Source organism: Motacilla alba, chromosome 1A (genome assembly GCF_015832195.1).
Source record: "Motacilla alba alba isolate MOTALB_02 chromosome 1A, Motacilla_alba_V1.0_pri, whole genome shotgun sequence".
Taxonomy (NCBI): Eukaryota; Metazoa; Chordata; class Aves; order Passeriformes; family Motacillidae; genus Motacilla; species Motacilla alba.
The window spans coordinates 58,285,098-58,354,055 of NC_052031.1; the positions used below are offsets into that span (position 1 = coordinate 58,285,098).

Consider the following 68,958-nt stretch of genomic DNA (forward strand, 5'->3'; position numbering starts at 1 on the left):
CTTATGCCTGTATCTCAAGATTTATCCTAAGTTCTAATGTTCTCTCAGGTTCATTCACACAGAAAGGTAAAATCCTAACAGTCTATCAGTAAATGTACTTTTTACTAACAAAACTGTAAATCAAAAGTGATCAGGCTTCATTTGGCGAAAAGTTTGTGTTAATATATACTAACATTCACATCATATGTGTAGTTACCTAATACAAGTTTACTCAAAACTGTTCAGAAAGAAAAGTACCTATCATTGCATACAAAGTCTTAGAATTAATCCAATAAAATTGACATTTTAATGGTCAGAAAATATAGAAAATAAAACCGTGGTGAGTGGAAGGGAGGGAGGACAACAGGTAAGAAAGTGTCCAATTCTAGAGATTAGAGAGGGGCTAAATAAAAGGAAGAGTTCTGAGCTAAGATGCTAAAATCCAAAACATGCCTATGGAAGACAGATTAGGTGCACTACAGGCTAGGCTTTTGGAAACACAGAGATAACCTCTTGTTTTCTTTTAAAGGATATTGCAGCTAGAAAGACCAGCAGGTACTAAAGTGCGTCTGGTACAGCCAACAGGCATGAACCACTAAGTTTTCAAAACTCTCCAGAAACACCAAGGATCTAATGGACCATTGTCACAGTTGCTAAGCAGCTGAAACAACTGGCAAGTGAAGTGGCCAGAGCCATCATCTCAATAGCGCACGGAATTCAGATCAGTAGTATCACTTTAGAAGGCCTTGTCCAAACTAAGAAGCCCAAACCAAACCTAGCCATTAATTCAATAAATGCATAGTGAACTGGGAATCCTTGTTAATTCTTTCACTAGGGGGGCACTCACTAATTTTTTTTTTGTCAGAAGCATTAGGAAATAATATCCAGATGAGTGTGACCTAAGCCACAAGACTTGTTCTCACTCAACTTTGCAAAATAAGAGCAATTAAAGAGGCAAATAACATACATCCTCCTAAAAAAGGACTGAGTATTTTAAAATAATATTTAAAAAAAAAATTCAAGACCTGATCAGCTAGAGAAAGGACGCTGTGTTCCTTCTGTGTTTTGAGCACACTCCCCCCCACCTCTACTATTATTAGGACTCATTTTGTAGCAGGAGCAGAAAACCAGATGGTAATCCCTAGCCTCAATAAATGGGGGTCTCTCTGTGTGCTGTCTTCTGCTTGCCCAGCCCTTGTGTTGCCGGCTCATAGCTCAATGCAGAGGAAGAAAACCAATTTTATTGGCAGAAGAAATTGCTGCTATTTAAGGACAGTTGTTTGTCTCTGTCATTTATTAAGGTCTGTATGTTGTTAAATGCTTAGTAAGAAGAATGCAGAAAAAAATAAAAATTGAAAGATCAATTTCTTCAGCTAAAAGGGTTGCCCTGTCAAGACTGAAGAATTTCACATGCTTATGTACTTAGTGTTCATATTATGCTACTATAAAACTAAAGTAGTTCCAGAATTTCTTCAAATAAAAATTCTTTAGAATTAACTCATAGTAATTTAGTAAATTGCAGTGTCTTTGCAATATGTTCAAATTTGAAAAAAACCCAACACTTATTTTAGTGTATGTTGAAATATCCTTCCCTTTCCTTCTCATAATAACTCTGATGCAGTAAAAGTTGCTGTGTAAAAACAGCACATTTGTAACCTGTACCAGAAATAAACAGGGTACAGAGAATATTCACACCAAGAACAGAGAGGATCACTGGAACGAGTGGGATGGGAAAGAAAATTTCCAGTATGTACTAAAGGAAACAAAGCATGATTAGATCCTTGCTATATTAAAAGCATTTGAGATTTATTTAGACCCTGCACTCCTTTCTGTGCAATGGTCAGTTGAATCTCAGACTCTGGTCAATGGAATATTCAAGGATTGAACAATGAACCAACCTGAACAACAGTAGAGACTGAGGGGTGCACTTTAAAGAACAATATTATGTTGGTGTATTTGATGGAGACACATTTTCTAAATATTGACATTTAGATTGTCTGATTGTCTTGCTTATCTTAGGTGCTTGCCTTTACACACCCTGTACCTTCTGAAAATAAGTGGTGTTTTGTGATCATATTACAGGACCTGATGGCAAAGCAAACCCATATAAAACAGCCACAATGACATAATAATGAATGTGGCTTGATGTACCTCCGAGTCCAGCTCACATTTAGGTATCTGCTGTCTCCAAGCTGCTTTGGAGGGGACCAGCTGTAAATAGTAAGTGTCAAAGAGCCACAAATGAATGCTTCTGGCTGCTTCATGAGAACTTCTTTCCTATTCAATTTCAGCTTTAAAAAAAAACTTAATTCCTTATTTCCTGAAAACAAGGGAGGGTTGTCGGAAATCTAAAATTTGCTGCTGTAAATTTCAATTTTGCAGATCCAGCCTTTATATTCAATGAACTTCCCACGCTGGTGGTATCAGTGATAGCCATCTCCACACCTACACTTTAATACCAGCAAATGAGTTGAGTAATTCACACAAGACAGAACATCTAATTGGTGCTGTTCATGCAGGTGGCATCCTGGCAAAGGCTTTGACCTTCAGCTGAGGTCAAATTCCACCTGAGTCAGCTTTCTGGATCAAATTCAACATTTGAGTCAGCTTTCTAACCTGCTAGCAATTTTGAGAGGGCAAAAGTTTGAGGGGACTTAGCGTTGCTCTTTCCTGTTGTAATGTAAAGTACAAAACTTAACCAGTGGAGCCTAATTTCACCCTGAGCAGCTAACCCCAATCAAGAGAAAAATATGGATCAGAACTGCAATTCCGTTTTAAACAACAGAATGTTTGATAATAAATAGGAATTAAATTAAAAAGGGATAATATAAAATCCCTAATCTCACTATGATGACACTTCACTATAAAAGATGACTGGAGGACTGTTGATTGTGTGGCTTTGAGATCGAGGCATGTTTTACAAAAAAAAAAAATTAAGATAATTCAAAGAGTGAAAAGGGGATTCTGAAATCCACACAAAGGCCACTGGTTTTCGTTCTCTTTCTGCTTTGCTTTCTGGTTCCTTAAGTATCTTTCTTTTCTTCTCTCTTTTTTTCTTTTTTTCCCCAGAAATATTTCAAGAGAAATTTTAATGTTTGAAGGTGTTTTTTGAATTTCCAACCCATACTTGGTGCCAGAAAAGGGGCACCATAATATGAGACCCCAGTACTAAACTGGAGCATTTTCTATGAACCTTACCTAAAACTGCAGAAAGCTTACCTAGACCTTCAGGAACCAAAAGCTATTTTTTTCCCATGAGAGTTATAAATCCCATGCAGCGAAAACAGTTACATTTATCACAGTAATTTCTTTGTGTATAGGGACACAGTGAGTTATTTGTGGGGTGGGTAAATAAGTAATTATTGTAGGACACATGGAGCTTTCCTGGTAGTTAAACAACATCTTACCTACTCGTCAGACACCAAATCCTCTCTCAGTAAATACACTGCAGCCAGCTGTGCCATCTAGGCATGCCCAACAGGTATTCATTCCCCTGTAATGGTCCATGTCTACCTCCTTCACTTCCTTCTCCACCATAAAGAACAGAAGTCACTTCTTACCTTTATCACACAATAATTGAATCAATATATAACAGTAAATTTTTAATAGTGCCTTTGGGACTTGACCATGTGACACTCTAATGGTGTGATGCCCGTCATGTGAAAGCTTGTCAGACAGCAAGGAAGATGCAAACAGCAAGATATTACATTCAGTCTTCCAGCACTTCATTAGCAAAGAAGTGTTCAAACATTCAAAGATGCAAAATGCTCTACAGAATAGCATTTTGGGAAATTAAAGTACAGTCACCTCCCTCCTCACCTTCAGAAAAGCATGAAATGACGTGGCTGGATTTTGAGTTACCAGGTTTAACAACAGAGCAGGAAGGAAGGGAGTTGTTTGCATACATGTGCTTTCATTAACAGTGTTTTTGCTCTGTTACGAGCCTGTCAAAGCTGGGTGTTTTTGTTAAACTGGGAATCCGAAAAGTGACTTCCATAAAAAACCTACCAGCAGACTCCTGTGTGTGTATGCACAGACAGTGACAAGAAGCAGTTAACTAAAAACCCTTAGGGGTGTTCGGTGTTGCAGAGAAAATATTTGTACCCAGTAATGGCATGAGTCCATCTCAGACACCCACACATGCAGCTCCAGCCCTTGGTCAGAAACTACTCAATCAGTGAAATGGGCTCCTCAGGCTGTCACTGCACAGAACTGAAATCTTGGGTAGCCAAACAGACAGGAGGACTTCATGGAGAGGAACAGGAGATTTGATAAAAGTGCAACACAAAGCACCTACACCCCAGCAAACCCCAACATCACCAAGCAGCACAGGTGGGCTAGAGGAGCAAGAACAGATCTGGATTTGGCAGGATGATTACTGGAAAGTTAAAAGAACAATCTTATCAACAACTGGAAGAATTGTCTAGTAAATATCACCCCCTCCAATGCATCTTTACCTACTGATTTCAAAAAAAAAAGCCCTGTCCTAAGACATGGCAAACGAGATCCACATCCATTATGTCCACAAAGCTCCTGATGAGCTCATGAGTTTGCATAAGAAAAACCTTCAGTTTCTGCTCAAATCCCCCAACTTCTCTAAAAAATATAAGACTGTTAAATTAAACCAAATGCAACAGCGCAGTCCACGGACTAACTGACTTTGGGGATTTCCTACAGAAAACATGAAAAGAGCTGAAAGTTCAGATGGCAGGAAAACCTCTCATCCATCCCAGTTGCAGCACATATCAGGGTACACATCTGGGACACTTCTCCATTCCCCAGAGAACTTCCAGGCAGCAGCAGCAGCAGCAGGGCAATCCAAAACAGCCACCACCAGTGCCAGCCTGCAGGGTGGGAAGGAGGTGGCCATGCCAGCAGCCAGCCCTCACAAAGCCCCTGTTTCTCACTGCTCACTGCTGCAGGAACTGGCTCCACAGCCCTGGTGGGACACTGCTGTGTGCCATTTTTCAGCTCACCATGGACTTCCCAAATGGCATGGTGGGGCTCTAACTTCAGCAGCTGCCATATCCCTGCTTTTCTTGACCTGAGCTCAGGAAGCTATGGTCTGGGACTGAGTGTCACCAGTGGAACAAGGCAGACTTCATACAGAAAAACAGGGTGAGAAGTCCTGAGAGCAATCAGGAAACAAAGCAAACTCCATCCCCAGCATTAGTTACAGGCTTCCCATGATGTTTTCTAGTATCAATTTCCTATATTCCCTGGGTTTCCCACCAGTAGAGGCTGCAGAACTCCTCAGTGTTTCCCAGTGGCCAGCTACAATGGGGCCACCAACACTCAGGTGTTTCCAACATTATGACCCCAAAGTCAGCTCTGGGCAAGAGTGGGAGACCTCATTCCCAGCAGAGTGAACATGACTCAAAGCAGCTGTGGTGCCCTGCTGAAGTGCTCCTACATCCACAGAGGCCAGGGCTGCCCATGGGGGATGGCTGAGTGTACAGGCTGGCACCAGGGCAGAACTTTAGGGGGCTGCTTCCAACTGGCCCATGACTGACCCTCAGGCAAGTACAGGAGAACTCACTGTTACCTCAGTCCTAAATTATTTCCTCTCCTCTCACCATGAGCAAAAGCTGAGCAACAGTTGCCTGCAATGGCACCCCCCTGCTCCCCAGCCTATCCTGTTTAACATCCCAACACTGCCCACTGCATGGGAGGGCCAGGCACGCAGCAGACTTCTGCACACCTGTGTGGCAACACCAAACAGAACTCACCTAGAATATCCTGCTGTGAATCCAAGGAAGGTTTTGCACTCATCCTTCATATTTTGAGAGGGAGGTTGTCTAAGTACCTTAAGCTAAGATCCCAGCCCAGCCTGCAGATCAGGAGGGCACTGACAGCTCAAAATAACAACTTCACTCTTTCCTAGAAGAGTGGGAAATGACTGTTGTTTTGATTTGTGGTATGACAGGACTGCAGTACAGGCTGTGGCATCTCCCCGTTCTCTCAGACATGTTATGTGAAGATGAGTCTCATCATTCTGACTTCAAGACACGCTCAATAGACAAGGCAAACTGAGGAAGATCAACGTGTCATTTGCTTCTTTGTTATCCAGGAATAATTTTTTTTCCATCTGAATTGAAGCCCTTATGATTCTTATTGCAAGATAACCAAATGGGAACAGCAGAGAAATTAGGGAACATGATGTAACAGTCCTTTAGGATATGATCTAAAAGCCTTTTCTTGCCACAAAATTCAAAGCAGCCAAACCACAGGACAAAAACAGCTCGGAGCCTATTGTCTACTTTTCTTACACTGACAAGATGCTGATGATCTCTCCATGGAAAAACAAGTCCAGAGAGTCACCCCTCAAACATGCTTTTTGTACTCTATTTCCCCCATTTCTACATTAATTTCCCCAAGTATGTCCTAAAAATCATCTACTTATGTACCATACCTTACATGGAAGCAATTAGTTTTAGAAATTAACCACAAGGCACATTTAAATCTATATTGCACTTGTATCCAAATCATCACCACGTTGTGATGGTTATATCATTTATTATGATTTAACTGCTACCAGCCTGTTTAGAAGGAAAACAACTCTCATAGTGGATCCCAGCCATTCCATAAGTTATATTTTAGTTTCCTTCCTGTAAGGGAAACAGCTGCAGTATAGCTGAATGTCAGACAAGAGGTTCTTATATGCAACACAGAGTTCAAAAAAGGTGAACCTTGAAGTGTTATTTTTAGGCAAGACATTGTTACCTCTGACATCATCTTTATCAGGATGAATGCGTAACCTCCAAGATATATGCCAGGTAAATCTAGTGCTTCTCAAAGATGACAAAGATGGAAGGATTTCTTTCATTATCTACACAGCTGTTCAAAAGTCTGAAATTTCAGGCCTGGTTGGAAGGCAATAGTACTCATGGTTTCTCTGAACAAAATCTCCAACAAGAACTTCACTTACAAACATGCTGTGGTGGTCTGTGCTGGCTGGACAGTGTTGATGTGAACAAGTGGCATCTCTAACAAAGGAGCTTCCTAAGAATCATTTAAAAACATGGGTAAGAAAGCACCTAACTAAAGCAACAAATATCCATTATTAGCCTTTTGGCAGCTAACAAGCTGCTCCACAAGCACCTTCTTCTCTCTCCTTCCCAGGTAGCTCCAAAACCATCCTTGCCAGGTGTTTCTGCTTGAGCTTGTTTTAAGGCATCAACACACAGAGCTGATCTAGCAGCTTTCAACATTGATTTTTGTTGCTTTATTGCTCACAAAAGATCTAGGACCAGACCCACACAGTAGGAAGCACAGCATTTTCCCTGCACTCTGGAAACCCCCCAGGAATGATGATGCAGACACATCCCACACCCTTGTAGCTTTTCCATAGTCTCCCATGAGCCTCACAGAGATCCTTCAGTCAAAATTCTGCTTACAGACAGCAGGCATATCAGATGGCTTCATATTGTGGAACAGGAACCACTCATTCACCTCCTGCCCAGGCTTCCCTTTTCCATGTGCTCTTTCTACCTACATGAAAACACTGTGCTTCAAATAGATTTAAAAGAAACTTTGCTACTACAACAGGACCTAATGCAGAAATACAAGACTGTCTTGATGTGTCCAAAGAAGAGATTTAAAAGAATATGCTAGATGCTAGTCATATCTCATCCAGGGATAAAGAAAATCGATCACAGGTCAAATATTGCTCTCTCATGCTCTTCTGCAGCCCTGAACTCTAAGTCTCATTAGCAATAACACTAAGGTTTGGTCTCAGACTGCAGTTTTTCTGACAAAACACTGGCCAGCAAGCAGACCACATTTTCTACAAATGCAGTATATCTGTTTGCAGAGAACTGAAGGGGTCACTTGTTTAGATGTACTGAAACATTTTCAGAGGGGTAAAATTAATTTAACCAATTATACCCATCCCATCACTGGCCATTAAATCAACCCTATCTACTAATTTCTCATGCTCTGTTCAATTGTAACCAAGTTAGATACAAGGAAATGTGTAAACCACACATTACACCTTCAAAACAAGGAGCTAACCTCCCAGGGTTTTGTCTAAATGCTTTTTCTGAATTTCTAGAAAATGCTCATGCCAACTGGAACCACTTCTTTTTTTCCAGGAACATTCCGTTTTGGTGCTGTTTTGTTCCTTGGAAAACTTCAGATATGGACTGGCATCTCTGGTTACTTCCCTTGAGCCCAAGTGATCCTATCCTGTTCTCTCTCCATTTGTGAAATGATAGCGGTAGGTACCCAAAACAAGCAGCTTTAGGTTCAGTTCAAGGACAGGATTAAATGTAGGTCTTCCATACTCTAGGGAAACTGTCCACTCACTCCCTCTGGCTGTGGTTAATCAACCTCTCAGATGTCATGAAAAAAAAAAAATTGGCCTTCACCATTGTGAATGAGAACATTACAGCTGCAAGAAGCCAAACAGTAAAGAAAACATTCCCCCAACTCATGTTGTTCTACCAACAAGGAGCATATGTACAACTCGAACTTAAAATGGCTTGCTGGTTTTTTTCCTAAAAAAGGTCATAGAATCGGTTTTTAAAACTGCTTATATAAAACCAGACTTACAAAACAAAATTTGAATGCACCCCAAGTGTAAACCCCAGGTTTATAATAGCCATCATTATAATAAAAATCTTCCCAGTTGCTGGGTTTTCCTAATTAAAACATAAATTTTCTATAAACCAAGTTCTAATTCTATAGGGCCCCGACCCTTTTACTTCATGTCCCCTCCCACTTTTGGATTTGGTTATTTTTCTTTCCATTGTAAATCAGGGAATCGGAGCGGTCGGCTCCCGAGGAATGCGCCAGGGATCGGGGCTGCGCCAAAGAGGGTTTGCCTTCTGCCAAGGGGGAACCACCCACACGCTGCAAGAACGGCATGGGGGCCAGCCAGTATCTGAATGGCTCCGCTGCCACCCAGGGGAATGAAGTAAAGTGGACACAAACAGCTGGAAATGTTGCCAAAGTGTCAGGCTTCCAGTCCTCCAGAGGCTGCAGATTCTGTAATCCTCGTCTGCTGAAGTAGGGTTTCAATTTGCTTCCATTTGCTACTGGCTGGAAAAAAAAAAAAAAAAAAAAAAAAAAAAAAACACCAAAAACTTGATGCAACACAGACCAAGGTGTTACAACATTTTTGGTTATACCTCCCAAAGGACCTGGCCAACACCCACTGGGGGTGCAATCGTAGCCTGGGATTTTTCAGAGCCCTCTCTCACTTTTTCATGGTCCTTCCCTCCTGTCCCAGCATGCGCTAAGCTCCTCCTCTGAGAGCTCTTCCATTAGTACAAAGGAGTTATTGGATTCTGAGGAGCGCATTTCTTCTGCCCAGGAAACATCTACAATCCTAAGCAAGCTGAAGCAAAGCTGTGCACTGACACTGGGATTTAAGAACAGGTGTCCAGAAGAGAAGGTGAAATTGTTGTTCTATATCAAGTGCACATTTATCTTTCTTGCGCACTGACTCATCCTCACAGACAAGCCCTGGTGTTACTGTAGTGAGTCATCAAAGAAACTTTATTTATAATCACTCTGCCTGATGTTTCAAAAACACACAAGACCTAAACCTTATTATAGCAATACTAAATGAGTTTATGGTCTCCCAAAGCTCATGCTTTGGTTTGAAATTCAAGAGCATGACAGAGTTTTAAAGGAGAAACAGTCCTGTGAATAGTGAGCACTGCGACTCAACCTCCAGATCAGATCATCAGCTGTCATTCAGGTAAAACTAAAGGTACAATGGATAAACAAACACTTCTGTGCACTGGCTGTTTAGATACACAGTACCATGGTGTGAATGGACAAAACTGTGTCCCCTACAAAGCTCTTCTGCTCAACCATCCTTGTCCCTCTTGTAGCTGCAGATTTTGGAGTAACAGGTTTGCAAACTAACAAAACCAGTTCCTGGACTCAGGCATGTATTTTAGATTCACTTCATGCAAGCTGTTACAGACTACTTTTCCCAACCTAGTGTGCAGATGTGAAGACATATTTATGTACCTCATATCCTATTTCAGGCAGTGCTGGATGGTCCCAGTCTGAAGGAAACGTGTGTGAAGGAGCATCTGATTGACTGTTTGAAACAAGTTTGACCAAGACTAACAAACTCAAGGGATTTCCACAAGAGAGCCTCCTGGTCATGTTTCAGGGACTGCCTCAGAAAACTTCTGTCTTTATATTCTGTATAAACTGTTCTCTTTTACAAGCAACAAGAAAATGTCCATTGTTATAGTGCAGCTCTGCAGCAAGACGCATCACATGGGGCTTTCAGCTAAGTGTCAGCTTTTCCTTCCTTGCTTGGCTATGTGCTTTTAAACATGCCTAACAATATCATAACCTAGACCTATCTAAAGAAATTACCAACAGCTCTTCAAGCATGATCCCTGCATTAGCTCCCCTTACCACAGCCAGCCCATACTGGCCTCTTCAGGCCAAAAAATTAAAAAGAAAATGTCATGGCACAAATTGTTCACAAACACCTGCTGAGACTCTAAGAAATTATTAAAATTATCCCTTTCCTGAACTGGGAGAGGAATCAGAGAAGGAAAAGGTCACCTAAACCACAACAGATTATCAATATCTGCTTCTGCTCCCACCAGAACACTAATTTTCTTCTCTTTTACTTTTCTTGACTGATCCTGTTCCAACAACACTGCACAAATTCCCCCTTACTGATATCTCTGCTTTTCCAGTCCCACTCTTCTGCCTGCTCTAAGCTACTGCCCTCAAAAAACAGGATGTTAGCCTTATTCCCTGATCTTCCCAGCTCACCAGCAGGCTGCACGGCAAACCAAAACTGTCTTCTCCAGGCTCTATGGCTATGCATGCCTCAGCTGGACATGCCCTTCCACCTTGTCACCAGTACCAGCCTTAACAGAAGAATATAAAACACAACTCCAGAAATGCCATTATGGTGTTTTTCCATCTCCAGCCGACTTTTTTGAACAACCCCAGCCACGTAACTTGTCATCAGCAGAAAGTGGGAAGCTGCCCTGGCAGTCCCCAGGCCTCTGGGATGTCTCCTCAGTGCACTCCTCTCGCAGCATGCCTGCCACAGTGACAGCCTGCCAACGCTGTCAAACCCACCACCCAGCCTACCTGCATCCAGTCTACATCAGCAGATCAATGAGTCACTCTGAAGCAGGAGAGGACTCAATAAACAGACATTATTTTCCACAGGCAGGAAAATCATGAACATAACACCCCATACCTTTTCTTGTTCTGTTTCCTGCCACTGCCACTTACTGCAGTGCTAGGACTTCTGCAGATTTTTATCACAGAATGAAGATTCAGGTGTCTCTGGACCATTTTTTGAAAGAGAAGATAAATGCACTATGAATGAGAAAGGAGTTTTTTGTTCCCTGGGAATGCTTCACAGGAGAGCAGATGTCATTGTGAAACACAGGGGGAATAGCCTCCTGTGCTGCTCCTACATCCAGCCCCTCTGTTCCCTGCTGCTCCTTCTTCAGTCAGTAAGGAGGTATCTGTGCAGCCTTTTCCTGCTGTGGTGATTGCCTGAGGAGCTGATTAACCTAACTTCATGTTTTCTTCCCTTCACATAGAATCTGACCCCAAAGCCTTAGAGGGTTGCTGATCTGACTTCCAACCAGCATAAACTCTTCTGGTGGTGTTGAAAGAAGAGACCCTCTCCTCTGTGATCTTGTGATGATAGCACAGGAAAAACACTCACTGGCTGCCTGAAGTGCTGCCTGTGAAAGTTTTGGGGAGGATTGTGGGCATCTTTTTAACTGTGCCTCACTCCAAGTGGTGATACAGAGCAAACATTTGGATCCCTTTATAATGGTGTAAATGCCTATGACAAAACCAGACCTCTTTGAGCTACAGAATCCTTCTCCAGGCCTCTAGACTCGGCCTTACTCCCACTACATCTTTTCTGTTTTCCACTGATGTGACATAGCACCTCGTATTTCAATCCCTATTCCAGGTGCTCTCACTGTTGTGCTGCTTGCCAAAGATGCTCAGGAAAATTTCTGCCTCTCCTCTCAACCTGGCAGCTGGTGCTGCCCACCAGACAGCAGCACCAGATGACGCTTCAAAGGCTGGGGAAGCCCAGAGCCTGCAGAGGCTTCAGGAGCCTGGCAGTCTCTCCGGTGAATGCCAGATTCTCCAGCTCCCATGCAGTGACGTGCCCAGATTATGCTGGATGACTCAGGTTCAGCTTTATCACCAGGGAAGATGTAAGGATAAGAACACACACTGACATACAAGAGCACAGTGATAGAGCAGAGCTATGAGAAGATAAAAGCCAGAAGGAGCTGCTGAGGTAGTGCTCGGTCACTGTCTGAGCATTGATTCCCTGGTCTGCTTACAGCTCACTTGCTGTAATAAACCTCTCTTTATTTCCAGCTGCTAAACAATGCTACCAGAGAAGCCATGTGCTTCTTCCAGCTCCAGACCTGAGGAGGAGACATCCTACCTAACTCTTACTCCCTTGGACTAGTTTTGGAAGATACTACAGGGCAATGCACACCATCTCCTCTAGATGTGAATGACATACACACTTTTTAATGTTTTAATCAAGGCTGCCTTCCTCAGCTTACAGCCTCCTTCAAATATAACATACCATGAGCAACCATCACTGCACACAACTTCTTTTTAAGCTCTGCACAGGATGTGTATGTACCAGAGAAACCCAAATACAGCTCATAATTGGCTTAAGCTACTATGCCCCTGACCTTTTTCCTTCCCTGTTCCTCTCCCTGAAGTCAATGGTCACAGCAGTTTGGGGTGGGGGGAGGAGGAGAAAAGGTTTCTGCTTGGAAAATCCTATCTGCATGGTACAGTCACACCCAAGGAAAAGCAGAATCACCAGCATGTCATGCTCACTGTGCACCAGGATAAAATGAATTCATACAGAAAGTCAAATTACAGTGGACCAAACAACCACCTACAACATGTATGCCCAAGAGGGACACCATATCCACCTTGAATTATCCAATTTCATTCCCTTCAACATACTTGTACCCTTATTTCAGCCCTTTATTTTCTAATTGCAAACATATAAGGAAGGTTCCCATATTTACAATCTTAGCTCAGCATGTCATAATATCAAGGAGACAGAGACATTACTTTAAAAAGTCTCTACTTAGACCAGAGCCACCAGTTTTGATTAGTTCACAAAAACTGCTTCCATTCTCTTTATTCTATGTTTCACTTCCTTCCCTTTCCCTTCTTCCAGTGTTAATAGATGCTGCCTGTACTCCATGCAATGTTCCCTCATTGCTTTCACATTCAAGCACAAAAAGACTTTCAATGGCATTTTGGGAAAGAAGTTGCATGAAAGTTAGTTCTCCCATAAGTATGTCAAGAGGTAAATATACAGATTTTTTACCTTTGAAGTCTCTCGTATTTCTGTGAATCCACTTGAAATTCAAAAGTGTGCAGATGAATGTGAAACCATGGCACCACATCTGCAGAAGTTATAGGAGCAGCACCTTGTTCTGGACAAAGAAGAGAGATATTTTTTAGCAGTTGGATTTGGGCCACAGAGGTGTCACAGATAGCATCTCGGATTTAGCATCTCTACAAGTTATGGGGAGAAACCCGTGATTTAAACCAGTCAGATCATGGGCTTGTCTCTGAGCTGTGTCAGGGTTCCTCTGATGTGTTTCATGGAATTTTAGAAATATTTAGAATATCATTTTAGAAACTATTTTAGAACAGTTTGGGTTGGAAGGGACCATAAAGATCATCTAGTTCCAGTCCTCCTGCCATGAGCAGAAACGCCTTCCACAGACTGCTCAAAGCTCTGTTCAATCTGGCCTTGAACATTTCTAGGGATGGGGCATCCACAGTTTCTCTGGGCAACCTGTGCCAGTGCCTCCCCACCATCACAGTAAAGAATCTCTTCCTGACATCTAATTTTAGCTTACCCTCTTTCAGTTTAAAGCAGGTTGGAGGGTCTCTCTCATGTCCATCTCTTTTCTCTGTGTCCCCCAACCAAGGACTGCTGGTGGCTGCAGTGCCATCTGATTACTTGTGCATGTCAACTCCCTTCACCCCTGCAGTGTCACCCTCCTTGCTCCCTGATGCCCATCGCCCTCCTCTGACTGCTCTCAGAGGTGGAATAGAGGCTCCCCAGAAGAAGAAAGTGCAAATTCTGGCTCTGGAGCTATTTCCAAGTGAGCTTATAGATGGTGATGGCTCCTGGTTTGATAGTTTTGATGGGAAAACCAGGTGATTTTCTGGGATTTGTTTTTCAGCAGAAGTATGCAGAAAGTGAGCTCTCCTCACACACCAGAACTTTCAAATTAAAATGAGTTTTCAACAAATTCCCAAGCCATCTGTAAAGGCAGCCTGTTTTCAGAGCTGTGTTTCCTGGGAGCATTGAGGAAAATAATAAAAAAAAAAGCAAAAAATGTGTGATGTGATGAAGAAAGCACTGGGAGAATATCTGCACCCCTTTTATTAAACAAAGCTAGCAGGTGCTAAGTTCAAAGCAAGGCAAAGGAGAAGCTCCCTCAAGCAATATCCCGTTCAGCTGTGGAAATATTTGCTACAAGATGTTGTGGAAGTTAAGATTTTATACCTGTTTAAAAAGTGATGGAATAATTACTGAAAGAAAGACACATGCAGGGTATTGCATATATAGATACCAACTCTGGTGCAGGAGATCTCCAAGCCAAAATTTGCTGCAGGCAGGCGGAGCAGTTTGGAAAAGTATCGCTACAAGTCTGGCTTGAGCTTCTAATTTTTTTTTGGGCACCTCTATCATCCAGTGATAGGGACAGGCTCAGGTACACCTCTTGTCCTGATATGATACAGTCTTTCCTACATTGTGGGGTAAGAAGAGCAGGAAGGGAGTGATTGGCATTGGGTGCTGGGCGTGAGGGGGAGATGTTCACTTGTTCTCTGTGTTCAACCCAGTGGTTGTGCCCATCAGGCAGCTTTCCATCCTGCCCACACAGAGGGCCGTCAGTGATGGGCAGGTAGTGCAGAACGATGGACACGGGCAATGAAAGAGGCAGATGATGTTCCGGCAGTGCCAAAAGCATTGGCAGTAACCCTGCAGCCCTCCGGCGCTCTCCGCAGCACGGCTGCCTCACAGACCCTCCCGCAGCTCAGCCGGTGAGGGCCGCACTCCGCACTAATCCGCACCTCGTGCTCAGCAGCAGAAATTAAACCGGGACTCTCTGGGGAGGGGGCGCCGACCTGCCTGCGGTGCAGTTGCCGATGAGGGACGGGACCCCGAAAATCCTGCACTGCTGTCAGTTCGCCCTCAGCCGGCCCCGCCGCAGGGCGCCGGAGCTCGGCTGGCTCCTCCGGCCCGCCCGCCCGGCGGCAGCTCCGGGGTGAGCGGGCACCGCCACCTAGGGACGGGGACAAGGCTCTGGCAGGGGCTGGCGGCTCCGGGAAACGTCCTGACAGCGCTCCAGGGACTCCTTCTCCGCCCGGCACCGGCGGAAACGCAAGGAAATTCGGCTCACCTTTTTGGGGCACGCTTAATTTGTATTCTCCTTTTGTCATGTGCCATCTCCTCTTTCAGTGTCAATCGCGATGACTCTGAACGCACGCATCAAGACCTGACAGCCGAAGAACAGATCATCACTTTGTCTTGCCCTGTTTCAAGGAGCAGTTTACTTCTTGGAGATATCCAGACCAAAAGATCAAGGGACCCGGCACAGTCAGTCTTGCAGCCGTGCTTAGGAGCTTCCCAAAACCACCCTCAGCTCCCGTCCTGCACACCTCCCTCTGCTTGAGCTGTATCCTTCCTTGCACCAACATCTGCACTTATCCTGTGCCTGCTTAATGGAGAATCCCCTTCTTTCCACACTCCCCTCCATGCTGCTGTAGCACTGACTGCTTAAAATCAGTGAAAAGCTTTTCCCGCCTCTTGTGTCCTGGCCTGCAAGCCTTGCCCATGCAGGATACGCAGGACATGCTATGTTGTGGCACCAGTCACATCCCACCTGCATTAGAGATCAAGCAAAGAGATACTTCACCTTTGAAGTTGATCTTATACTTCCAATAATCTGTTTGAAACTGGAGAGTGCCTGCCAGTCTGGTCAGCCTGAATTGCTTTCTCTGACTGTAGAGGTTAAAGCAGAAGCACAGCAGTTTGGAGACTGGGGGGGGGGGGGGGAGAAGAAGGAATTATCCATCAGAAAAACAATTGGCTTAAAAGACCTGTAGAACAGCATTTTATTTCCTAAACAGGTGTAATTGCCTACAGCTTGGAGTTTCCCAGTGCATTCCAGCTGAACCCCACCTTCCATCAGAAGCTGTTTCCTGGACACTGCTCCCTCCTCATCACAGCATGCATGACTGGGGACTGGTGGGGTGGTACATCCCCAGAGCCCCATCCATCTCTGCAGTCTTTGCTGCTTGCTGCCTTCTCCTCAGCCCTTCCAGGCAGAATTAGAGAAGATCACCACAGCTCTCAAAATGGTCTCCAAATGATCCAATTGTCAGCACATAGGAGAGCTTTCTGGCACTGTTTTCTGCTGTAAGTTAGGATTTGCAAAAGGAAGGAGCACTCTCCTCATGGATGCACACACAATATATTAAAAAAATAACAAAAGAAATGTTGGAAGGCTCTGGTTTGGTTAAGAAAGTAAACAACATTCAGGCCTCAGCTTCTGAAGGTCCTCTCGTGAGTGATATAAGTAAAATTATGAGATACTGCAGAATACATCAAAATGCATGGGGGCAGACTGAGGCAAGGCACAAGACATGCAGAGAGCACACAGACAGGGAGTGAGAAGAAAAAGCTTATCAGCTTCTGGCAATTTGCTTAACGGTAGTCTTGAGAGGGAAACCCAAACTCTGTCCAGCCTCCAAATCCTCAGGGAAGAAAACAAGTCCTAAAATGTCTGGATTTTCTTTTTGCCTGTGCTCAAACCCAGGCGTGCCATTTTCTGCCCTCTGAGTGTGCCAGCCCACAGAACAGGCACTGAGCAGACACCTGAGCTTGGTTAGTTAACAATAGTATTATTTGGTTGTTATCCATGTTTTACCTGTACAAGTCAATACTTCTGAATTTTCCTAATGAAAAGGCAAGTTTTTATTTATAAGTTCCCTAATAAAACCTCCACAAGTGTGGGAATAGATCACCTGGCTATCCAGTCCATGTAGCTTATGCCGCTGCAAAGAGCTGCTTCTCTTGATGAACAACAACTTTCACAATCATCTTGAATTAACAGTCATTAGAGGATTATGCTAATTTTTATGTTGGTTGATGGCATTTAGATAGAGAAGAGTCCTGCAAGTTGTCTTCCCAGTTATGTAATGCAGCTCTTTTACTTATGAATGTCATTAATTATATTTCAGCTCAGGAAACTGCATAGATGCCACATGTTAACAGGAACAAGTAGAACTGAAAGTTGATGGGAAGGAAAAAAAAACAATCCAGAGGTCAATCTGGGAAAGAAAAGAAAAGCCAGTGATCAAGACATGTCACTGAGCTACTCAGACTGTTCAGGCATAGCAGCAGGTGGAGAAGATCCTGATAGGAAAACTGTATTTTGATAGCACTGTCTCAAAGTTTAGTTTTAGTTAGTAGCCTACAGTGAAACTAATCACCTTTCTGACTAAGGAAATGTTCAGAGGACAGTCTGTTAGTATGGAATTTGACTTGCTCAGTGAAAAAACCCCAACCGACCAACCAGAAAACCCCACTAAACAAACAAACAAAAAACTAAACAAACAAAAAAAAGGGGATTTTTTAAGACATTTGGTTTGATGTGAGGACCTTCAGTCAAATAAGTTATGTGAAGGCAGAGGTTGTATCGCTGCTAAAATGAGGTCATATTGTATGAGGATCAAAAAGGAAAAAGGATATGAAAAAAGACTCTTAGAAGAACTTGCTTGATCTGAGAGACAAAACAAAGGTCAGGTGGCTTTCAGGACAGCAGAATGATCACAGCTTTAGATGGATGCTACAGATCACAGTAAAAAAGCCCCATAAACCTGCAGGAATTTTTAACAGAAAAGCAAACCAGAAGTTGCAAGGGTCTATCTGCAAAATGCAGTCAGAAAGAGCCTGCAAGAAGCAAGAATTAAAGGGTGCACAAATTGTTTAAGCAGAGACCAATGTGACTTCCAACACCTGCTTTGGACTTAGTAAATGGAAAACTATATTGAAAATAAAATACTGTTAAGGACACCAAAGCTGAAGATACAGACCAAGAAAAGTTATTTACAGAACACACACTGAAATAAAACTTCTCCTTGGGAGTGAGTAAAGGCAAAACCTCCTCCAGTGGTGGGGATATCACGTGTAGACATTTCCCAAGTATTTCTAAGTTGAACACTGGCACACCAATTAATGGGCCCTCTGACATCACTGGAAACCATCTGGAAGGGAAATCTAGGCTTATTAAGAACAGATGGGTAAGAACCAGGTCAGCATTCCCTATTGCTCCTATTTGTAAGCTAGATGTAAAAGTAACCTTGTAAAGACAGTTTGAATTGCTCTGGGAAATCATGCCTAGGACTCAACATGACAGAAAACAGGCACTGAAAAGAACAGGAACAACCAGAAAAAGCTGTTGCCTGAGATCTGTCTCCTACAGACCCCTAACTAAAGACTCCTGCCCTTCCCCAAACCCTCAGCCCCCATCATTACCACAGTGATCTGGGTTCATTATTCCCTCAATCTAGAAACAGCCTTGTTAAATAATGCAATTGTTGAGCATGTCATGCCAAGAACAATATCTGTGTTTTCTTCACCTGGCACCCATACAGTGGTCATGCCAGGTTATGGGGCTCAGGTTGATTTTTAACAGTTTGAATGTTTTGGAAAATAATATGTCATTCAGCACATTCAATCAAGCATTAAGTTTCTGCAGTTTAATCATCCTGTAATAAATTCTGTCAAAATTCTTAAAAGGTTTCTTAAAAATACTGAGAAGTCGAACTCGGCAACAGTAAATGAAAAGAAAGCCTGAAAACTTGCTGAGGTGTTATTTAATAGATAGCCTACATGAGTTGCATGAATATGTAACCAACTGTGTTAAAACTAGGCATGCTGTGAAGGCCTAAGAGAACCACAACAAAATCAATTAGAAATACATTATGATAAAAAGATCACTTGAGCTAACATCCTTGCAGGCAAAGACAGTACATTTGAACACATAGAAATAGATACATTATTAATATGAGTACAGAATGCATCCATTGAGCCTTATGAATAGTTGCTGGTTCCTGAAAAGCAATTTTTGAAGAAATAACTGGAGAAGCTGCTGATACCCACAGCAGCCTGTCCAGGAGATGACAAAGAGAGGCTGCTGCTGCAGAACAAGCCTACTGCAGCACTGCCCATCCTGGGTCAGTCTGTCTGAGGTAGGAAGAAGCAAACCCCTCAGAAATCAGTGTTCCTCAGGCCAGACCTGTCCCATCACCATCTTGGTGACTGTGAAACTGTCAATCACATGCATGAGTCAGAAACAATTTAAATCTTTGTCAACAGTTCTTAATTGTTTTCAGGGGGAAAAAAAATGAATGAAAAGCCAATAGATCCATGCTTGGTGCCTGCCAACTAGCGCACACATTGCTGATGGTTTGCAAGCATTTCTCATCTAAAAGGGTGCTGAGGAATGCTTTCTGCTTAGTACTTTGAAGGCACCTGGGTACTCCAGAGGCAGCTAGAGGTTCAGGTTGGGAAGAAGATTCAGCAAATTTATGATCCTGAACAAAAGTCCCATGAAAAAGTATTCATAGATTAAGTTGCTTTTCACTTTTACTAGCAGCTTCTGCTCTCAGTGCCTCACTGGCTGAAATATTCCCGAGTCTTTTACCTTTAGATTCCCAGATCTGCTTGGGCTAGAGGTTCAGGATCATCTTATGCCAATTAAAAATCATGCTGCAGCCTGCTCAGCTCTCTGTTGGTGTCGACACAAGCAGAACTGGAAACTGCTCATTGTGAACACTGTATTTCGGGGCTTGGGTTTTGTGGGCGTTTTGGCTAGGTCAGTTTTCAAGCAGGTGAATTCCCTGCATCTGCTTCCCCCCATCCAGCAGTGGCATGGGGGAAATAGCAGCAGCGCTCCCCTGGAGGCAGGAGCGCTCCTTTGCGCAGTAGCACAAAGGGACAGTTGCAGAGGGTGACTCTGAAAGAACACGGGCTCCTCAAGGAGAACTTCCGTGTCAGATCTGGTACTCCAGCACCTGCAGACCCCCAGCAGTGCCACACCACAGCACACTGTTACAGCTGCTCACACCAGATCCTGCCTGATCTTCTTGATATAACACCCAGCACCTAATTCTGGAGGCAGCTGGAGGCTGTGAGAAACTCTCCCTGTAGTCAGAAATAGTTTTGACTTGCTGGAAAATCTTATTTTTCTTCCAAACTGTGCATGTTTGCACCTGTCCTCTGTTCTCTGCCTGGTTTCCTCTTTTTCAGATCAACAACCCCCCCTTTTCCTGTGGCTGGCCTGCTTCTCAGCAGGCTCTTCCTTACCTTCTCCTGCCTCTGATGAATTTGGCAATCATACTCTGAAGCCCACCTTGCTGGAAATAACTTTCTCCCACATGATGGGTGGTTTCTTCTGTCATAGAGGAGAAGAATGGGGAAAGATGATTTATACACAGGCATCATTCCACAGAGTATTTTGTATAATAGCAAACTCTTCCTAAACCCTCCATCTCCCAGCCCCTATCCTGCCCAAAGGCTGCATATCCAAACCCCCTTAAGCTGAGGAAGCCATGGAGGAAATCTATGGAATGTTGCAAGGACGAATGTAGGGTGACAGCTGAAAATGGTCACTGTTCAGTCCCTTCCCATCCACTTTAAGTCACTTTAAGTGACTTTCATTTTTACTTCCTGACTGTGTGGAAAGTTCTCTGCTTACCTGTGACTGACAAGACTAGATCACTAATTTGCAAAAGAACAACCTTTAGGCTTCTGCAAAAGCAGTGAGACGTGGAATTGCATGAATTAGTGAAGCTTAGGGACTTACTGCAGTCACCTGTCTTTCAAAATTCTCTAAAGGCACTGATTGTGCCTGAAGATAGCAGCTTTAGGAAAGCTGATGAGATCCTACACACAGCCCTCCTCTTGGTTCCTCCCAGCTATGGCACACACAAGTGAACTACTTGTGACTCCTCTGCTGAATTACAACTTACAACATTCACTTTTGTTTTCATGCTATCATTCATCCCAAATGTTATCACATTATCCACCGAATTTCAAGTACTATGATGACAATTCAAGCTTTCTCCACCGTCCATCCTAGCTGAAGCACACACCACTGGGACACTTCTCCATTCCCCAGAGAACTTCCAGGCAGCAGAAGCAGCAGCGGGGCAATCCAAAACAGCCACCACCAGTGCCAGCCTGCAGGGTGGGAAGGAGGTGGCCATGCCAGCAGCCAGCCCTCACAAAGCCCCTGTGTCTCACTGCTCACTGCTGCAGGAACTGGCTCCACAGCCCTGGTGGGACACTGCTGTGCGCCATTTTTCAGCTCACCATGGACTTCCTCACTGCTGGTGTCATGGCATGGTGGGGCTCTAACTTCAGCAGCTGCCATATCCCTGCTTTTCTTGACCTAAATCCAGTGGGAACACAGGAAGGACAGGGTGTCACAGAGACATGCAGACTTGACACAGCAGAACAAGGTAAGAAGAAATGCCAGCAACGGGACCAGGAAACAAAGCAAAGTTCTTTGCCAGCATTAATTACAAAGCCTTCAGAATGCAGAAGCTTCCTGCCATTTACTTCAAAGACAGGCCATGATTCCTCTCTTGAGCACCATGATGTAGGTACTTTCAGTTTTCCTTCTTCCACATTCCCTGCCCAGCCTCCCTTTGGCATATCAGCACCATCACAGGCAGGAATCAACCCGAGGTGACCATATCAGTGGATCAAGGTCATTTCAACTCAGCAGGTCTCACTGCATCATGGTATGCAAGGCAGGTACGTACCCATTCCAGGCTAGAGATGTGCTGAATGCTAAAGCTTGACACTGCCTCTGGGGAAAGAATAGCCCCTAACAAAAAAGCTATGCCCCCCAGACTATCAGGGGATTAATACTGGTTCACTGCACTACAAAGAGTTCTAAAGCTGCAACTAAAATTGAACAAACATTTTTAAAAAATGTACTGGAGACTAATTTATTCAGTGTGAATTCAAAAGACATTCCACCATTCATTACAGGACCACACAGCTGGTCTCAAGGCTGTACTCCAAGATATAGGCAGGGTAAATTTGTTGCTTCTCAAAGATGACAAAGATGGAAGGGTCTGTCGGGTCATCCACACAGCTGTCATAAAGTCTGTTTGAATTTTTCTCTCTGGGTGGAGGGCGGCAGTACTCAGGGTTCCCCCGCACAAAGTCTCCAACAAGAACCTGAGCTACGAACATGCTGTAGCGCCCACCCAGAGAGGAGCAGTACTCATGGGAATAGCTGGCATCTCTGGCAAAGTAGCTTCCTAGGGAGCAGAAAAAGTCACAGGTCAGACAATACAGCAGCCAAGGGATAAGCACGTGCTGACAGCACTTTGGCAGCCAGCAATCCAACAAATCCAGCTAGCCCTACAATATGTGGGAACACTGTTGCCAGGTGTCACCACATTGGCTTATTGTAAAGTACCGACAAACTCCAGTCCACATTTCACCATCAGCCTCCCAGTCCTACCTGTCCAAGAGCAGGCACCTGAGGCAAAGAGAGGTGGTTTTAGCCCTTCCTGGAATGGGATTGCTGCTGTGGGTGCTACCTAAAGCAATGCAGATGTGCACAGGTGACCGTGCCCCAAAGGCAGGAGTACGTGGGTCAGGTACCATCAGTCACTTCACACCCATATCCCCCAGCCTGGCTGGGGTCTGCAGTCCCTGCTGCTACAACCCCTACACCCTTCTGCACTTGTACCTTTTCCATACATTGTCCCATGAGTCCCACAGAGTCTCCAGTCAAAGTTCTGCTCACAGATGGCAGACACATGGGATGGACTTGTGCCATGGAACAGGAGCCTCTCGTTGCCCCCTTTCAATTGATGAAGCTTCTTCATCTTTTCTTTTTGCCTAGAGACAACAACAACAAGAAACAACAACAGGAAACAACAACAGGAAACAACAACAAAAAAACCTACTTGTTTTCCTGGTTCAAACAAGGAAAATTTCCCAACTCAACTCCTCCTACTTCTGGGTCATGGAGGAACAGTGACACAAACCACTCTCAGTGGGGTTACTGCCTGCTTTGCACTTCTGCTGGTACCCTGCCACACAGCTGGCTCCTGCCAGCAAAACAAAAAGTTCTCAGCAGCACTATGGACTGTGTCACCCACAACTTCATACCACATGAGAGAGTAAAGAGACAAACATCTCTTGACTAGGAGTTGGTCAGTTCCCATGTTATATAAATCCTTAATACATAAATATGATTATAAAACAGAGCTGTAGGAAGCCACAGTGAAGACTGTATAATCTCTGCCCTTATCATTATCACAAAAAAAAAAATCTCCTCTTTTTTTTCCCCAACTCTTATGTGGAAGAGGCTAAAACCAAAAGAATAAACCTGAAACACCAAAGCTCAATTATGATGAAGGAAAAGAATTTACTTTTTCAAAAACACTAGCAACAATCACACATATCTTGCTAGGGATAAAAGGCTCATTTCTGCACACACAAAAGAATACAGATTCAATGCTAACAACTCAGTCATAGACAGAGGAGCTCCAGTCCCCTTCCAGGGGGAAGGGGACTGCCCCAGGGAAGCCTCAGCCTCAGGGAGCCAGGTTTTGGGGCAGTCATAAGTTTGGGCCACCAGCCAGACCTGGGCAGAGGGATATGTGGCAGCCTCACCTCTGCTGGAGTGCTGAATTTGGCAGCTCCAGATGTCGACTATGGAGGACAACAGATCAGGAAATACCAGGCTTCTCATACAGTAAGGATAATGAAATAAAATAGATACAAACCATTGAAAAATGTCCCAAAGTGTCGGGTTCTGAATCCTCTGCAGTTGGTTTATGCAGTAATTTTTCATTGTCTTCTCAAACAGTCTCTTGATTTTTGTATATTCTTGGGAATCATTGCTGAGCTGTATCAACTGAAAATTTTTAAAGCACTATAAATAAAGTATTAGTGAGAGTAATAACTCCCAGTTCTTTCAAAGGACTCCTCAACCTTCTCACATCTGCTGGAAAGCCCTACCACAAAAATCACAAGCTGCTTCTGCTTTTCCTATCAACCCTCCTTTACGATCACTCCCCATGTGGAAGCACAGGCACCAACTAAGGGAAACCAGTGCAACCCCATATGAGCTTCCTTTTGAGGGTGCACCTCCACATCTGGACTATGTTTAGCTCAGAGTAACCTGAAGTTGAAATGCACAGCAGCATTCAGGCTGAAGCAGAGTGAAAGTTTCACTTTAATCTGACACTCTACTCTACTCTGCCCTACAGGGCTAAGCTGCCGTTTTACTACAGCAAATAACATCCTGCCCCAAAGTGACAGAGGAAATACCATATTAAGATACAATTAATCTGGTTTATCAGGGGATGAAGTGCCTTGGGAGAGTGCAAAGGACAGGTATGAGCAGCAATGGCCTTTCTTACCCTGTGTGGTATTTTAGGGGAGATGATACCACATCATTCTCAGAGAGCCTCCCAGGAAATGCACGTCTGTTCTAAATATGAAACTGTCAGTCTTGTTTCACATCATAGCTGCTTATTTTACAATACACATTTAAAAGCTGGTAACATCTCAATTGCCTTGAATTATGGTCTTGGAAAAATCAATACAGGAGAGAGCTCTCCCTACCCACTGGAGAGCTGGAAAGTCCTACCTTGTACCCAATATCAGGTAGTGCAGTTTTGTCCCACTGTGGAGGATAGACAGGATGTGATAGAGTCATGTTTTGGCTACAGAATAGAAAAAGGAGCCAGTCAGCTGGTGATACTCCTAACCAAATCCCCCTTCTGGTGAATCTAACCACGGATTCTAAAGCAGACTTCAGGCATCCATTCACGAGCTATAGTTTGTTTTCTATTTGAATGAACAGCTTAGGTTGAACCAACACTTTATTTGAACCCTCAGCTTCACATGCACTGTCTGCTGGTGAGTTTCTAAAGCAGAGACAGCTCTTACTAAAATAAATCAGTAGCAAAAATAACATTTATAGCAGATGTGTTCAAATTCTGTTAAGCTGAACTTCTTTTAGAAAAAGCCATAAGATAGGCTATCTCAAGTAAGTGCCTCTAATTCACTTCATTTCAGTGGATTTGCCTGTTCTGAGTTTTAGTTTGTCCTTAGCTTTCCGAGAGATGACATCCACATGCACCATAGCTCTTGGGATTGGCAGTCCCTCGCTCCTAATTGCTGCACAGTTTATTTATTAGTGTTGGGGCATAAATCAATGAATAAAAATTCCTGGCACAGTTGTGTCAGCCCTATGTGGCCTTGCCTCTCACAGAGAGAGCAGATCTGGTCTAGTGGTCTTTCACAGCTGCCAGAGACTGCCAGCAAACATCCCTCCAGAGAGTTTTACAGAAGTACTGCATAATTTACAAATACTGTCACTGCAAAATGTACTGTTAAACCAGACAGGAAAAGGTATCTAAAAATTAATTTAAGAAATATAAAATTGCATTCTAGGCAGGTAGGAGGAACTTCTTAGCAGAAAGATGCTGTCCTCTAGAGACATTGTTAAACAATGAATGTGTATTACCTTCCATCTTGTCCATCTTCAGACTGTTTAGGCAGTCGAATAACAATTCTTTGAGTTTTAAAGAGCACATTTGTTTGGACCATGTCTTGAAAGAAAAACACAATAACTCAATAATGAGATAATTCATTCTCTAGGGTCAGGCTCTTCCATGTTAAGTAAAAATAAAAGAGGAAGGAGCCCTGAATATTGCATTGTGGTGATCTCTCTATCCCACCCACCCCAGTGCAAACTTCATTCCCACTTGCACTGTTCCTACTTGGACATCAGCAAGGTCAACTACCTGCTAGCACAGGCTGTGATACTTGAAGGCAACCAAGTACCAACTGCACCCGCACTGGTATTGACATCCAGGCTGCTGGCCAGAGAAAACCACATCTGATGGCAGGCTTGCAGCAGGAAAGAGTTTTCAGTGCATTGGGGCCACAAACCTGGCTTTCCTGGCAGGACAGGGCTGCTCTATGGTGCTAAAAGCAAAGCCTGCCCTCCCTTCTTGGTCCTGTAACAATATCACAGAGCACATGCTGTGTGACATGGCTAATTACCCATTGTTTCCTCCTTTAAACACCACTCTTTACTCATGCCAGGAAACATTTAAAGTTTGGAAAGCTAAGAGGAGTTTTAAGATGGGTAAATAAATTAGAAACAGAAAAGCATTTTTAATTTTCCCATTTCTCTCTCTATGCAACCAGCCCTAAATTTTTGTTTGTTGCACTGTGCTTTCTCTCCCTGTAAGGAGCTTGCAAGATGTTCACTATAGGCTTACTTCTTCACCTTTTGACTTTTCAGTGCCTTTTTTTCCCCCCTGATTTCTCATTCTTCCTTTTCAGGTGTATAAACACAAATGTATAAGCCAAGATGCCATGAAGCATTTACTCTCAACTCTTCTTCTGAATGTACAGTATTGTCAGGTATGTTTTTTTGACTGCAGATGCCCAAGTGGGGCATGTCAAAAGTTTAGAGAAATTTACCTACTGCTCAATTTCTGCTTGGAGTAAATCTGCAAGATGAAGAAGAGCTGTTCAAACAGATGCAGACATAGTGTGAAAATCTTCAAGCCAACTGCGCTATGTAATGAAATTAAAACAAGGAAATACTTCACCTGCAAAGTCTAACTTATACTGCTGAGAACCAGCCCTGAAGAAAATAACACCATTCTTGTCAGCTTGATATTCATTCTCCAGAAATGCAGATGTTACAGTGGCAGTGATGTGATCTGGGTGCTGCAGAAAGAACAAGGAAATTATACATGTTAGAAACCACCCTTTGGTTTAGGTACCATTGTGGGGAAATATCAATGTTTCCCCAGGCTCCTATGACAGGAGGATGTTTTGAAGTCTCTATGGCTTCAAGCATTTTGTTCTACAGAGATGGAGGGGTATCCCACCGAGCACAGCTGCTTCTAACAGCAGCAACAAAGCAGCCTTCAGCCTGTGTGGTCAGTTCCAGCCAAATTATGTTTGTCAGCTCTGGAAAATGCACCCGCTTCCCAAGCCAGTCCCTTGAAAGCTTTCACAGAGTTTCAGTTCTGCTTTGAGGGACAATTAAGAAGACAATTCCACCCAGGCATTGGAGCAGCACTGCAGGGGCATCCAGCGGTGCGTGTAAAACACACCAGCTGCAGAACAACACGCTCTAAAGAACTCTCCCAAAGATGGCTTAACAAAAGCTTTTGGCATGAACAGCAGATGAATTTCACCTCTTTCCCATACTCAATCCACTGCTTGGAATCGTCGAGCCAATACCAGACATACTCCATTTTCAGGAGCAGACAGATGAGTCAGGAGACAACACAAGTGCAGAAGAGCTGATGGGCACCTGGCTGCTTGCTCTGCCCTGCATTGGAAAAGAAATACAGATCAAAGTAGGGGTCTTTTCCAAAACTGTCAAATTGTGCAGTATCCCTGGTCTGATCAGAAATCTATTCACTTCTTAAAAAAGGAGACCCCCTTCAGCTGGAAAGTGCAGGTTTGCCCCAGAACTGAGGAATTGGTATTTGGATGTTTATGGGGCATGGTAAGCACCTCAGAAATGACCCTGACGTCTCTGGCTTGGACCTGTGCCACTGATTTTCTCAAAAATGTATCTTCCTAAAAAACACATTTTAGGAAAATACACTTGACACCAAAATTCCCCTGCAGCCCATAGAGAAGGCCATGGTGAGACAGCTGTGCCCCTGCAGCCTGTGAAGGTCCATGGAGCAGAGATCCACACAGCAGCTCATGGAGAAGGCCCCGAGGGAAGCTGCAGTCCATGGAGAAGAACTCATGCTAGAGCAAGTATATCCTGAAGGACTGCAGCCCATGGGAAATGAACCGTGCTGAAGCACGGGAAATTTTTGAGAATGATGGAGGAGTAGATGGCAAGTCTTACAGACTGAGGACAACATCCATTTCCCTTCCTCTCTGCGTTGCTTTGGTAGGAGGGGGTAGAAAAGTCAGGAATGAAGGAGTGAAGTTGAACCTGGGAATCCATTAAGGGGGGAATAAGTGATCTAATTTTCTTTCTCACAATTTAAATCTATTTTAATTAGCAATAAATTAACTTCCCCCAAGTGAAGTCTGTCTTGCCCAATGTTCACCTTGGCTTTATCTCAGCTCATGAATCTTATTTTCTCCCTGCTGTCCTGTTGAGGAGAGGGAGTGAGAAAGCAGCTCTCACTTGCAGGAGGGGATATCATTACTTACCAGCAAAGTCTCCGTTCTGCACTCTATCTTATACACAGCACCTACAAAGAGAAGAAGATTAAACAGATAGCCACCAGTAACTCCAACTCGTGGGACTTCACTTTGCTGCCTGCTGTGCTTCACCCTTCGTTTAATCTCCCAGTTTTGGAACCAGACAACGCTTTTTTAATGTATCTCACCAATTTACTGCCCCTACAACATTGCCTATCATGGATCACAGATCCATAGCCAAAAGCTGCCAGTTGTTCATCTTCCAAGGGTCTGTGACAGAGCTACTCTGAGTTGCCTGGAGAATCTGAACACGATATTGAAACAGAAACTGGAAATGATCATGTATCCAGCTCTGACGACCTTTGTACTTTGGCAGGGATCAAGGGGATTCAGAGCAGGCCAATGAGAGGAAATCATTACAAGAGCAGCTCCCTCACAGAGCTGTTTACAGTGCAAAGGTCCCCAAAACAAAGGCGTGGCAGCCCCACACTGCCAGAACAAAGAGCAAGGAAGAGCCCCGGTCTCCTTTGCAGACAGACCTCGTTCCAGCACTGCCTGACTACGCAGTAACACCAGCCAGGCCTGTTCCTAGAAAAATGTTCCAAACTATTCTTCTCTCCCATTGCAGGGCATTCAAGAGATCCAGCACTACCAGGAGATTTTTTGGACACGGCTGTCCCTTTTTTTCCCCTCTGCACAGCACCATGATGCTGCTGCTATTGGCACGGCTGAAGAATTTGAAGTTGGCAGATTTGAAGGGTGGAATTTGAGGAGGGACGTGGGGAGAGGGGAAATGGAAAGGAAAGCAGGGAAGTGGGGTGGGATAATGTTTCCAGGCAGCTTTTTTCCACTGCTGCCCAACTCCCTCTTTCCTCTATCCCCACTCCAGATCACCCCTGCTAACCCCTGCCAGCTTCCCTGCCGAGACTGGGGGCTCCCAGTCTGCCCTAATAACATAAGCTTGCAAATCTGTCCACTTGTGACCTTCTTCCCTTTTCACTTTCCAGCATTTCTGCTCCATGCTGGGATTCTGCACTGATCAACTAGCCCCAACTAGAAATAAACAGAGGTGAAACACTTGAAAAGCAGACAGAAATGTTTTGCCAGCAAGACGGGTAGTGTCCTTCACATTTTGCTGAAGATCTCACTACATGGTCTTGTGCAACTCTACATTTGCTTTTTATATCTTAACAGGAATAACTTTATACAGAGAAAATGTTATACTTAAAAAGCAGCCTCATGTTACCTTCTCCCTTTCACAAGAAAAAAAAGATGAATGAATGAAGATACAAACACAACTTACAGTATGACAAAGTGCAAGCAGGTAACCCTCCAGCAGATGTTAAAGCCAAGCCCACAAGCAATGAAAACTTGAACTTCCTGTGTGTCCAACCCTCCCCTCTCAGCTGCACCATGGGAAGGCTGTCAGAGCCCAGCATGTGCCACTTCCCTGGCACAGTTCCTTGGGCTGCCCAGTCACTACCCTCAGGAGCTGAGGTCATCAGCCTTGTGCTTGCCAGGCTGGATGAGCCTGCTCAGCCCTTGCTCTGCATGGCAAAGGTGCCTCGGGTGTATCAACACCTTCGAAAGGGAGCCACAGCTGGCCTGTGAGAGCTCCCTGTGAACTGCCCACAGCACATCTGTACCTTGCTGTCTCCCTCGCAGCCTCTCCGTGGGAGCACGGGTGCCTCTCTGCCACAGACCCTTAAGGAAGTGGGGCTGAATAACATTTCCTTCTGCTTGTTGCGACAGACGCATGCGCATCTGCCAAGCACAAGCAGGCCAGGGACAGCCCAGGGCTTTGGCAGATACAGCTGCAAAATCAGTGTCACTACGAACCAGCAGAGTTTTTTCCTGCTTCTGGGTTCCTGTCATTGTACTTACCTAGAACCAATTCCTCTCAGCCTTCCAATGGCTGGGGATATTCAGCACTTTCTCCTTTCTATAAGGAGCAGCTTCTGTTGAACATCATTCTTGCAAAGCCAACAGCTGACATTGCCTTGCAAAGCGCCCCCCCAAATCTCAGTGCAGGAAGTGGGTGCTGTTCATCCTGCTCTCCCCAGGGTTGTGTGGGCACTGGTGGGGGGTTTGCAGCAAGCAGAGCCACACTGAGCCACACAAACCTGTGTGTGCCAAGTACAGAGCCCTGTGAGACAGGCTCGCTCAGCCCTGAGCTCTGCACCATCCCAGGTGTTTGTGTTCCTGAACCTTGAAGTCTGATCCTCCTCTCTGCTCTTCCCCACACTAATCAGACAAGGCTTAGGAGCTTTCCAGTCTGACCTCCAGCCTTTCAGAAGCTGACAACATTTCCCAGCAGAGCTCTGAGGCATAAAGTTTAACAATACATCAAGTAGTCTTAAAATGCAAACTTGTTAAGCCAAAAGCATTTCTTTGACTTTTTTTTAATCTCAGATTGTGTTCAGTTGAACTGCCCAGAACATTTTTCTTTCCTGGTGATCCACTCCCACCAGATCAGTAGTGGCTGAAAAACATAAATCTCTGAGTTTCCAGAAAAGGTACACTCTGAGTGCATTCTATAGACATAGCATTAAAACAAACAAACCAACCCAACAACAACAAAACCCTTAGCACACACACACACAAAACTGAACCAAAACAAAAAAACGACGCCGCAAATGTGATTATGAACTCACTTTCTTTCGCTTCTGGCCATTCTTGAAGCCCTTAGACCCACTGAAGCCTAAATGCTTCAGTAGACATGAGACAGGAGCTTTAGGAAGAGCATTCTGGCTTGGTAGAATATCTTTGCTGGGAGCAGCATGCCATCCTCTCTAAAAAACTCTCCACAAGCTGGAAACTCGAGCTCACTGTAAACTAATATCTTCTGTACATCATACTTTTTATTTTTATCCCTTTTAATTAGAATGTCATCCATGGAGCTGTTGAACCTCTGATTTCTCAACCATGGTACTATATCTGTCTGCATTTCCAGTATCTGGGAATGGAACAGGTCTCAGACTTCCTATGTATAGCCCTGCAAGATCATATTCCTGCACAGTCAGCAGAGGCACCCAAGTGTGGTTTCCCTGAATATGTCAAATTACTTATCCTTTATAAAGAAACCATGGTCCAGTAGGTAGCATTACTTAGTTCCTCCCAGGAATTTCAATTATTGATTGCTTTTTCTCTTCAGAGGAAATGGACAGAGAAGGGACTTTCCACCCTTTGTCTGTGCCTCTGTGACACACAGCAGCTCTGTTGCGATTTCAGACTGCTCCAAGGTTTGGTGTGGGAGACTGTGTGTAGTGATGTGCACACTGTGCTCACATGGTGTTGCAGCCTGGGACCAGGCTGGCAGTACCTCATGCTTTTACCTTAAGATGTGTAAAATCCCCCAAACCAAAGTGGGTAGACCCAGGAAATGTTGGGGTGATTGAGCTCACCTGGTTCTGCAAGGTCTTCTGCAGGTTGGTCCCCCAGCCACCCATACTGAGTCCTGGTCCACCACTAGGCTGCTGTGGGAAGGTGTGTCAGGCGGTTCAGCTTCAGGAAAGCCTGGCACGAGGAAGGATTGGCTCTTGTCTGGGATCCTGGAAGCATTTCCAGATCTCACTTGAATCCATTCTATCATTTAAAGCCAGCAACTTCTCTTGTAGGTTGTGATGGTTTCTGCTATGAGGGTTTTCCCAGTGAGACTGTATTTCCTGTTGGACAGTGTCCAGCAGCTTGTAAATTAAATTGTGGGAGGGTAGTGGGGAAACAAGCCCTGCAACCACACTGCTGCTGTCCCAGCTTAATTCAGCACAGGAGCAGGAAGCAGTCACTACAAGAATAATAATTCTCAATTGCTTTGAAAATAACCCAACTTTAGTTCCAAAAGTTTACATGTTTCAGTAGATTACATTGGATTTGTAAACGGTAATTTGTTTTTATTTTAAGTACATAAATGTTTGATACAAAGGATTTGAAAATGCCCACATTCTGTTGTTCCTCTTTACAGCAGTCATTAGAGGAGCCTCAGCATGCTACTTCCCATCTTTTAGGAACCAATTAACAATTACGTGATTGTAAATAATTGTGTAATTGCTGTATTATCTGGACATAACATTGCCACATTAATAATGTAATAATGTAAACCAAAGTAAGACAATAATGGAAACCTTTCTTATGCCATTAGTTCAAATGAGCATTTATGGATTAAATCAGCAAGTCATGCGCAATTGGCAAGTTAAAGCTTGGATGTGAAGCCACTCATGTCTTCTTACAGCACCAGAAGATTTATTCAGGAATCTGCCCAGGTCTCATCAGTGGTCCTGTCTAATTAAAGGAGGAATTGTATTTCACTGGAGCTAGGCCAAATTCTGAGTTTTCAACTTCACTGGTGAGGAGTGGGTCTGGGAAGCCGTGGGAGGGACCAGGATCTCTCCTGTCATATTGTAGTTGATATTTAACTGATTGTTTTAAGAATACACTTGTACATTTAAAAATGTCATTTCAGAAAAGTAAAATTCAAAGTTGAAAGATTATGTCAAGGCTAAAAATCTCATTCTGCTTATACAAAAATCAAAGCAAAACATTCTGACTTCACTTTGTTAATACTTGAATTTCAAATATCTTCTCATTAGCTCAATCTGCAGTTTCTGGTGGATAAAATTTTATCCCCCCCTGTATTCCCCTTTCCAGTTCATCTGCCTTATCTCTAATTAGCTCTTCCCAACCCTTCCCCTCGTCCACAACAAGGCTGCTATAGTGGTTCTGTTTGAAACTTGCATTTGGCTTCCATGTATTGGATTCTAGGTTTTGCAGCATGACCACTTCCTCTATTTGCCAAGCCAGGAAAACAAAATACTGTCTCTGTACACACACACACAATTTTTCTCAGGACTGGGCTCAGCTGAAAAATTAGGATCTTGGTTTCAAAGACACTCTGCAGGCAAAGCAAGCTCATTTCAGAGAACTAGTTTGCTCTTCTGAAAAAAATAAAAGGGCAGGAACAGATCCCAATTGGCAAGCTCAGGAACACTTGCAGCAAGGTTTTGGCTCAGTCATCCTCAGTTGCACTGACTAAAAAGAATAAAAGCATGGCCTGCTTTTGGTAGGATCAAAGGTGTCAAAAATGGTGTAAGTAGGTTTTTATTGTCCTCTGTGAGTTTTGATGGTTTTCTCAGTAAGTCTTGATTTCTTGTTGGACAACTTCCAGCAGTAACTGTAGTTTGTGTGTAAGATAATCTGAAAGGGTGGAAAAAAAGGAAGGAAGCTTAGTCCAGAGGAAATCCTGAGACATGGCTGAAATCAGAGCATGAGCACTGATGGCTGGAGCACTTTATGTTGGCAGATCACTGTATCTGTTTCCTTTCTTGCTATATGTTGTCCTCTATTGAGTTGTTACTGATGCACCTCCATCCAACATCAAATCAAAAGAAAACAAGACTTGGAACAGAAACAACAAATTAAACTCAAACCTGGGCTCTCATTTCTGAAAAAACCCTTGTGCCACCCTGTCTGCATGCAAAGGAAATCTGTGCTGCACACTGCCTGGTGTGGAGATGTACTTCATTTCCACGGCTAAATTTGTACCCAAACCATCCTGGCCTCTTCACCAGGCACACAGACCTCTGGCAGTACTCTTCTCCTAGCAGTCCTCTCTCCAGCCTTTCAGCAAGCAAGTTTGTGCATGGGGTTACAGCATCTGTCTGTAGTCTCTCCATCCTAACTTTTCATCTTTCTGCTCCATGTCAGACAAATTTCACCCAGAGCTGGTGATCCCAATGATGTGATAAAATTTAGTAAGTACTGGGGCTGGGGTGGGAAAGTGACCTTCTCTGTTCCCCCTCTTGGTAGACCTCAGCTTTATCTTTGTTAAAACAAATTTGGCTGTGGAGGCTGTGCCTTGGGAAAGACACTAGAGTGGTGGCAGTGGTCATGATTTAGGTTTCATGACATCTGTTTGTCAAGGAGCAATTTGCATCAGAGGTGAGCCCTGGCAACAAACCAGACCCTGACCCTTGAATGTGTTAAGGTCCACAATACTGAAAGTGAAATGCATGCTTACAAAACAGGTTGCGGCAGCGGTCTGACATCTGCCTGTGAATGATGAAGTAGTAGACTGGAAAACCACTCAAAACTATGGTGCATCCAATGCTGATGTTCACAGGGTCTGAGTAGAAAGACATTGCCACTGTGAAGAGGCAGATCATGGTAAAAGAGACAGGAACAAACAGGGGAACCTGAGGAAAAGAGCACAGAAGACTATCAGGGAAAACTGGTGGCTGTAGCCGATCATAGTCTGTATGTGCCAGCACATGCTGTATTCATTTCTCTGCCTAAAGAAAATGAGAATAATCATATCCTGTCCTGCAGAATGCTTCTGTACAATCAGACTGCAAACAACTGTATCAGCCTCAGAGCCCAGTGTGCCCTGTGAGGTGCATGCCTCCTATATTCATGTGCACCAAAATCTAAACCTAACTTGCAACTGGAAGCCAAGCACGAGAAGCCCTCTACACCCCACGGCTCTGTGAATGTCCTGCACCTGTGCATGCACAGGCACACACACCTACTTGCCACCTGAGGCAGCCGCTGAGTGAAAATCTGAAGCCAAGAAAGAAGTGACACTTTGAATCAAACTTTCTTTGCTTATAAAACTCATGACTCGTGTTGACCTGCCTCCAGTATGCCTGAGACTTATAGTGACTAAACCAAGACAAACCAGACTCCCTATCCCTATCTCTGTAGTACCGGCACCAAGAATTTCAGCTTCAGTGACACCATGGTGAAAATCAAAGCAGCACTCAGCACTTCAGCCATACCCTATTGGATGAGCCAATTCATCTGGGTTATTTGGAGAGCAAATAGGAAGAATGCAATAAATAATGAAACTGTGAAACACTCCCTCTGTCTCTGGATCCAAATTCCGCCAAGTAACTCCTTGCCATGGCTGATGGAATGAAGGAGCTGCTCTCATATAAGGTGACAATCTTTACCAGTAATAAAGATTGTATTTTGGATACTCAGCATGCCAAGTTGGAAGACCTCGGTTGCTCTAGGTATGGCAGCCATCCAGCCATCAAACTTAGGTACTCTTGTCTTTCCAGCCAGAGCATCCTCTGCCAGCCGCTCCTACATGCACACACTCACGCTGCGCATCTGCTTGAGAGGTGTGCGAGCGGACTGCTCCCTCCTCTTTCCGGTGTTTTCTCACCGTTTTTAACCCAGAATGCTATAGAGATAGTAAATGCCAGCGCTGTCACACGCGTGCCACGCTTTGCTCTCCCGCGGGCAGCGACAGGCGACGGCCGCGTGCGGCCACTAGAGCGCAGCACGTGCCCGCGCCACCTGCGCGCAGCCCTTGCCTCTCGCACGGAACTGATAAAAGCCAGGGGAAAAGCGGGGGAAAACCAGCCAACCGACCAAAAGGCTAGTATTTCCCTCCCTCGTTTAATCAGCATTTAGGAGCCACTAGAAGTCTGAATCTTTGTCTGAAGAAAACCAGGGCAAAATCTCAGCATCTGAAACCATCAGCAGTGCCACCTACTAATAAATCTCCCCTGAGAAGATTGGCTTGAAAGAAAAACTAAACTAAACTTATTCCATTTGGTTCTGGGGGAGTATGGGAGTGCAGCCAACCAACAAACTGGGAAGCCTCAAGGTCTCTGCTAAATGCAACGACCGAGAAGAGAAATTACCCCAAACTTTGCAGGAGGATGCACCCAGCTCATAGAGGATCCCTGCGAGCTGCAGGAAGTGTTTCTGTCCCCTGAGCTCCTCGCTGCCCAGTGCCCACAGCCCCGGAGGTTCTCTCTGTTCCCGGGAGCTGCTACCTGGGGGCACCACACAGGGACAACCAGAGTCAGGAGCAAACTCCACCCGCCTCAAGCACTGCCCCAACCTAATGCCTTCTGCACATTATCTGGCAGTGGGAAAGGTTCCCAAGCACAGGAAAGCTCTCCAGCATCCCCTGCTGATGCTGGAACATCCTGGGGGGGGGCGGATCCCAGCACCCAGCAGAGTGAGAAAGGCCACAAGAGGGGCCCACTGCTTTAAATCAAACAGTATTTCTATACCAGCAGATGATTCCTCCCAAGTCAGGTTTGCTCCCAGGACCCCTCCACCCATGCTCCTTTTGCCCCAAGCCTGACACCTTCCTGCTTCTCAGTTAGAGCTGAGACTCACCTGCCACTGAAATAACATCCAGGCAAGAGTCTCTTCTTGTAGGCCACAAGAGATGAGCCAGAGAACTTCTCTCCGTACATCTCCCAGTTCCAAGCCTGAAACTTTGTCCCTTGTAGCAAGCAGTCTTCTAACAGATGCATCTGGTGAGCCCATGTAGAACTGGCTTTATAGGATTTATCACATCTGGCTGTTTGGGCACACCAACCAGTTTCAGAAGCTCCCCACAGACATTACTAAGAGACTGAAACCCCTTAGAGCCTAAAGGCAACCATGGCCATGTGATGCTGTAATTATGAGCAAATCAAAGAGAGGGATGCCAGGCCTGCACGTTGCTGGCTGCCAGGTAGGTGCTGTGCATTTACCTTGAAGGGGCTGTGCAGCTCCGGGTGACGGTGGCGATGGACGATGAGCCCAAGGGTGGCTAATCCTATGAAGAGCCATCGGGAAAAGCTGAAGAAGTTTAGTAGATGGTAGATGTCTCCAATGCACACCATGGCAGTGACCAAAGGGAACTGAGCATTTTGAACATGAAATACAGTCATTACAGTCATGGATCACCTCCTCCAACCCCCCTGCAACTACTTCACAGCTCCAGCATTTTGGAGGTCAGAGAGCTTTACAAAACAGTGTCACAGACTGAAGACAAAAGACCTAAAGGTCAGTACTGCTACAGAAAAGAGTGATCATTCCAAGATCAGCAGCATCTTCGATGCTTCATGTACAAGCCAGGGCAATTAAAACATGCATGATCCAAAAGCCTGCACTGCTGGTACAGAAGTTATCTACAGTGACATCTGCTAAGTTTTCAGCAGCTCAGCCAAGCTGCAACAGGCACTGCAGCACAGTTGGGATGGAGCTGGACCACTGCCATAAAAAAAACCCCTGAACTAACCAAAACATGAGAGCAGACCATCTCTACAAATGCTCATTCCCTGCATTTCCACCACACCTGGGAATTTTAAATTTCCAGATAGCCAAAGCCTAGCAGAGCTGTTTTCATAAGGCAATATCAAGGAGCACCTGTGGCAGATGGGACTGTACTTTTTTAAAAGGTGTCTAACGTTATAAGGCAGGGACTTCAAGGTTGTACATTTGGATACCACTGCTGGCTCAAGGGGACTTAATACTTTGCAGCCATTTCCTGTATCCTGCCTTCTTTATTTTTCAGGGAGTAATTTAATGTCCCAACACCTTCTAAAACTCCTCAGTTTATCCAGTCCTTGCAAGAAAGCCAAGATAGCAAAAGAACAGAGCGTGTCACACACAAACAGATCTCCTTACCATTAACATGACAGCAGGAAGGGGGGTATGCCTTCGAATGTGGATCATGGAGAAGAGAGGAGGCCACTGCCCTTCCCTGGAAGCCACAAACAGAGTCCTAGGAAAAGACAGGGAGCCCCGTACATTAGCATTCAACATCCACATTAGAAATGTGATGAGTCACTGGACTGACCTGAGGCATCAAGGCACCCGCTCCCTTCCCCAGCACAAGTCTGCTGCTAGTCAAGGCCACAGTTTTGCCTGTAGCTGCACTTTCATAGAAAGTTTGGGTTGGGTTGGGTTGGAACCCAGGCCCCTCCCGTGGGCAGGGACAGCTTCCACTAGCCCAAGTTGCTCAGAGCTCCACTTTGGAGGCATTTGGAAGAAAACCAAGGCTGAATTCCCACAGCTCTCCCAAGACCAGTGAAGTTCAGAGCCCACTGTCAGAACCACTGGCAGTGTTTCCTTGGATGCTTCATCAGCAGAGACCTTTGGGCAAGTCCAAAGTGACCAAGAATGAACTCATACTGGAAACAGGAGTAAGAAAGTCTTTTGCCAGCAAAAATGGAATTATTCTTTCCAGTGAAAAGGAAGTGGAGAGATCACAAACTTCAATTCTTTATAAGAGAAACCAGTGATTTTATGAAAGGGGATTGTTAGGTTTGAAACCTATATTCTTGTATGTACATATATAGAAAAAATAAAGTGCAATCTCCTCAAATGATAAATGATTTCCAATCCTCTGGTCAGCTGTTGGAAAATACAGTTTGTCATACTGCCAAGAGACCAGCTACACACAAGAACAGCTACAAAATGAGAGCAGAGAGTTCCTTGCTTGCATCCCTCCTTTCACTCGTGAAAGAGCAATTAGGGAGAAGACAATCACATCCAATTTTAGAAATTTAATATCCTCAAACAAACCATGCCAGAGCATCAGCTGGGCTGAAGCAGGGCCCCAAGCAGCTGGGGCACAAGTGTACAACCGGTTTTATTGCTGTCTCTGTGGCTTTGCAGGGGGTGTGGCTGGCAGGCAGCCAGGGAGGCCCCATCAGTGTTTATATGGACTTTCTGCCGTGATTATGTTAATGATGCCAGGATGGGGGAGAGAAGGTCAGTAGGGGACACTAAGAACTTCTGTGCTGTCAAGAGACTTCTCATCCTCAAGGAAAACCATTATCTGATGCAGCTAATGGGAAGGATCATCCACACCTGTATTTAATACAGGACTTCAGGGTAGTGGATCAGATAATTCATTAGCTTTCAGGCTATGAGACATTCCTTTCAGATCAACTGATTTTTTCCTTTGCAATCAAAGCTGTGAAGCAAAACCCACTGCAGAGAGTTTGCTCAGCTCCACAGGACTAGCACAAGATAAGTATGTTGTTCATAAGGCCTGCCCTCCTCTCCAATTTCAAGGCTCCCATAAGGACATGGAGTGTGGCAGACAGTGAAGCTGGCAAGTTTATTCTTCCATGGGACAAAGCTTTTCTTATTGCTATAACAAGACTTCTTGAACCTTGATTATTGCTTTAGAAATAGCCCATCCCAATGACATTTCACTGACTTCAAAGCAAAGTTCTGGAGGGAGAGTTTGCCTAGAGAGCCTCACAACAGAGGGACCCCATGCCCTCCAGCAGTACAGCTGGGTGAACCTAGTGGAAAAGACTCAGTCTCACTGAGGAGCTGCCAACATCAACAAAGCTTTTCGTTCACCAGAAACACTGACATTTCACTTTAAACTGGGGATTTAAACTGAAGGGTAGGGGAGAAGATAAAAATCTTTGTGACCAGTCCTGGGTACCAAAGTCTGGACCTGGTCAGAAAGAGAAAAAGTAGACTCTTAGCCAAAAGGGACCATCCTGTAGCTGACAACATGGGAGTCAAAAGCCTTTTTTTCCCCACAAGAGTGGCTAAAATGCCACTATGTGGATGGATAGTTGCACAGGTTGGCAATGCTTCCCTCTGATACAGTGAGCCAAAAGCATAATAGACCCTTAGGGATATGACCTTGAAAACGTGAAGATTCCTCCATTCATGGTTCCAAAGCAGGACAGTGCGACAAGGACAGGGACCACGGAGATCAGGCTTTTGAAGGCTCGCTGCACAAAGCTCTGGAGGAGGAGCAAACATGACTTTAGGGAACATGTGGTGATCTCTAGGTGACATCAGGGTCAAAAAAAGAAAACTTCTTCCATTGAAGGACTAATATAGAAGTCATAAATCTCATCTTTTCTACTGTCATCTGCAGGTTACTTTTCATTATTTTTTAGGCACCACAACAAGAAGAATTTACTGTTGCCCAGTATTCCAGAGAAATTACAAGGCAATAATGCATTTTATAGGAAAACCATATCTGAAAGACTTCCCATGACCACAGCACAAGCTGGCCACACTGAGGAGATAACAACAGCAATAACAACTCACCACAGCCACAGCAGGAGAAGCCAGAACATCTTCTGTTCCCAGGACTGTGTAATAGGAGACGTTGGTAAGCATGTATCCCACAATTACTGTGATCACAGACACGATGACAGCCAGGGGGATATTTCTGCAAGGAAGGGGAACACACACACACACACAAAGAACAAGCTGCTATCCCTTGTTATGCACAGTATTACTGCAGATTTTATCTGGCAGTACAATTGATTGCAGTCAGGTGAATCCACAAACTTATTCCTCCTGTACTGCACTTGGGAAAGCTATGGGATCACTGAGGCTGGTAACCCAGGGCAGCTTCCTCCCAACCTTACCGTTCAGGTTTGACCAATTCTTCACGCACAAAGCTGGTCTGAAACCTGCACGATGGAAAGAGACAGGGTGAGAGTCTGAGTCGTGCTGAGGGCACCTGTCTGCTGCCTGGGAAGTGCCTTCCCATCGCACCTACCAGCCAGAGTATGCGAACATGCCAGCATAGAAAGCCAGGGGGAGCTTATCCAGTACCAGCGACTGTCTGTCAAAAGCATCCTGGAAGTTCTCGGTGTGGCCTGCAGAGGAGATAAACAACACACACAGAACAGGAAAACAGGCTTTCTTACCTGTAGGATAACATCCCTTGTACCTCTTGCTCAGACCTGGGAAGAGTGTTTGTGATCTCCTTGGAGAAGGGTATTCAAATTCATTTCATTGCTTTAACTTCAGTGCTGTTAATAAAATGTTTACTTTCCTACAGTGACATTAAAAACCAAAAAAAAAAATCTTATCCCTTGTCCAGCTAGGGTAGGCATTTCAGGAAGGGCAACAACAATAGCTAGTTGTTTCCAACAGACCCTGATGTGGGAACAGATCATGGAGACGAGCAGATCCATGTTGTCCTCTCCCTTCTTTAGGTCCAAAATTACGTTGTTGGATTGACCCCCATGTTCGGTCCCCAGCCCACTCAGCAGCTGGAGACACACTCCCTTTTGATGTGGTGCAGCCGGCGAGACAGCTAACTCAGCTCTCACTGTGCTCTCTCCTGTTCCTGCTGCTGGAGCTCTGACCCCAGCCCTGTGCTGGCCAGAGCATGGGAACCAGGCTGGAGGAGGGGATGGGAGCAAGACCTGCCAGTCTGACCCACCACCACTCACCCACAGGAAAGAACACAGAGTGCAAAGCAAAAAAAAATCAAAGTCAGGATTTTCTCTAAATCAAAACAAAAAGATTTAGGGAAGAGAGCAATTCTGAATGGCCTCTCATTCAAACACAGTCAAAAAGAATCGCTTTCCCAACATTTTCAAATCCAGGTAACCCAAGGTTTGGTACCACATTAAATTTTCCATAATAAAATCTCTTTAAGAGGTGAGAAGCTTTCCTAGTTGGGCTTTACCAGGCAAAGTGTGACATGTCACGGAACACATGGAGAAAGTCAGGCCACTTCTATGGGGGTGCTTTTGCAAGAAGTTCAGTCACAAGATTTGGGCACATGGGTTTGAAACGCTAGCCCAGCAAACCTCTAATATAAGCCTGAGCCAAAGAGAAGGTAATGGCAAAGGAAAGAACAGAAGTGCAATCGAAACAAAGCAGCACAAGGCAGAGGAATCAGGCAAAATTATTTAAAAGCGCAAAACTGATTTTTAAGCACAAAAAAAAAAAAAATGAAGTCAATTTGAAAATAGGTTTGAAGAAAAATAATCCAAAATACAGGAATGGGTCTATTGGGGTACTTTTTTTATGTTCCAAAATGATGGCTGGTAAGTGATGATGCATGAAAAGGATTTATTGCTTGCAATGCATTAATGAGCAATTTACAATCCCCCATGTGTCACATTAAATACAACCTGTCATATTGGAGTCTCTTGGTGAATTCTCCCTCCAGATGTCACCTGCACTTATTCCCCCGTCACTAGAGGACTGGTGCCAGGGCTCCAGATTGTCATTTGAAGGCATTCCTAACAATAATTGCTCGGGATTCCTAGCTGCAGGGCAGTCCTTTAGTTCAGAAGTGCTGTCAGCCCAAGGGGAGCTTTGCATGTTCAAAGGAGCCAGCTCCAGACATCAGAAGGAAACATGAACACGGAGCCCATTGCCTGTGGTGTTTTCTCTGCAGAAGAAGGTAATAGCATGAAGAGGGAGCAGGCTTCATCCCTTGAGTGGGAATGCCTTGGGCTTTTCTATGAACTGAGGCTTGGATTAAAGCCAATACTCTTGTGTGGTTCACAGAAGATCCTGCTGGTAGGGGTTTTTTCCCCCACTCTGCATATGGGCATGAAATCCTGTACCAAGTCCATTGTAAATTCACTGAATTACCACCCATCTCAATCTGGAGGTAAAAAACATTAGCTTATGCCACAGAAGGGTTAGAGATGCCATTACCAGGGCTCAGCTGAGGGCTGGTAACTCATTACACAGCTGTGATTGGCACAGAGGATGCTGTCACATATCCTAAATGTCCATCGAATGTGTGCTGCTTTGGAAAGATTTTGAGCTACACTGGAAATAGGCAAGTCTGACTTCAAAGAAAGACCATCTGCAGAGGAAGGTCAGAGTGACCTGGGTAGGCTCACACATTCTCTGGCACTAAGACCCACTAAATTTTGGAGAAAGCACCACCCAGCCAGGTGCATCAGCCCAGTGCAATGATGCAGCTTGTGCCACCTACGCTGGTCTCAGTTCCCGGCTAATTCACATCGGGCACATGGACAGAGAAAGTTCCTGCCAGCTGAGTGAGCACCACACTTGTCCCTTGGGACTGATAAAAGCCATGACAGGGGGCACATCGAGCACTCTCCTCAGCCATAGGAGCAGCAACACCTACCCTGGGCCAGCAGCATCATCCCTGGCACGATGATGAGTGCAAGAGCCAGGAGTTTGACGACGGAGAGAGCTGTCTGCAGCCGCGCGCTCCAGGTGACACTCCAGGAATTGAGGGTGAGGACCGTGTCTGGAGAGGAAACCATACTGCTACAGCTGCAGCCTGAGCTCAACACACAGGAAAAAATACAGCAGCTCTCCCTGCCCTAGGGATACTGGGGGAAAGCTGCGTCTTTATGCCTTAGAGACGATGCCTGGGATGAGAGATGTCAGGAAACACCGGTCTAGCATACAGTGTTTGACGAGGGAGCTGACTTACACTCCTAAAAGGGAGCAGGAACCTGGTTCCTGCTGGGTGATCCACACCCACCTGGGGGAAAGGTGTGGGACATCTCAGCAGCGCACTTCACAGCATTCCCTGTGCCAGTCCAGACCAGTCTGGAGCAGGCAGGACAGCTTCACAGGCTGGATGCGCCAGGAGAGGAGTCCAAAACCTCAAGCCTCACACCCACAGCTCATGTGGCTTTTGCACAATTACACATGGAGAGTTTCTTCTCCCACAGCTGGCAAAATCCCCCTACCTAGGGCTCCAGCTGGTTGACAGGGAGGCCCAATCCACTTCCTAGAGAATATAGTGGCCCAACACCATCACCTTGAATCAGAACATTTTGGTTAGCTGATGAGGTAAAACAGCTGTCTTATCCCACAGCTGTCCAGGAAATAACACCCCCGAAGTGCTCCTAGTCTAGGGCAGAGAGGCCAGGATGGACAATCCCATAAATGTTAGTACTTACAGTAGCCCAGGAGAGACACGAGCTTCACCGCAGGCACAGGGGCAGCACAGGGGGCGAAAAATGGCTCCAGCATGTAGCGTCCAAATGCCAGGGAAACCACAGCACTGTTGGCAGGCCTGGGGTGGGGAGTGTGGGGGGAACCAAGCACAAACTGGTCTGAGGATGGTTGAAAAATGGCCTGAGGTAAAACTGCACAGAACTTGGGAAGAGGAGCAAGTTTCCCCACCTGGCTTAATCCTCTCACCCATGCAGATGGTGAGTTCCCATCGAGTTTTTCTCATACGTTTTTCTCAGTAAATGGCTTAAAAACCACATGCTGCAAAATTATTAATTTCCAACTTGAAAGCAAAAATTGAGATTAATCATACTGAGCAATGCAAGTGTAGTTCATATGTTCTGCTTCATCTAAGCTTACATGAAGGATACAGGTTATTGAGAGGTGAGGACTTCCTTTTTAATGCTAAAAAAAGAAGTAGTTCACAATTTTATAAATTATTTAACTGGAGTTAAGCCAGGAATTTGTCTCCACTTTCTGAATCTGAAGAAACCAAAAAAGGTTTACACTGAAAACAGAAGATCTGAAATAAACCTGGCATCTGTTGTTAGTCTCTGAAATATACCACAGCTCTTGGGGAATATGAGCTGCCAGGGAAGAAGAGAGATATTCTTCAAGTACAGAACATATTCAACATTTGTAACCATTTCCACATTGTGTCTTCTTCCTTTTATCACTGAAAAATCTTTTAAAATCATTCAACTCCTTCTTTTACAAACTGCCTGGACTGTTACCTGGCACCATAACTTTTGGTATTTTAAATTATCACTGCATCCAGGAAGAGGCAAGCAAATCAAATCTCTTACCTGATAGCAAAAAACTCTGCCCACAGGAATAAGAAGCTTGGCAGAGGCCCTAGTGTCTCCAAAATGTAGATATAATGTCCTCCAGACTTGGTGATTCTTGTTCCAAGCTCTGCATAACACAAGGCACCTGGAAAAGTTCAGGTAGAAATGTACCATGTGAATAATCCCAGGGATTTTCCCTTTTCCGTGTGATTTTTCAGGGATTGAACAAATCCATTTAAAATAAGCAGTGAATGAGAGGAAGAAAAATAGGTTTAACAGAACCACTTTTCTCTGGTTTTGTGCACTACTGTGGTTTGAAGTAAGTTTTGAAGTAATTGAAGTAATTCTTTCCCCCTGTCAGGTGGAAAGAAATTCTCTATTTTGTGGTTAATGTTACATTTCCTCGGAAGCTCTGAAGAAGGGTGTGTGATAGAAATGCTGCACAGAGCTACAAGAGGTTTCCTTTGAAGGATACCCTGGATTCTTGCTTCTCCTCACTGTTAGACTGATGCAATGGTGCTTACGAAGCAACTACAGCAGCTCAGCCACAAGCCATGGCTGAACTGGTCATTGCAATCATGGTTTTGATCCCAGGCCACATTCTTGTGCCCTTATCTTGCATCTTCACATAAATCCCTTCCCTCCTTTGAATCCACTGGTGACATGGCCATGCCTCCAAGTCCCATGGCAATCATGCCATATTCAGGTCATGCAGGATGGTGAAAACCTCAATGTTTCCTGCCTCCCTGTTGGAAAATCTGTGCAAAACTCCTGTTCAAAGTATCAAATATAGGCAGACAGCTCATCTCGTTTATTCCAGTGGGTCCCTGTAAATGCTTCAAGCATGCATATAAGTATGTTGCTGAACTCATGGAATAGGACTTGTATATATACCCCACTTGGAAGAAAAAAAAGCAAAAAAGAAAGCAGGCCTTTTAAATAGACTGCAAAAAAGTGTCAGAGAAATGATATGGGGAGGTCATCAAGCTGATAAAAGAGGAGAACAAACTGACAAATCCAGCTACAAAATGCAATCACTTGGTAAAGAGGCTCCCAAGGCCCTTCCAGGAGAGTGTATCAAAGGATGCTGTAGAGGGAAAAACCTTTACAAGTGCAGAGCTTGGCTATGTGATTACACATACATTACCATTTACTGTTCTGCTTGGTTAAAAGAAACACCATGCCCACATTATACTGTCAGCTTTTCTTTAAGCAGAAGTGTATAATTCACCAAACAACCACTCACAGGTTGCAATGTGAAATATTGGTACACATATGCTAAGAGCAAGAACAACTTGTTGCCCTATTAACAATCAAATGTCTCAAATTCTAAAATTGCATGTACATTCCAGAGTGTCAAAGTGTTTCTCTTTTTTTTTTCCCCACATGGAGTATTTCTCCTTTCTTGTTTTTCTCTTTTGGTGGATTTTATTTTTTAGTAAGTTACAACAGAAGAAGAATGCCAAAGTCACCCACTATAATAAGCATCAGATTTCTCTCCTGGGCTGGGAGAATGTGCAGTTGTCCTAATAGCACCTTTAGAGAGTTTCTGAGATAGTGATTTTTTGCAGGTAATGAAAGAAACTAAAAGCCATGTTTTATCCACTGTAACTTAGAAGAGCTACGTTATTTCAAAAGAACTAGAATGAAACTGTCATCAAAAAGACAACCTCTGTGAGAAAAGACTGCTACTAAAGGACAGAAATCAAGCCAATAGTAACACACAGAAAATGGGGCAGCAGCAGACATCCCCACACTATTTCTTACAGACACCCAACACCCACCCTGGGCTGGTGCATCCCTGCAGCTCCCCAGGCATTCTGCTCCAGCCATTCTCTCTGACAGAAAGGGAGTCCCATGGGGCATATTGGGACTCTCCCTTCCTACTCTCTTCACAGTGTCTGTGAAAAGCACAGCACAGCCCTCAGATTCCCTTTTAGGTGCCTACATTTCCTTTCTACCTTACAGAAGGAGTCCCCCTCATTCTCTCCTAGCTTTCCTGGCAGAGACCATACTGTCTCCATTCACAGTCACTGTCATTCCCCTGCCCCGAACTTGTACATGAATTGATATTCACAGACCATAAGTGCTGGAAGCTTGTCCATTACTCCAGGGAAATAATTTCAACCAAAAACTCCTAGTGACCATCCCCTGACTCCTTAAACCTTTGTTGCAGCAGGAACTAGAAATTTTGGGTTTATTCATCTCCCAACTTTCTAAACATAAAAATATGCAGGCTTCCCTCACCTCCCAGGTGCTTAAGCAAGGGCAGCCAAAGCTCAGCACTCACCAAACATGGAGAGAAGCCCACAGGAAAACCAGACGAGCAGGGAGAATCCCACGCTGCCGGAGTTTTTCAGTACTCCTTTGGGGGAAATAAAGATGCCACTGCCAACCATGCTGCCAATGAGCAGCGAGAAAGCCCGCAGCAAAGTTATCTTTTTCCTCAGGAAGATGGCCTCTTCTTTCTTGTCTTTCCCCATGGCTTTCTTTTAATCACAGGGGAAGGTCACACATTCAGGAGCTACAGTCTCCCAAGTGTCCTCAAGGTTCACCTGTAAGACAAGGAGTTAGGGATTCAAGGATCTTCTTTTCAGGACAAATATTTTTTCGGTTACTGGACAAGAGCTGTTGAATCTGTTCTACTCAGCTGCAGGAAGTACCAGCCAAACCACAGGTGAGTAGAACACTCTTGGTATCATCTCTCTCATCAGTACAGCTCCCAAGAGACACTTCAAGTGTTTTGTGCTTCTTTTTCCAGGCAGCACAGAGTGTTACGTGTTGCATGACAGCCACACCTTAGGATGATTCCCAAATTTGAGTAATGTCAGATTGCCCAGCCTGGAACTGGCCAGTTTGGGGTTAATTTAATGGGATCTAACAGGGGGATACATTGATTTCAGCTCACTGACAGAAAAGAGATTTAAAGTTGCAAACCTAACAATCAATACCTTGAGAATCTCTGAGATGAGAAAAACATTTGGCTGCATTAGTTGGTGCACAGAGATGATTTAAGATTTTTTAACTTCCTATCCACCCGCTGAATGAACTAGCCCTGATATTCTCACTAGAGCTCCATTTAATCAGTGTTTCTTAATATAGTGTCAAGCTTTTTTTCTTTTAAAGTACTAAAGAGTCAGGAATAAGTGCTGTTTACTGTTGTAAGAGAGCTTAGTCATTAATAACAGATGTGCCATTTCTTCTATTAATGTAAAAAATTCCTTGGTAATAACAGCAACAGTGAAGTTTTTCCTAGAAAACAAGGAACTTCAGACACTTCAGGGATCACGAGTTGATCCAGATTTAGTTCTCATAAACTGCAGCAACCTCCCACTTCCCCTCCTCGCCTCTCTTGTCTGTCTCTATCACCCCTAAATTGGCAACTTCACTAAGAAACTCACCTTCTGCTTAGGTAGGTAAGATGAATTCAGGTCAGTTACTACAGCCTAATTTGCTGTAGCAAACCTATTTGTAGTTTTCCTAATAGCAAGGTAGATGTTTTATACTAGTAATTATCCCTGGAAGAGCAGGCAAGACAAGACTGGAGTAGATAATTTTGCTCTTGTCCAGCCTCTTGCCACACATCCCCAACAATGCTCACGCACTCAGCTTCACTGCTTTTCTTTTCATTATTCTAACACAGTACATTGCATTATGGTGAATATTTGCCCCAGCCCCATGGCTGTATAATATTGCAAAGCTACACTTTACATGAGACCCTATTTTGTGGGTTTCTTGAATAATTTAGTAATTGCAGTGGTGTGTCCACAAGGAGACAGTGGTCACCTCTAGAAGCAGACCTAAGCAGCCAGAAATTGCTTTCTTGGTAGAGAGATAAAGATGTTCCCCTAACTTTGGGGGACAATTCTTGTTACCACGATACTTCTTTGCATGCCCTGGGTAAACTCAGTGTAACCAAGGTCTTTTCTCCCCCATCCCCAGCTCTCTTCCCACCTGGCAGCTAGTGGGAGGAAGCAGGGTTATCACTTTTTCTGCACACATACGACAAGCACATGCAGAAAGCCCTTTCTCCTTCCAGCAACATGAGCTGGTTTCTCTGAGATTGTGCCAAGCCTGCACAAGCATCTTCTCAATCAAACCAGCCAAGTTTAGTTATTAAACTTCTAATGAGTCCCATAGGACTCTTTAAGGCTCAGATGGGTAACATCAGCCTTGTCTGGTTCCACAGAGTCCCAAAACCTCACAGGGCTGCTGGAGACAGTGGCTCTGGAAGAGCCGGGATAGACCCCTGGGAACCTCCCAACCCCTCAGCTGCAGTTCCCTCAGACACCAATTAATTACCTTAGCGTGAAATACCAATATTGTCTGGTATTTCTCAGCTGAAGTGCGACCCAGACAGCATTCATTTGCAGGGGTGAAACGCAGAGCCTCACCAAACTGAAACTGAACTGAAGAGAGATGCTGTGCAGAGCTATGTCTAAAGCACCGTTCAGAGAGAATTAAAAGTGCACTTATCTGTTTGGCTGGGTTTTGAACAAAGCAGGTGCATTTACAATCTATCAGACTCCCATTTCTTGCTGGGATCCTGAAGCCACAGAAGACAGCGTCTCTTTGCAGGCTCTGAAATTACACAGAGAGAGCAGGGGAGGAACAAAAAAAAAGGAGAGATCAAATCAAATTTACAGACCAGGTTAATGATCCAAAGTAAACACCAAACTCCGTACTTCTGTCCCCATGCTTTTTTTTTTCCTTATTTTTTATTTTAATACTACTGCCATGCAAAAGTATGTGGAGATAAAACAATCCAGTCCAGTAAATCTCAGAAACATGAAATGCATCAGTACTTTTTCCAGAAGTGGTTGAAGGAGGAGGAAAAAAAGCAGAAAAAGGAAAAAAATTTAGAGTAACAGAAAGCTATTGAGTAGAACTTCAAAGAGTCACCTAGCAGAGCCCACATCCCAGAGAGACCATTCCTGCCTGCTCTGCTTTCCAGCTACATTCCAGCACCAGGCACATTAAAATTCAGGGATGTTAATCCTTGTGGCAATGCTTAAGAATATTCACAATGTGCTTAGTGCAAAGGAAAGAGGCAAAGCTGCTTTTTGTTCACTCCTCTGACTTAAACTACAGGCTCAGATCCTTCTTGTCCCAAAATGCAGTACCTTTATACCAGCGAGATCATCAGTCAGCAGGGCTGGTGAAAAACACTACTCAAAGCTATTGCACAACTTATCACATATACTGTATCTTTCCTTCCTCGTTCTTCGTTTACACTGAATTTATTGTTAGTTTGGGGATTTTTTAGCTGTTAATCTTACCTCATAAGCACTGGAGCATGGACGGAGAAGGTGGAGACAAGCGTAAAGGGAGAATCATGCCTGTTACTTGTAGTGGTGTCTAGAAGCCCCAGCCAAGAGCAGGACCCACTGTGCTCAGCACAGAGGCAGAGTGGATATTACTCTGATGAAAAGCTAGTGAGATAAACAAGCAAGCTGGAAAAGGAGAGGAGGGAGACAGCATCATTCTCAGCTGGGAGCCGAGACCTAGAACAACAAGTGACCTTTCTCTTCCTATCACGCAGGGAGCGGGTGTCATCCATGGGAAAACAGACTACACCTCCAGAGTCCCAGTTCAATGACCTACCCCCTAAAAAGCACCCCAGCTACTAGGGAATATTCCTAAATATTTACAGCTGTATTTTCTCTGCATCCTCAATCAATATCATATAGCCAAGAACAGGTTAACCCCTTCCTATTTGTACTGCAAAAGGTGCAGGTGTCAAACTATTCCATGCAGTCTCACTATTTATTCTTTTTTGGTGCCAAAAATGTCAGTCCAATTCAATGTCTACCACAAGGCACAGAATCTAACTAAATAAAATCAGCAGTGAATGGGAGCTTTTTTATTCATGCATGAAAGTAACATAAATAAGCTTTAATGAGGCTGGTGGTGGTCTGTTCTGGGAACTCAATCAGAAAATCTATTTAGGAGACCTGAGAGATGCTTGTTTATAAACCAAAATCTACACAAGAAACAGGCTGAAAGGACAAGACATGCAGCTCAATGTCTTTTCAGCGTTCTACAGCTGGCTTGCCACCCTGGATAAGAAACCAAAAGGGACAGTAGTTAATAAATCAGGCCCAGGCTTGCGGCCCCAGATGTAGTAATAAATCCATGTAACTGCCTTAAGTGTAAATGTAAAAATAATTTCCATTGGCTTCTCTTTCTACAGAGTTTCACAAATATCATCTTGTGAACTGTCTGTCAAAAGACTACTATTTCCTAACATTTCTGTCTAAATGAATTTTTTTTTTTTGCTGTGACAGCAAAATTGTTTTTGGCTCAGGTCACAGAATTTCTGTCATCTCATTTAGGCATTTCCAGTTGTCCTTCCAACAGGGGTGATTTTTGTGGAAAACAGGTTGATGGTCTGGTGAGTCTGAACTGCTTGATGATATGAGGATGACCTTTTAATTGAGAACTTAAAAGTGCTGAATCCACACTTTGGCTAAAAATTGGACTGAACCAAGACCAAGGTTTTCAAGCAGCTAAATTCCCGTTGGCTTGAGAGTTCCTTGCCACCAGGATTTATATTTACACCAATTTCAAAATTCATCATTATGACCAGTCTGCCAAAGCAGACAAATGGAGGTGTTTTATAACTGTAGTGCTGATTGATTTCCAGGATGCACGGATCATACGACGTCATCTCACTTTTCTAGGCATCCATAACTCTCCATTCAGCTGCCACAAGGAACTTGCACTTCTGTGTATCCAGAACTGATTTCCATGTTGTTGTACAGACACATTGGCCCTTTCATGCATATTTCTTCCTCACGTGTTGCCAGTGACACACAAAACACAAATCTGGAGAGATGCACACTTGATTAAAAAAGACTCCAGTCTTCTTCCACAGCACCAGCTATTAAAGACTGTCAGGAAAGTGCACCAGCATCCCTGTAAGATGAACTAACGTGATTCCTCTTTCTTACAAGCAGGAGCAGAGAATACCCAAGGCACTTGCCTCCCAGCCCATCAGATCCAAAGGTGCAACAACACCCAGAGCACGAGGCGCTGGAGCGCATGAATCCTAGGAAAACAAAGGAACAAAACACTTAACAAGAGACTGTCTCGCATAGTTGTGTTTCCTGAGGCCAACATCTTGGCTCTACATTATCTCTAGTGGGGTACAGTGCAGGGAAGTGTCCTCAGAGCTTTGTTCTTTTGTGGACAGTCCTCCAAGTAGCAAGCTGTTTTCACTCTCCAGATCCAACCTCCTCCCTGGAACAAGACAATTTGTCCTATTCAAAACTGTTTTCTTAGCTGCGTAAGACAGAACACAAACAAAAATAAATCTAAATGTTTCTAGCAGAAGACACCCAACAGAGAAGTCTAATGTTGTAGCAAAGTACGGCCAAACTTTCCCCAAATGAGAATTCTTCTCATGCACATGAAATTAAAAAAAAACCAAAAAAACCTAGAGAGAAACATCCCTCTTCATTCCAATGGTTTGTGGCACTGCATCAGTGCTGAGGTCTGGGGGTTTGTCTGCCTTTGATCTGAGGCTGGGCAGTGCTAATGCTCAACAGCTCTTGCTCCTGCAGGGGAAATTCCTCCATGAACCAGGCCTTTGTTTTACCTCAGGCCTTAGCTGAGAGCTATAAAGGACACTGCTTCCTAGCCACTGCTTGGTGACTTAGAAAAAAACAAGTCTGAGAGACTGAGGCTGCTCCATGGGAGCTGTTATTCATCCCTGGGGCTGTTGCTCTGCAGGGCTGCTATGGTGGGGTCTTCATCAAGGCCACTATTCCCATCAGCAATAGGCCAATAGCACCATCATCCAGAACCAGGCAGGGCTTTAGAGCTGCAGACTAATCCCTAAGCCTCTCCATAAATATTCTGCAAAAACAAGACGCATTTCCTGAATGGGGGAAAATGCCAAAATGGCCATGCTCATCACCAGCTTTCCTCACAAAGAGGTTATTTCTCAATAATAGCAGCTATCTTATCCTGCTACAGAGACAGGTCTCTTCTGGTGAAACTTCTGCTAGAGTCAGAAGAAACCCTCGGCTGCTTTTGCTGTTGTCAGATGGTGGGTCCCATCAATAGGGGTTCCCAATCTACCCTGCTTTAACCATCTGGAATGGAATCCTTTGAGAGCTGACTGAAGTAATAAAATTCCTCTTTCTGTATTGCTTCATATATTACATTAGTTTCCCCCTCAATCTCACTGCAGTGCTGATGATTTATCACCTCAGGCCTCCAGTTCCCCTCAGACTCAACCTCAGTGCCTGGGTTTGCCTCTTCTCTTCCCACTTTCAAGGAATTAAAAATAAAATTTAAACATTAAAAAACAACAACCCTTTATACCTGCATAGTCACTCACTCTGGTTGCTATGCGCTGTCTAATCCACAGTTAAACCTCAGTGTTTTATGCTACATCAGCCACTCTGGCACCTGACTCACACACAGCTCAACCTCTGCCTTGAACATACCTCAGGGTGGGGGGTGTCTCTCCTTTTGGCCTTTCTGCTCAGCTGTTACTCATTTAATAAAATATAAGCCAAATATACAATTATGCTGGAAGGAACATGTTTCCTTGTTAGGCCTTTTTGGCTCTTATCCAGCAATTTACAGGCAATAGGGATTTATATTTTACTACACAAAGTTTCAGATTAATTCCTTACCATTTTCCAGGCCTCTGATGGAATGAAGGGGAACAAGAAGGGTTTTCTGTGACCCCTACTTCACCCCCCATGGGACAGCACAGGAACACATGTCCTGGTCTGTCCTGCGTAACAGGGAGCAGTCACTTGTAAAGACAGCATGTGTCTTTTTATATAATATGGCACCATATAATCTCAGGCAGTGCAGCCCTGCCAGCTCCCCAGAGCCAGAGGGATGGCACCAAAAACTAATCAAACGCCTAACTCATGTGTTTTTCAGGTAACATACAGGCCAACCCCATTTTCTCTTGTATTTAGTGAGAATTGGATTCTAGGAACAAGCATGTCAACAAAACCAGATCAACATGCTCACTGGGAAGGTTAAGTCAACACAAGGGCATGTTTATTCAATTTTAATGTAAGTACAGTCATGGAAGTATCTGCTGGGAAGGATCTCTGGGCGCCTCTGGCCCTGTCTCCCATAAGAAGCAGGATTGTTGCCAATACTAGCTCAGATCATCCCTTGCTTTGTCTAGCCAAATCTTAAACCCCCTCCAGAGTCCCTGACCTCTCTTGGTAACCTGTTCCAGGGCTGCACCATCATCCTGTGGAGAAGCTTCTCCTAAAGGCCACTCAGAACATCTCAACCACTGCTTGCAGCTGCTACCCACAGCCATGTCATCTGTCCCTCCAGAGGCCTCCCGGAGTTCACCTCACAGATCAGCTCATAGCAGCCTTTGGTGATGGTCCTTGCCACCCCTCCCTCTCCAGCAGCCAGGCCTCCACCGGCTTCCAGAGATTCACTTCTCTTTGTGTTTCCCTGAAGTCTGTGGACTCAACACTGCTACAAGTTGTGATTGCTTAAGTACAGAGAGCTACAGGAAATGAAAGGCACTGACTGGATGTTCCCCCCCCAATCTGGAGGCTCCAGCATGCCTCTGATGTCCCCTGAGCCCCACACTGAAATGACCTCCAGCCTTGGAAACACTATTTTTGGTGCTTTTTTCCCCCCTCCCTCTCCTTTTTCCATCCTGGACTTTGAACCTCCCTATGATCTTGTCCGCATGATTGCATCATTGCTGGCAGGTAAGGCCAGCATGAATAGAGGGAAGTACAAACAGCACTTCACACAGCACGCCGGCAGCTGGGAGAGCCTGCGGCCAGCAGAGGTTATGGACCCAGTCAGGTCTAATAAAGACCTGCATCAGTGGAGGGGCAGGAACTACAACCACGATCATTCATGTTGAAACAGAGGTCACTCCATCTCCTGCTTCAGAGGCAAATCCAAGCCCTGCGGGGTGTCTCGGGAGGAGATTTCCTTTGCACATAGCACTGAGCCAGGGCAGCCCAGCAAGGCTCTGCTGCAGGCTGCACAAAGGAAGAAATACCACGTGTTTTCTTTCCCTTGTCACTGTAGCTCAGCACAGATGCAGAATATGCATGGAGAGAGGAAGGGAGGACTTTCCCTCACGGGACTCAGCTGCAGCCCTGTGAGGCACTTGGATCTGGGGGCACTGTGGCCAGTACCAAGGAGCCATCCTGAATATGAAAGATCTGAATTCAGCTCCTGTCCTGGATGCCTTAAAACAATACCAGCCAGTATATCCCTAGCTCCTGGCATCTCCACGTGGCTCCACCTTGGGAGTCCTTGCTGTGCAGGCACCAGCAGTTCAAACCTCTGCTTGTTTCTATCCCCAGCTGACTTAGCATGTGAGACAAGGAGAACAAGGGAACTGCTCAGGGCAGCTACTGCTCCCCAGGTAGAGGCAGGACAAGGAGACCATTTCCCTGAAGAAGATCACTGCTCTGGCAGGGGCTGTAGCACTGTCACAGTGCTGGCTGCCTCATGGGACACCCTCTCTATGGCATCAGGGCTTCGTGAGAAGTGCCTCATGCAAGTGAGAATGTTGCAAAATTCAGGACATCTGTACAAATTCCAAATTGATGCAGCTGCTGAAATGCAATTATGAAAAATATTAGCCATTGAATTGAGAAGACATTACAAAACATCTAAGGAGAAAGAAAAGAAACTAGCATGCTGTGATTGATGTAAGCACATAACAGCCTCTCTCATCACTGGAATCAGCACAGACTGCACCAGATGAGGCACTCCTTCCAGAGATGGAAAAACTTCCAAGGGGAGCAGCTAGAAAGCTGGGGCCAAACCCTTGTTCCCTGTCACAGTGCTGGTGAACCATGTGGGCCTCTATTGCCACACAAAGATGGGTTTTCGGGGGCACAAGGCCTCTAGCCAGAGTTTGGGCTTCTGCACTTGTCAAAGCTTGGGATCAAAACATAATCAGTTGGGATGAGTTAACTAGATGTCAGGAATACTCCTCAGTCCTGTTCAGAATTGGACCTCTGGGCCACCAAGAGTGTTTGTCTTCAATCAGCAGATGCTGAACATCTCCAGACTTCACCACCACTACCAGGAGCTGCCAGTCCCTGCCAGGCATTTTCCATCCCACTGCAGCCTCTGATAACTGCTGACCTGGTTTGGTGCTGAGCTCTGGAGAGCTTCAGGGACAAACAAAGAGGGAGGTCATGGTCAGTGTTGCTCCCTGGATTCACCAATATGGCCAAGGTTGTCAAACAATCACCCTCTCCTTTCCCAGTGTGTGTCTCTTTGGTACTAGGATGCCTGTTGGGGGCACCCAATTTGGTGGGGAAAGTTACCATTCCAGCTCAAACAGCTCAGATCCAAGCCCCAGGTCAATGGGTCATGCATTATGCAACTGTACTCACATGCAAAACGCATCTAGCCTCTTGCTGTACTCTCATAAAGCACAACCAGAAAGAAGATGCAACGTATCCTGCATATCAGTGGAAACAAGACAGCAGGAGCAGTATTAAGAGATTACTCCACATGCATCCAACTGTTTCTATTTAACAGGTGGCTGCTCAGCAGCAGGTACAGAGGATACCAAATCACTAAGTTCTGGCAATCCCTGTAACTCTCTCATCCCTCCCCAGCCACCTAGTGCTCTCTTAGGCGAAGGAAAGATGAAGGAAAATGCTTCTTGGGTTTTTCCCCCCTTCCTCCCCTACACTCTTTTTGTTTCCTCTGAGAAATGTAACCTAAAAAGGTGCTAGCAAATGCCACAGATGTGTAGCTGATGGAGAAGCAAACCATAATTTCAGTCCTGAGACATGGAGAAGCCAACAAGTCTTCCCACTGGTTTCAGAATGCTTCAGGTAAAAACCTCCAGGGTACGGAAGGAAAGAAAACACAAACCCTTGCACTTTGATCACAGCCTCAAGCAGTGAGGAGCCTGGGATCCTCGAGGTGAAGCCTTGGGGGTGCCCTGTCCCCATGCCGTGCTGAGACGGAACGAGCCAGCAAGTACATCCGGCACTGACTGTTCCCACCAAAGTGGGATGCCTGCAGATGGTTTTTCTAGGAGGCCTTGGAGACAGCTTGAGGGTTTTGCTGCTGAATCAGGCTCTCTGCAGCACAGCAGAGACCCCGCCGCTGGCACCGAGCCCTGCAGCTGCACAAGGCCTGGCACGAGCCAACAGGGACGATCCTGCCGCTCGCCCGCTCCAGCCCGTGGCATCGCTGGAGGCTTGCATCCTCTCAGCAGGAAAAGCCGAAAAATAGGCACAGCAGGGCAAACCACAGGAAACACGGCCCTTTCTGGGACAGAAAGGACTTGTTGTACAGCACACGCTGTAGACATTGGGACAGAGGAGGGGTGTAGATTTGGCACTTGAGTGCAAACACTATGTCCCTGCTATGCCTCATCACTGGCTGCCTTAGCCTTAAATATTTTGGTTATTCATCTAAGAGTACATGTTCTGAAATATGTAATTGTCAAGCTTTTCTGGAAGCTCTTCTAATGCAGAATGCCTTGGTCCTTCCTCCCAGACAGCTTCCACTTGCAGGAAAAGACAACCTTGTCACTAAAAGCCTCATTTTCTGCTGCCACCAACTGTTAAGCTCTGCAAGGCAAGCAGCCAGGGCCATTTTTCTTCCTACTTTGCTGTAGGTTCTTCAGAGCAAGGAGTTGTTGAGCATGAAGGCAGCACGGACCTTGGCCAAGCTCCGTGCATTCCGCAGCAATGCATACGTGTACAGTCTCCTTCCCTTTTTCTCTTTGGAGAGAGTTGTCTTACAAAGGACTCGGGGCAAGCACAGATACAATGCCACCCCCCCACCCAGGTTTTGGTGTCTCCTGAAAGGCCCAGAGCCTGAGCATGCCAGCTTGGGTGTTTAATATCTGTCTCACAGGAACGGGGAGGGAAGGGCAGGACCTGTGCAACTTTGTGGCTGTATTTTCATTTGCTGTGTTTCCAGAGCAGCTCCTCTCCTTTGGCAGATACCAGGAGTGGGCAGGTAAAGCTGCTTCTGAGGGAAGCAAGTGTCTCATCTCTCAAGTGTCTCGCTCCAACTGGCAAAGGCAGGGGAGACACAAGTGAGAGCAGCAGCTCTGGAAAGGGAATCAACAGGGGCAACCACAGAAGACAGGGGAAATGGAGATTAAACATCAGATTGAAAAGGAACAATAAATCCCTGTTGGGGAATATAATTTGGGGTAGAGCAGGAACAGAATGCAGCTCAGTAATGAGGCAGATAGCATTTTCTTTGGAATCTGCAAATCCATTTGGACTTCCTAGCAAACAAAGATGCCACACTATCTAGAAATCAGCTTGGTACACGACCTACCTCGCCCTCTGCTTTCAGTGGCAATAGCTGCTGGAACGAGCAGCCCTGGTAGAGCCCAGCTGAGGGTCCGGCAGCACAGGCTGAGGCCAGTCTGCTCTCACAGCCAAGTCCCTGTTCTGCTTGGGCCACAAAGACAAGGTGACAGCCGGGCCCAGTGTCACCGGCAGGGCCCCAGACACGAGGGGCTCTCTAGAACCATTAAGGGCTAAGGGCATCTGGCAAAACACCGTCCTGCTGCCAGGTCCTTGCAGTACTAAGACTGTGGCTCCTCCGTCAGGCAGGATGGCTCCAGCCACGTGGTTTGCATCTGTAAGGGCTGCAGGCAGCAATGCAGAGCATTCCAGGATATGACACCTGTGGAGCAGGGATGTTTCTACCAGCCATCAGCACTCGTGTTCTGGCACTGCTGAGGCTTTCTTGCAAAACACTTCCAGGGAAGGAGAGGGAGGAAAAACAGCAAGCTGCAGATGCAGCTTGCAGATTCTCACATCTAGCCCCCACCCCTCAGTTCCCTGTATTTCATTAGGCAAATAATACTCAGGGTCAATAGCGTCAGCCTCTTTCCTGGAAATGAAATAGCTACAGCCAACTCTCAGGTTGCCAGGCTGGGGACCTGGGGGTGCAACAGAGGTCCCTGCTCTGCAGTCAGCTTCTTTCGGTGTCTTCAGCACAGCAGTGCTTCCGTGGCTCTCCTTTGCTGTGGTTTGGGTAACACACGTGTATGAAAGATGGGGCAAGAGCTCCCACCCACACATTTGGTTTCCTCGTGGAAGCCTTGGCAGGAGTGCTCTGGAATAAATGGGTATCAAGTGGTGCATCAGCCCTTTGAAATGCACCCTTCCCATCAGCTGACATGGGCTCTCCTTGACTGTTCTCACCTAACAGCATTTTACAGTGTTCCTTCTGATGCAAAGAGTCAAGACTGTGCCACATGCAACAATTACAGACTGGCATTGTGTGCTTGCAAGTGCACAAATGTACTTACCTCCTCCCTGGCTGCACATCCATTATGTGTTATCACCAGTTTTTCATGGACCATCAGATTTAGCTCCCACATTTTCCTCTCACATAGAAGTTTACATCATGCTTTGGGCTCAAGCTCTCTGACTCTTCACAACCCACCTCTGGCCCTTTATTTCAGGCTGTTTGCTTACAGAGGGTGCTGTGTTTCTGGCTAGAGCTGGCGTAGCACTCAGTGTAAAGAAAAACCCATCTGTAAGCCTGCAAGGTCAGGGCATTTTCTGAAAAGTAACAACAAATAGGCAGGCATTGTTTAAAATGTATCTCAGACCTTCAGTCACTCTGCTTTATCAGTCTTGCTTGCAAAGGAATGAGTACCAGCCCCTGTGCTTTGTTTGTTGGGTTTTTTTTGCTGTTCCTGCCTTGTATGAAAAGATGCTTCAAAACCCCTCTCTGTCCCAACCTAAAAAAAACTTTAAAAAATTAAACTTTAAAAAAAATAAATTAAAAAACCAAACCAAATAAATTGGGCTCCAGTCAGAGAAACACCATGCAAATCCCCATGAGCTGATTTTTTCCAGGGAGGTTCCTCACCTGTAACACTACTAATAGAAAGTCAATATTTAACAGAACAGATGCCACAGAGATACACTTCTGTTTCTGGAAATAAACCTGAAGGCCGTATTGGACATACCCTCACACCCCCACCATGACAAACTTACCACATGGCCCCAGGGACAGCCATAGCTGCATCTCAGAAAGCTGGCTGGGTTTATCTGCACACTGGTGAGGAAACATGAGGGAGAATAACACAGTAAATTGCAGTCCTGAAAAACTGTAGGAATTTTGAGGTCTACATAAACATTCTTCCAAAAGACACTGCAAAATCCAAGGGACAAGTGCAACATCAACTTTCTCCAAGTACTTTCAGTTAGGAAAACAAGTTGCAGAGCAGAGGTTTTCCATAGTTTAAAGTACCAATGAAGTGCCTTCAGTGGTAACAATTCCTCAGCCCAGCTGAACAACACATGGCTTTCTAGAACTGTTGAGACACGGCATATGTAGCTTTCACTGGGAACCATATTTTATTTCTTCTCTTCTTTTGAATTCCCTCCAATCTTTTCATTTTAGTGACAGATAGATTGCAAGATGGATCAAGAGATACTTGAACTTTTTCTTTCTTTCCTGTGACACTCAACACTCACTTTAACCAACAGCCATAAACACACAGCAAAGATGGCATTGGATTCTCACCCGTGCTTCCTCAAGGAGTGAATGCCTAAAAATTGCTGGTGGGTCCAAAATCCTTCTGAATGTTTTACAGCATGCACAAACACCTATGGAGTGAAGTAGGCTAGGGGAACTCTGTCAGGCAACCTGGAGCAGGAAAACTGCAGGGAAGATCAAAGAACCGAGTGAAAAATAAAAGGCTGTAACACATTACACAAGGAAACCCAGCAGGAAGATGCATTTGCTCTGCCTTCACTTGGATATCTTCAACCACTGACAGCAACAGCCAGCCCTACAATGTTGGTTTTCTGATAGACAGGACTACTGAAAACTCCAAGCCTACTAGAACAGCACAAACCCCCCACAGATCCAAGCCACAACAACTGTCAAGAGTTGTAATTTTACTTCCCTACTCTCTCCCATAGCCTTCTCCCCAAAAAAGCCATTGAATAAAAAAAAAAAAAAAAAGGTTTTATTTTAAGGCTGTGGCTACTTTAAGCCCAAGTTACTTTGAAATAAAAATAGAATTGTTTGGCTTCCCCCCCACCCCTCCTACTGAAGGAAAGCAGTATTAAAACCTAATCTCCTTTCACACACAACATAGGTGTAAGGAATTTGCATTTTCCCTGCAGAAGAATGCTGTGGGAAAGACATGCCATACACATCTCCTGAGTTCGAGGGAACTGGAGGTAAACTTGAGGACCAGCTGAGAGATGCAATAAAAAGATTGGCTTTATTCTATTGTAGGAATATCCCTTTGACTGTGACCCTGCCATTTTAGTCATGATTTCTCTGGGGTACCTCATGCCTAACATCTCCCACTGTACATCCCTGAGAGCAGAGGAAGTGCTGGCCTCCGAAGCTGTAACTGTCCTTTGTTTTCACCGGATATTTTCAGGGTAGCACAGAAAAAGCAATCACATCTGGGACCACCTCAAGGGGCTGCTGGCAAAAATCCAGAGGCTCCATAGAAGAAGCAGCAGACTGCGGATTTCGATGCCTTGGGCAGGATGTCTGTTTCCACAATGGCTGGGGAAGGAAGCAATATAAAGGGAGATGGTCTGATAAGAGCTCAGCTATGATAAAAAGACTCTGTTCAGCACTAATTTCTTTCAGCAAGAAGAAAGGTGCCCACAGTCACTGGGTTACAGACATTAGTCTCTTGCCTCAGTGAAAAGGGAACGGGTTAGTCTTGAGGCAATGTTGAATACTAGATTTTAAAACAAGTACAAAGATAGACAGAGAGCAGAACAGAGGTGACAGACAGTGGGTTCTTCTCATTCATCCTGCAGTTTTGCAGAAAATTGTTAAAATAATTTCTCCATCAGTTTCAATGCTGGTGGCTCTGTCTTGCTTTGTCATAGACAGAGGAAAATCAGCAGCTGCAAGGTGAAGCTCTGTGCTTTGTGAAATCAGGCATCATTTCCACAATAAAAACTTCCAGGCTTTAACTTACAAATTTGTTCTGCTGCCCCTGGATAACTGGGAACATTCACATTACTGAAGAGAGTGGCATTACTGACTGGCCTATAAAGAGCTTTACTAAAACTTTAAAAAGCACTGTACCATGGGAACACTCCCCTCTTCTGGCTGCCAGCTGGTGTTTATGCCACCTTGCCTTTTTTTTTTTTTTTCTTTTTTTTTTTTTTTTTTCACCAAGGGGGAAAAAAACAGATCTTGGAAGTTAAGTTTGAGGCCAGGATTCTCTGTATAAACAAAGCTGTTGACAGAATGATGGACAATCACATTCTCTTACTTCCCAGCATCTGCCCATGGCACATTGTCCCACCTGCCCTGGGGTTTGGCTCGTTTTACCTTTTCCAGGTGTAGTTTTATTTTGTGCATTCTTATGTCAAATGCCAGCACTGACAGCATCAAGGGGATGACTGCCCCTGCACTGCTCCGACTTGAAGTTCCCTCTTAGGAGGAATTCTGGCAGGCTCGGAGGCAGGAGGCTACCGCTGCAGGCTGTGTCATGAGCTCCTCCTGGTGGTCAGGAATACCGGATTAACTTCCCTGTGCTAAGAGCTCCAGGATAAAAATACAGCTTTCTGCTACTCTTCTATGCTCAAGAAGTGCATAAAGTGGAAACGTAAAATGAGCCACATATTCTGGGTGTGATGTACAGGCTTTCATTCCTCACTGCTTGGGCATGTGGCTAAAGGGAATGAACACATCTTACCCCTCATATTTGGGGAATTTTCATAAAAATCATAAGTTTCACATTTTATTCTGAGCAGAAGAATTGATTTCATTTGCTGTGCTTTCCAGTCTTGCATGACCCACAGCCAAGGAAATACATCCTTCCTAAACATTTATGTCTGTTGAAGCATTTTCCATGCTGAGTCTGCAGGACAACAAGAGGGAACGAGAAAGGAGTTATCCCTACCATCTTCTGAGGTTGGAATGGAACGGATAGAACGGGAAATTCTATTCTACTCAAATAGCATGGGTAAAAAAATTACAGACAGTTGAATTATAACTGATCCTGGCCCAAGGTGTCAACTGAATCTCTTTGTTAGGCACTGCACAATTATCCAGCATCCAACAGCTGCCATCCCAGAAAGGATACGTCACAAAGGATAAGCAGTAACACCCAAGTGAAAAAAGAGGGAGGAAAGAAAACAAAATAGGAGTTTTTGCAGAGACCAGTGCAGTTTAGCAATGGTCTCCACTTCCTTTCTGGCTGGCCATGAGAATATGACATTATAGCACTGCAGAACACCTGCAGATTTCTTTATAAAGATATTTAAATATATGAATATGTGAATACATGTATAAATTAATTTATTTTATTTATTATAGATACTCTACCAGCCAGGTAGTAGAAACACATCTGCCTTTGCTCAGAGCCTTGTCATGAAAAACCAACAGGGAAATTTCAGAAGGAGGCATCATGCAGTTTCCTCAGGGTGTGCTAATAGAAACTGTTGTTAATCCTGCCCATTTTCTGTACACACCCAAGATGCCTCACATCAGAACTATCACATACAGCATCTTGCACTAGAAAGGCTCCTTTTAGAAATGTCTTGTCCAGGACATCCTTCTGATGACTTGGCAGAGAATTGTTCAACAGCTGACCTAAGTAATGTCGGTGGGCTCATTTCTCCCACCACCCCAATCTTCAGCATCCCTTCCTTTTCTTTTTTCCTGTGCTGCTTCTACATGATCACTGTCCCTTATTCCATATCTGAGGTACAAACCAGGGACTTGCAAAACCTAGATTTTGCTCAGGTTCTGTCACAGAGAGAGGGAAGTGGATTACATCACGGATCAGAGGCACAGCCTGGCCCTGTGCCCAACTGCATTCATGTGCAGACAGTATTTACCTCAGTCGTCAACCCCTACTTGTGGGAAAAGCATGGATTAAATGTGCTGCATTCACATGGACACAAATATGGATCTTTTCTTCTGCACACCTCTAAGGTACCTTGCAAAATAAAAGTTATGCAGGTTCTACATTTGAAAGTTGTCTAAAAGAACATATCCAAGAGAGAAAAAAACACTCTTTTTTATAAATTTTACTGTTGCACTTTTAAAATTTCCCAGGTATTGATGTTACTGATGATGATTTGATGATGTTGATTTGAAAGTTCTTTGGGCTGTTGAGTTTTACTAGCTGTTCACAGGTATGCCGACCTTTGGGCTCACACTGTATCATTAATTAGCACTTTAAAATATCAATAGCATTTGAGGAGACAGGAAAATCAGCTAGCAAGAGTTGCACTCAGAAACATCCCCAAAGATTTGGGGAATTTGAAAAATGTAGAAGGGAAAGCCAGAGATGTCTTGGTTTACATATGAGAATCACATCAGTGAGAAGGAATCAGTACTTCAGTGCAGAAATACTGCAAAGCATAGCCAAAAAAATTAAGTGGAGAAGTAGTAAAAATCAATATAGATCTCTAAAATGCTAATTGAGATTCTGTAGCTTCCAGCTAAAAAAACTAAAAATATATAGAAACAATCCATTTCAAATTTATCAGATTTTTCATGTTTAACTTGTATCAAACTTAGTTGCAACAGTACACAACTCAAACCACGAGCAATTAAATACTTTTTAAAAAATTGAGTCAGTAATTATCCTCCAGTTCAGATCTTTTGCAAAACCAACCAGAATCTGGACCCATTATAGTCCAATCTTTTTGGCAGCTAATAAAGAAATTCAAGCAGAGGGATCCAGAGTTTTTAAACAAGTCTCCAAGAGATGCTTAGTTTAGATGTTTTTATACAAAAGCAAAATGTGTCTGTTCAACCTCCTTCCATCCTGTTACTGCAGTGACAGAAATGTTGATGGTTCAGTGCCACTAACACAACTTTCCAGGCAAAACTGCTCCATTATTATGTGACTAGAACACAGGAGAAAGCTACATTCCACTCAGTTTCAAAGTAACAAAGGAAGGATGAAACAAATCAAAAAAGTCAATGGTTTAGAAAGAACTTTTCCAAAATTGCAAAATGGAGAGTTTCACTTCATATTATAACAGTAGCATAAGTGAAAAACTGGTTTGGAAAAGTAAGACTTCAATAACACCTCAAGATGCTCCAAACCCAAGCTGACCTCAGGGATTGCATTGATAAGAAAGCTCACACCATTCCAGGTACAGCTTGGATAACTCCAGGTTAATTTTTGTCATGTTTATCACAGGAATGTGCTTAACTTCTGCAGACCTGACATCCATGCAAAGGACAAGAGGAGGCCTTGAAGGGAAGGAACGCCAAAAACCCTTCCCCATGTGGCTGGGGATGGGAGCCATCCTCTCAGCTGACCCAGGTGAGGCTGGTCAGAGCTGAGTCTGGCTGTCGCTTATGCCCCGCAGGGGGAAGGCAGGGATGTGTTTCAGGGTCCCACCCTTTCCATGCTCTGCACACAGGGACTGGCAGGGTTGGAATACTCTGCTGACCTGTGATTCCTCTGACCCCTTCCCTCACCAGTACACCCCTGCAGCCCTCATCACATTAGCAAAACAGAAGTCTAGATTTAGCAGCACAATCCAAAGCCTTCACCTCCAAAGAATTCCTGCACAGGAGAAAGCAACTTCCAGGCAGCAGAGGTGGCCATCTTGCCTCCTTCCCACAACAGGCTAGGACAAAGCAAGATCACTTTTTTTCCAGAAGAGCACTGGGAGTTCTGAATCATCCTAAATCTTGACCAAGGATCCCAAAAGAGCAAACCGCAGCATCACCTGAAAAGCCTCAGAAGAACAGCTACATATTTTAAGATACGTCACTGTTTCAGCTGAGGCATTAATACTAATCTCATCAGAATTATCACATGCATGTTCAGTATATGAGCTGGTTAGAGGTAAAGGGTAGACATGGTGTGCAAATCAAAGCAAATTCTTCCCTAAAAAAAACAAACAGTGGTGCTTCTAGCTAGAAACCAACCCTATTATGGCCTTGTTTCTTGCAGTGATTTTTATCAACCTAGTCTTTCAAGCATTAAGCCTATTCAGTTCAACTCCTTCATGCAGGTGAGAGTGAAAAATCTAGTATTCCTGTATCTAATTAATTTAAAATTACTTCATTTTATATATATGGTAACCTTTCTATTCTCTACCACAAAGTACATTTTGATCTGATGAGTCAACATGACATCTTTAAGATATCAATTTATACCTGTGCTCTAGTGCTTCAGCTAATGACTGGGGGTATGGGCTCCACAGAATATTTAACAGATCAGTGATTTCTTTTTTGTGTTGTTCCCAATCTTTAAGTCCTTTTCAGTGAACCACAATAGTGCAGCACAGAATAGTAACTCAGTTTTTTTCTTCAAGCCATGAACTGTAAAATATCGTGAGAGTTTGCATCAGTGCAGAAAAAAAAATACAGAAGTGGCTGAATACCACAACCAAGGGGAAAAGAATTTTAAGTATTTTAAGAGTGTGGACAGCACTATTTTGGTGTCTATTGAAATGTGTAATAAAAGGATTAGTGAAGACATTGCTGTAATCATAGCTAATATTATTAGAGTTTGGTAGCTACCATTTTATACTGTTCAAAATTGAGATTAGTGGCAACAAAAAATTAATGGCAGCATTACTGAGAACAGTCTATAAGTTATCAGGGCACAGCAGTGGCCCTGTGTTGTACATAAGGTTTGTATGAAGGTTTGTCTTACATCGGAAGACTGTAACCTTACATTGTATAAGGTTTGTCTTGCATCAGAACCATGAGCACTACACAGGAATTCCCACTCTCCAAATACTTCAGTTGCTCCAACACAAATCACTTCTCCTTACAAACCTCATTCACAAGGGATCTGGGATGTATAACACAAAGTATCTTTCATGGTCTGTATAAACTGAACTTCTTAAAGTGAAATCCTCAAAGAGAAATCCTCTTTATAGTGAAGAGAATGCATTAACAGAACCAGTGTCTAAAATAACTTCCTGTAGCACCAGAAGAGGTATGTTACACAGTGGTTTTGATTTTTCCCAAAGCATCTCACCAATTCCTCTTTTCAGACCTGCTGCAAAAGCCAGAGGAAAAGGCATCCTTCACATGCCATGTCTCATTTAATGCTTGGTCTCCCTCCCAAGACTACAGGTCAGCATCACTTGTGGTGCTCAGTGACAGGCACAGCTGTCCAGCAGTCTTTGCAATATGATCTACCCAGTTTGCAGTAGTGCACTGCACAGCTCACAGATTTTTCTTCTCCCCACTCCCAGCAGACCTGAGCTGGATACGAACAGACTTGGAAGCAAAATAGTTCCACTCAAGGAAGAACCTCATCTGAACAACAAGTTCTGACATTACTTTTAGGACTGCTGGTGTGGGAAATACACTTTGAATGCTCTCCTTCAAGAGGTGCAATGATTTAGCACATGGGAACAGCTCTGTTCAGTAACCATATCATGATGGCATTTCAAACTCTTTCTACAAGAGCTGGTTGAGCACAGGAAAATTTCTACTGGGCCAGAACTGTGACAAAGCAATTCAAAGACCTCTTGTAAAAAAAGTAAAAAACCCTTTGTAACCAGAAATCAACTTAAGAATGAAGCACAAGATTTAATATCTTCACATTAATACTTGGCTGAAACCACTGCCAAGTTAAGCCAGAATTTCCACAGCCCACATCCTATTTGAGGAGACCAGAGTAGTAGTTTCTAGAGTTTTGTTGGCTTTTAGCTTAACCAGAACAAAAAGCCAACTTGTATCTTTGTGACTTACCACCAAGGTGTATGATTCATGGGCAAATGTTTCTTCCAGACAGATAGCACATTCTCCAAGTATGGATGGGAACTTTACTCACACTCATTGCAGCAAAAGTTTCTTACAAGGAATAAACTTTGGGGCAAAGCATCACAAACAAGCAGACTCTTTGTATACTGGTTTTTTTAGTTGACTTAAAAATTCCAAAGTAGAGTATTTTTTTCCAAGACCAAAGCAAATACAGCAGAAGCAGTACAGATAAATAGATCTATTAAGCCAAACACAATTCTTTGAAAAATTTCAGTACTTATTCTAAAGATTGAATATAATTGGCTTTCGAGAAATCAGACCTTAGTCTAGACAAAGCAAACTGTGCTATTAGCCAGCTGTTAGATGGAATACTACAAGCTCTGGCAATGTCAGATTTTATTCACTGTCTTGATCACCAGCTGTTTTTTCTGCAGGTAAAAATTTCAGTCACTATCACTGTAGAAACCAAGGTGTTCAACAATCCTGGCGTATCAGGAGTAGCAATAACATTCTGCTTTTACAGTTTCAGTCCTCATTAACTTTTGGCTTGAGACAGCTGACATTACTTACCAGCACTAAAAGTGTAATTTCAAGGGCTCCCAGGACAAATACTTCTATATAAAGAAAAAACTAAGTTTCTACAGAAACTAACACTCAGCATGATTGACTTCACCATATTCATGCTATTAGTCATGTTTCCATCATGAATCCAAAGGTCCACCTAAACAAAACAAACCAGAAAAGGTTTGGTTGAACATGTTAACTCATGAGCCACCACCACAAAAGCTTCACAGCTTAAGCAGGTCAGAACAAACCCTCTGGAGAGAGCTGAACTTCACTAAATGTACAGAAATGGAAAGCCAGACTGTAGGCACTTTATCAGTGGGTACTTCACCCCAAATACAGCAGAATATTATTAATTAAAGACCAAAATACTTTAGTCCTCAGATACCAAGATAGGTATCTTGTTCATTCCCTGACTTTAGAAATTAAATTCTTTTTTGCTGGATTTGTTAGCCTTGAAATTTTTAAAACCCATACGTCCCTCAGGAAAGAACAATCCAGGTAATTTTTCTCCATTCTCTGCAAACAGAAAAGCAGAAGACCAGAAACTGATTTTTAATGAAAACATGGCTCCAGCTGCTGAAGGCTATCCAGTAGGATTTGAAGCAGCACTTGAGACATTTCACGTTTTCCAGTGTATTATCCTGTCATCCACTAAATAGCTGAGACAGAAAAAAAAAATCTCTGAAGTGTAGCTGGCATAAAACAAAAGGACAAATAGTAAAGTTGCTTGTGTAGGTTTTTATATGTGTATGGAACTTGTATTAGTGGCCCACTAAGGAGCTCTCTTAAGTCTATCACTTTAAGACCAAAACATTAGTCTGAGCAGTGAGTTGAATGTGACAAATCCAGATGGGTATTTGATGGAAATGCATAGTTTGTAGCACTGTTATTCAATCACAGTGATTAAGACCTTTTCAAAATATGCAGTTGCTCCGACAGACAAACAGCTCTTTCAGATCTTTAGCAAATCTCAGGCTAACCAAATTTAAAATCAGTTTTAACACATTAATTGAAAAGATGTAAAGGTGTGTCAAAATACAATGGGAACAGGTATCTGGACATATAAATATTTCATCATCGACCCCTATACTTGACTCTATTTTTCCCTCCACCCAAATGAAATTTGTTTTTGAAAGAGCATAGAAGTTTCTGCTCCCAAAATCTGCAACACTACCATGTTTTAAACTTTAGGCCACAAAACTT

General features: G+C 44.3%; 2 protein-coding genes across 6 annotated transcripts; both read right to left on the reverse strand.

The window, feature by feature from the left end:
- Nucleotides 1-5,708: 5,708 nt before the first annotated feature.
- LOC119708101 (protein mono-ADP-ribosyltransferase PARP12-like) lies at nucleotides 5,709-28,652 on the reverse strand. The gene is made up of 11 exons (XM_038154038.1): nucleotides 28,271-28,652; nucleotides 27,283-27,419; nucleotides 26,686-26,806; nucleotides 25,587-25,671; nucleotides 24,705-24,780; nucleotides 23,836-23,966; nucleotides 22,791-22,942; nucleotides 20,384-22,353; nucleotides 15,411-16,049; nucleotides 13,316-13,424; nucleotides 5,709-9,021 (listed from the first exon to the last, which is right to left on the reverse strand). Exons 2-8 carry the CDS (start codon nucleotides 27,340-27,342, stop codon nucleotides 22,073-22,075), a joined length of 906 nt encoding a protein of 301 aa, XP_038009966.1. The 5' UTR covers nucleotides 27,343-27,419; nucleotides 28,271-28,652; the 3' UTR covers nucleotides 5,709-9,021; nucleotides 13,316-13,424; nucleotides 15,411-16,049; nucleotides 20,384-22,072.
- LOC119708099 (cystine/glutamate transporter-like) lies at nucleotides 28,277-50,030 on the reverse strand. Of its 5 annotated transcripts, none has more exons than XM_038154033.1 (15): nucleotides 49,800-50,029; nucleotides 48,997-49,101; nucleotides 46,811-47,077; nucleotides 44,539-44,665; nucleotides 43,678-43,793; nucleotides 42,888-43,013; nucleotides 40,539-40,638; nucleotides 40,405-40,449; nucleotides 40,079-40,202; nucleotides 39,662-39,765; nucleotides 37,676-37,772; nucleotides 36,757-36,906; nucleotides 34,275-34,449; nucleotides 30,916-33,451; nucleotides 28,277-28,311 (listed from the first exon to the last, which is right to left on the reverse strand). In XM_038154033.1, exons 3-14 carry the CDS (start codon nucleotides 47,001-47,003, stop codon nucleotides 33,387-33,389), a joined length of 1,422 nt encoding a protein of 473 aa, XP_038009961.1. In that variant the 5' UTR covers nucleotides 47,004-47,077; nucleotides 48,997-49,101; nucleotides 49,800-50,029; the 3' UTR covers nucleotides 28,277-28,311; nucleotides 30,916-33,386. The 5 variants fall into 5 exon arrangements, with proteins under 5 accessions (XP_038009961.1, XP_038009962.1, XP_038009959.1 ...); XM_038154031.1 differs by having other exon boundaries at nucleotides 28,284-28,311; nucleotides 46,811-47,075; nucleotides 48,823-49,101; XM_038154032.1 differs by lacking the exon at nucleotides 49,800-50,029 and adding an exon at nucleotides 49,423-49,484 and having other exon boundaries at nucleotides 28,284-28,311; nucleotides 46,811-47,075; nucleotides 48,823-49,101.
- Between the last annotated feature and the right edge of the window lie 18,928 nt (nucleotides 50,031-68,958).

Excerpts from the sequence above, each read along its gene's own strand:
- LOC119708101 (XM_038154038.1), bottom strand. The coding sequence starts at position 27,342 with ATGGAGTATGTCTGGTATTGGCTCGACGATTCCAAGCAGTGGATTGAG. Across the intron at positions 24,781-25,586 it reads GAAGATGGACAAGATGGAAG|CCAAAACATGACTCTATCAC; the intron begins GTAATACACATT and ends TCTATTCTGTAG. Across the intron at positions 23,967-24,704 it reads TACCTGATATTGGGTACAAG|TTGATACAGCTCAGCAATGA; the intron begins GTAGGACTTTCC and ends AAAAATTTTCAG.
- LOC119708099 (XM_038154033.1), bottom strand. The coding sequence starts at position 47,003 with ATGGGGAAAGACAAGAAAGAAGAGGCCATCTTCCTGAGGAAAAAGATA. Across the intron at positions 40,639-42,887 it reads GATGATGCTGCTGGCCCAGG|GCCACACCGAGAACTTCCAG; the intron begins GTAGGTGTTGCT and ends TCTCCTCTGCAG. Across the intron at positions 36,907-37,675 it reads TTCCTGCTGTCATGTTAATG|TTCCCTTTGGTCACTGCCAT; the intron begins GTAAGGAGATCT and ends CAAAATGCTCAG.